Source organism: Tasmannia lanceolata, unplaced genomic scaffold (assembly GCF_043159265.1).
Source record: "Tasmannia lanceolata isolate RefF3 unplaced genomic scaffold, GAP_Taslan_0.1 ptg000002l, whole genome shotgun sequence".
In the NCBI taxonomy this organism is placed as follows: Eukaryota; Viridiplantae; Streptophyta; class Magnoliopsida; order Canellales; family Winteraceae; genus Tasmannia; species Tasmannia lanceolata.
In genome coordinates this window covers 20,948,837-21,009,784 of record NW_027518679.1, presented here as the reverse complement: position 1 = coordinate 21,009,784, position 60,948 = coordinate 20,948,837, and the positions used below count along the sequence as shown (strand labels likewise).

Here is a 60,948-nt window from a genome sequence, read left to right as displayed (position 1 = left end):
GATGAAGTGCATTTTTCGGTTCTAGACGATCACAGCAGGTGTGCTCTGGAAAGGCCCTTCACTGATGAAGAGATAGAGTCCGGCGTTTTTTCAATGGCTCGCGATAAAGCGCCTGGGCCGCATGGTTTTTGTTTGGCTTTCTTCCAATCTTGCTGGGAATATGTTAAAGGGGACATCTTTACATTTTTCAAGGCCTTCTTCGAAGGAATGGAACTGGATAGAGGCACTGGAGCGTCATTCATAGCTTTATTGCCAAAAACTAAAGGAGCAGTGAAGGTCTCGGATTTTCGTCCTATTAGTCTAGTTGGTTGCCTTTATAAAGTTTTGTCAAAAATTTTGGCGGACAGGCTTAAGGTGGTCCTTCCTCTCATCATCTCGTCGAATCAGTGTGCCTTTGTAAGTCAGAGGCAGATTCTGGATTGCTCTCTGGTGGCCAATGAAACGGTGGATTGGTTGTTTAAGTCGGGTTATGCGGGTGTCGTGTGCAAACTTGACATGGAAAAAGCGTATGATAGAGTTGAATGGCATTGTTTGGACCATTTCCTTGGGAAAATGGGTTTTGGGAATCGATGGCGGGGGTGGATAAAAAGTTGCTTATCGTCGGCGTGGTTTTCCATCCTAATTAATGGTTCCCCAAAAGGTTTCTTTCGATCGTCTCGAGGCTTGAGGCAAGGGGACCCTTTATCTCCGTTCCTGTTCGTTATCGTTGCTGAAGCTTTGAGTCTCTTAATGGAGAAAGGCAAATCCGTGGGATTAGTTAAAGGGATTCAATGCGGACCAAACGGCGTTCTTTTGTCTCATTTACAATTCGCAGATGATACCCTTTTATTCAGTTCCCCTCAGCTTTCTAAAGTATTGAACCTTAAGGCTGTTTTGAGGTGCTACGAACTCATCACCGGTCAAAGATCGAACTTTTCAAAGTCGAGAATGTATGCTGTGAATGTGGGGGAGGAGGAAGCAAAGACTTTGGCGCATCTAATGGGATGCCGTTTGGATAGTTTCCCTTCTTCTTATCTTGGGCTTCCGTTGGGAGGTGGCAGACCGAAAATAGGGGCGTGGACACCAATTGTGGAAAGAATCGAACGGAGACTAGATTCATGGAAAAGGAATTTGGTATCAATTGGGGGCAGATTGACCTTGATCAAGGCCGTGCTGTCGAATCTTCCTGTTTACCAATTATCATTATTTAGGTGCCCTGTTTCTATTGCAAAGAAAATAGAATTGATCCAGCGGAGGTTTTTGTGGGGAGGTTCAAAAGATAAAAAGAGTGTATCTTTGGTTTCCTGGGAAGATGTTTGCAAGCCGGTACTCGGCGGAGGTTTGGGGATTCGTAAGATCAAACAGGTTAATGACGCTCTCCTAGGGAAATGGCTGTGGAGGTTTGGCGAAGAACAGTCTCAGTTATGAGCGAAAGTGATTGGTGGTAAATATGGCACAGGCGTGGGAAATTGGAGTTCTCTTAATCGATTCAACAAACCTGGAGTGACACTGTGGCGGGATATTATGCGTTTGAGTCCATGTTTCGACCACGGCATAAGATATAGAGTATACTCGGGGGATAGAATTTCTTTTTGGAATATGGTATGGTGTTCCGTCATACCTCTAAAAGACTTGTTCCCTGATTTATATGTGGTGGCCAGGGACAAACAAGCTGTAGTCAAAGATTGCTTTGAGTTTCGGGCCAATAAGGTGATATGGAAGCCATTGTTCCGCAGAAATTTCTTCGACAGGGAATTGGTATCGTTGGTTTCTTTCTTTCAGATATTGGAGGACAACTACATTAGTCCATCTGGGACGGATAAAAGGATCTGGGTGTGGGACACATCGGGTTATTTTCGGTAAAATCTTTCCACAAAGGCCTGTATCCGAGTGCGGCAAATCGGTCTGTGGCAAAAGTGTGGAAGATGAAGGTTCCTCCTAGTATATGTTTTTTCGGGTGGAAGGTGATTCAAGGACGTATTCAAACGGTAGATTTTTTGAGGGCTAGGCATATGATCATAGTCAATCATTGTGCTATGTGTCTCGAAGCAGAAGAAACGGCGGAGCATTTATTTATCCATTGCAAAGTCACTCGAGTGGTATGGGGACGGGTTCTGGGGAGATTCGGCATCGAGTGGGTGTTCCCTTCCCAAGTTAAGGATCTTTTTGAGGGGTGGGCGTTTAATCCATGGAGGTCAAAAGGTAAAGTGTTGTGGTCGATTTCATTACTGGCTACGCTGTGGGTTTTATGGTCGGAAAGAAATAATCGGATCTTCGAGGGGCGTGCATCTTCTTCCTATTGCCTATATATCAAAGCAGTTGTCTTAGCGATTTCTTGGGCCAGGTCTTTGCCCTTGTTCAAATTTGTTTCGGCCTACGACTTGTGGGCGGGATGGACAGTGGTCTGCAAAAGTCAAATACCCACCCATAGAATCGCTCAGCAATGGGTCAATCCTCCAGTAGGTTTTTCTAAGCTGAATTTTGACGGATCAAGCTTGGGTAACCCGGGTCCAGCTGGGATCAGGGGCGTATTAAGGAATTCAGAGGGGCATGTTGTGCAGGCTTTTTCCGGGCCGATAGGAATCGCCGATTCTACTGAAGCTGAAGTCAGAGCCGCTTATCAAGGAATCCTAATGTTAGGTAGAGAGAGGGTACCAAACACTATCGTGGAAGGAGACTCTGTAAACGTCATTCGGTGGCTTAAGGGTTCGGTAAATCCTCCTTGGAGATTCCTTCATTTATTCGATGAAATAAAGGATATGTCGGTCGGATGTTCGATGGATTTCCTTCATATTAGGAGATCTGCCAACGCAATCGCTGATAGTTTGGCTAAAGCGGGCGTGATAAAGCAGTCTCTGGAGCTTTATGACTCTCTTCCCCCTTAAATGCTTTTTGTAATGTTTTCTGTTTTCTTTTTGCTTTTCCTGTTTGTTGTTCTGGCCTAGAGGGGGGGCGGGAGGTTTCCTTTCGGTCCTTCTCCTTTTATATATATCAGTTACCATTCAAAAAAAAAAAAAAAATCATAGAGACAAAAACAACACAATATTGACTAAAATCTGGATATCATTGACAAAACATTGATAGAAGGATAAGCCATACCGCGTCGTAATGCCAAAATGATGCAGCTCAGTCCCTTCTTCGATTCTACAGAAATCCAAACAACGTGTAAACACCATTGAATGTTTGTTCTCCTGTGATTCCATGCTCTTATTGACAGTGTGTTTTCATTTGCAATGGCACTAGAAATTCCATCAATTTCCCAATATGTTCCATCTACTTGGTTTTGTCGGTGATAGATCAAGATCATTACTGACAATGCCCGGAGAGTAGGATTATAGTTGATATACTGTCAGCGCCAGTCTACATGTTGTGTGGAAACCTTAGGTTGCTTCTTGGGCTTTTGATACCTATTGTTCTCAAATTTCGCCTTGGCCAGAAGAGAATATAGTAGAGATGCATCAGCTGAATTATACGGAAAGTTCATGACACTGTACCATGACAAGGACAAAAGAATAGGAAGTAAACGAAATCATAATCCAAATCAAAGGTTCTTGCAATTTGCAAAAAGAAACTTGCATTTCTGCGAAGGAAAGGTAACAATAATTACCTGTCAAGTAGCTCCTCCAATATAACTCGTTGAGAAGGTGTGACGTAATAAATACAGCTTCTCGGGCACTGGCCAACAGCAAACTGGATTTGGTAATCTTCATCGTGTCCTGCTTAAATAAATCATAGGCATGATGTATAACAAAAAGTAAGTAAAAGATGAGAGTCCATTCATCCAGTTGAAAAGGTAAAAACTGAACATAGGGAGGTATGGAAAAAGGGCAACTAGGCAGTGCACACTTGTCCCCATGATATTATGCACAGTACACGTGTTTTGAATATGAACACTATTAGCATTGCGATTAAAGATTTAACATTGGTATCACTGACATAGAACAAAATTTGTGGTGTACACTGGAAACTCCATTCTGTTGCAGATGGAATTTCCAGAATGGGATCCTACACAGTATCACAAATGAAACATTCCAATCAAAATTCTGGAGAATTTCAAAACTCCGACTAGAACTTATAATACACAGCATTTTATTTCTTTCCAATTATTGACCCTTTTTACCTTCATTTTTATGACAACTGAGAGGGTTTGAGGTATTTGACCCTCCTGGTCGAATGGGAAGGTAAATCCATCAAAAAACCCTCTCTCACTTCGCCATGGTGATTTTCTTTTGTTTTCAAAAACACTAAACCGAGGTTGAAGACAGCCATTATTGATCTTTTTTTGTGCTCGATTTCCAATCTTGGTTCTACGACAGTATTCTACACCTAGGGGCAAAATCCATTTCCTTCCATCCAAGGTATGATTCAAAGGAGGTACCATTTCTCCAATATTTTTACCAGATTTGCTGCTTTCCCCTCCACATTCTATGTTTTTCCTGTATGTAAAAAACCAAAAATGAGTTCAGGACCTTCCAACGGGGCATTGTCAATTGTTTCCGCTCTTACTAGATCAGATGATACAGCATGGGCACGTGTTACATTAGTTTAGGGGTCATCACGATAAAAAAAAATTGTGAGTAAAGACATACCGAGAGTAGGTTTACTTGTAGAAAGATCCTACCAGATGTTAAATGGAAAACCGAAAGGATTTTGAAAAAGTTTAAGGAAAAAACAAGAAAAATAGAATTAGGGTGAAGATTGGAAATCCGTATGGTTCTCCTGTGGAAGAAGAGGAAGAAGTGGAAGAAAATGTTGCAATTACTAGCCCCCAAGCATCTAGATCGGGGTTAATCAAAGGCAAGGGAAAAGTGCATGAAGGAAGTGGAAAGAAAAGAAAGGGGTTGAAACAATTTTTTGCTCCATGCACAACCCCTATAATCTCAGTCAAGCTTAAAAAGTACTGTGGTGACCAATGAATGGGTCGATAGGGCTAATACGACAATTTACAAATGTTGGTATGATGCCAACATGTCGTTTAATGATGCCAAGTCCCCATATTGGTGTCCAATGATTGATGTGGTCTATTCAATTACAATGGGATACAGGACACCCTCTTATCATGACTTAGGATTAAAGAATATTGTATAAGAGTTGAGTAATTGGCTGAGGTAAAATTGTAATGGAAATTCAGTGTTTAGTAATAGCTGACGGTTGGATGGATAGAAAGCAGCATCCATTGATTACTTTTTTTTTTAGTTTATTACCCTAAATGTATACACTTTATTAAGAATGTGGGCTTCGAGAAGAATGTCGATGCAATATTTGATATTTTTTATGCAGTGGCTCAAAAAATTCATTCACATAACATTATGAGGTCTGTTACAGAGTGAACACATCAGTGCTACAGGAAAGTAAGTTGTAAATAAATTATGGATTTTTTTATTAGACTCCGTGTGCAACACTGAATGTATCTAATGCTTGAAAACCTGGTAAGACTAAATGAGTTTCCAATCATTGCAAATACTATAGAGAGAAAGAGAGAGAGCTTGCAAGATAAGTTGGGGGCTCCACGTGAAAGCAAATATCCCACATAGGATGAGTGCGAGGATGTGGGTGGGCTTATAAGGATTCGGGCACCCTCCTTCAATGGCTAGCTTTTGAGGGCGAGCTCTACCCGGGTCCCAACAAGTGGTATCAGAGCCAAGTCGTGGTAACCCCTGTTTAGACTCCGAGGATGGAAATCCCTTGGGGAAGATCTCGGTAACCCCATTATGTCCCCGAGGACAGAAAAATCCCTTGGGGAAGATCTCGTAGTTCCCACGTTGCACCCGCATGGACGGGCAAGATTGTCCACGTTGCTTCCACGTGGAGGGGAAGATTGTTGGGGGTTCCACGTGAAAGCAAATATCCCACATTGGATGAGTGAGAGGATGTGTATGGGCTTATAAGGATTCGGGCACCTCCCTTCAACGACTAGCTTTTGAGGCCCAGTTCTACTCGGGTCCCAACAAGTGGTATCAGAGCCAAGCCGTGGTAACCCCGGTTTAGCCTCCGAGGATAGAAAAATCCCTCAGGGAAGATCTCGGTAACCCCGGTATGCCTCCGAGGATGGGAAAATCCCTCAGGGAAGATCTCGTAGTTCCCATGTTCTTGCTGCATGGAGGGGCGAGATTGTCTATGTTGCTTCCACGTGGAGGGGGAGATTGTTGGGGGTACCACGTGAAAGCAAAAGATCCCATATTCTGAATGGTTGAAAGATCTGGATGGGTTTATATGGATTCGGGCACCCTCCCCTTAATAGCTAGCTTTTGAGGGTGAGTTCTACCCGGGTCCCAACAAGATAAACATGTTCATATATAACTATGGATGGTTGTAGCACTTGATGAGAAAGAAGTTCACTGGAGGCAAATATGCGTGACCACCTGTTTGCAAGGTTTTAAATTTCTGTTCGGTTTCAATTTTGATTGCCATGGAAATAGAAACATTTCAGTTTTGGCTGGAAATTTTGGTGGAAAACTAGAAAAATCAGGGAAACATATGGAAACACGTGCAAATGATAGATTTTTAGAATGAAACATCAGAAAATGCAAGAATAAGCACAAATACACACTTAGAAACCATCATATAAGCACAACAACCATCCATAATGGTTTAATAACATCAAACAGCTAGTGACATACATTGTCGCGCATGTCTCCCATGTCTGATAATTCAGTACATACCACATTTCACATGTAATTCATATAAGTATTTATATATAACACATGCACCACATTTCACATGCAATTATATAAATATAATTATATAACATTTATTAATCTAGTATATTATACTACTAATGCACTAACAATTTTGGTTTCGGTGTGCATTTCAATTTTTGTACTGTTTTGGTGGGGGTGGCACCAATTGAGGAGAAGATGAAAGAGCACCACTTAAGATGGTTTGGACATATCCAACGTAGGCCTTTAGATGCTCCGGTGAGAAAAAGGACTTGTGCCAAATTGATGGAGTAAAAAGAGGTAAGGGCAGATTGAAAACAACTTGGGTAGAAAGAGTGAGGAAAGACTTGATAGCTAGGAACAAAATAGAGAACATGACATTGGATAGGATAGATTGGAAGAAAATGATCCACGTAGAAGAACCCAACTAGAACCAGGATTAGAGCCGGGTAGATTCCTTTCACCTTTTTCATGAAATTTTTCTAAAGGATTCATTTAGCCGACCCAGCTAGTTTGGGACAAAGGCTTTGTTGAGTTGAGTTCGGTGGGGATGGAAAGACACATTTCGGTCTTTTTGGGTCGGTTTATGTGGAAATTTTAAATCTATGCATGTTTTGGATATGGCTCACCACATGCTTCTTAGTAATACAGAAGCACTTGTAGAGAAAATCCGCCGGGCAAAACAATTTGATCGTGCACAAATTAAACGGAAAAGTAAAAGTAATAAATCAAGCCACAAGATGAACACCAAGTTTTTTTTACGTGATTCGGCCAAGCCTACTCCACGGGCTAGAAACACGATCTTCCACTATGAGACAAACAAAATACAAGGATTACAATGATTAATCACAAACCCACAACCCGCAACCCTTTCCTTGCTTCTCAACCCAAGACCGTACAAGAGAGTAACCCAAGAAGAAACCCCAAGAGAATAACCTAAGAAGCAACCCACTTCTTTTTTTCCTTCTCTCTCTCCCTTAGGCTCACAAGGCAGCTGACACACCCAAGCCGTGAGCTTCCCACATCCAAAAACCCACTTTGGCGTAACCCTTTCACGGTGGATTTTGGGATGCTTTTTACGCTTAGGTTTTCTAAGAAACCTAAATAAAGATCCTAGCCTACTTTGGCTTTTGCCTTATTGCCTTCCCACCAGGTCATAAGCAGGCTCTCCAATAGATGTTTGTGTCTAATGACCATGTTGCTAGTAAATATTTTACACATGAGCTTAGCTAAGATTTTGTTTCAACATTTTTGGAGAATTCTTTCTGATCTAATCATAGAATGATTCTAAGTATACCATTAATATGAGTACTTCACCTACTGGATCATCAAGACCAACCTGTTATGAGCCCATCAATAAGGCCAAGGAAACAATAGGGGAAAGGTTGAAGCATAAGAACTCAAACGACACGCCATCTGGAGGATGACTGGACCGGTAAAAGATGGAATCGGCAGATTCTTAGTCCCCTTTAATTGAGCGAGTCATTCCCTTAACCCAGCATTATTTTTAAGCCCCACTTTCTCGAGAGATGGAGATATAACATATTGGATGGCATTGCTAGATGATAGCTGACAATGACACGCAGGATGTAATCAATACTTAGGTTGAAGAGTATCGATCTGGATCAGGTGACTCTAGTATGTGTTTGGCAATTTGGAACCAGCAAAAGCTAAGTCTAGTTAAAGTAATTTGTATTGTTAATTGTTATTTGTTTATGATTTGATTTGATTTATAATCATAGTTGCATGGTGGTCCCAGTTGGTAACGATTGTCTTGAAATGTAAGCATCTGTTGTTCAAATTCTTACCCAATGTTATAATCCCAAGGGATGGAAAAGGAACTGAAGTACAGAAGTGGAATAGACTTGAGCATTAGAGATTGAATGATCTGGTCTTTTTTCGCTACAACTTTAAGTTTCGAGATAAGTATACTTCTTTAGTACTAAATATATATTCACTTCACAGTCTCACAACTTGCACTAATTGGGAATGAAACTCTAATTTTTCAGATTTAAACAAATGTTTTTGGGAAGATGGATACCGAAATTCAACAAAATTAAGTTGGAATTCTAAGAAAAAGAATTGGGAAGCCCATGTTAATATGTACGTTAACAAAAAGCAATCCTTTGATGTTGTGTACTTGTGTCTATTGGCGGAAGTTCTATGTATCACTTTCTTCACTTTGGTTACATGATTTTCTAATCCTGATTTGAGATGCTTTCCAGAGATTCCATTAGAGTGAAGTAAATAGTATCAATCAGTGAACTAAATTCAAGAAATGGACCACTAGTGCAAAATTATTTCATTAAAAAAACAAATTCAAACCAAGATAAACTGTGCAGAACTCCAAACATGCAAAGAAGCACAGTTTATATGACTCAAAATCTGAAATGCATACTTTCCATTTATTGAGTTAAACATATTTTTGGACATCCAAACAACACGGAGTTTAAGGGTTTAGTACTGGCTCCTTCAAAGAGGTATCTTGCATCATCTACATGAGCTTTGAGGTTAGTCACAAAGGTTACGAATTTAATATCCCTATGCTATGGTGCAATTTTCTAAAAAAACCCTTGTATTTAAGAACTTAAAACAACCGGTTCACGACCATTTGATGTTTAAACTTAGCGAAACATAAGATGTAGATCTCTAAATAAACAACAACAGGAGTTTAAGAGTATAATCTGACCTTGAGAAATTGCACGTGCAGTATCATTTAGAGAATCAAATGAGAAGGCATGGGGAGCTCTCTTTACACATGAATATGGACATCCTGAAAAACAGAGATAGAAAGCCACAAACAGGTTATGTCGGAAACAAAAGGCATGAGGGGTAGTCGTGGAAGTGCATCTTGCCAATCAATGATTCTTAGAGAAAAAATAAAATATCTAGTAAAAGCAGTGACTTACTATGTGACCTACAGCACAGCTAATCTTTCAGATGAGTGTATTAGAACTTCAACAAAGACAAATACATAACCTGTGAAACTAATCTATTCAAATAACCAAGTTAGAGGATTCTAAGAAAACACTAAACAAATATTTACGGCAACCAGAGAGAGAGAGAGAGAGAGAGAGAGCCATCATCAACTGTCTATATTTGGATACACACAGAGGGAAATTCATTAACTAACAATTTAGCTCATCAACTGTCTGTATTTGGATACACACCGAGGGAAATTCATTCACTAACAACTCAGCTAGTTTTAGAGTTTTTTCGCAATGATGTGATCACTTTGAAACACATGCCTCCTTTAGTTGTCTATAATAAAAATTGGTGGGTCCTTTTTTGGGCTTTGCAATATGGTTGTAATCCGCTTTTATTTCATACTCTCTGTTACAATTCAAAGAAAAGAACCATTATTTTCTAAAATTCTTTATAATCAGAATGCAATCCAACCTGTTTAGAATTTATAGTTCCTTCCATTTTACAATTTCATTCAACTTCAAAGTTCAACCTATGATACATATCGGAGAGAAGTAGCTAGAGATGAATTTGTATATGCATGACCCATTTTCTTTTCGGCGGAAGTTGTGATTGAACTTGCCCAATTGACACAAGAACACGCCATAGTTTAAAATTTTAGTGAGTTAACTATTCTCAATAGAAAATTGAGTTGACTCATTAAGTGAAATGGTGGTTAATTATTTTAACAAAAATATATTTGTCAACTCAGGACTAAAAGTTGACTTCACACAGAAAATTGAGTTAACTTCAGTTGACTTATTAAAAGTGACAAAGTGGTTAATTAGTTTAACGAAAATATGAGTCGACTTGGGACTCAAAGTTGTCTTCGCTCTTAAAACAATAATTTGATTTCTTAAAAAATGGTTTGAGTTCTTGTAAAACTCTACGCCATACAATGCTGACGGGGTTCCCAGAATCGGCAAAATTTTATTTGAACTCGTTTACTTTACCAAGTCATAGAAGTCAGCAAACTCAAGTCAATGTAACTCAAAAGAAGTTAAAATCTAATTAAAAATCGAATCAAGGTTTGAGTTGGGTTGGACTTGGGTATAAATTCGCAATATTAAGCATAAACAAAAAAAAAATTAAACAATTAACTTAATTCCTTGTAATCCCAATTAAAAATCAAATTGCTGAAAACATATCCTAAGATTGCATTAGAGAGTAGGTTTCAAGGAGGAAGAAACAATATAGGAAGAGAATCATTCCAATCGTTGCATGACATTCAATTTTTTTCTCCTTTTTTTCATACTTTACTCTTTTATATTTTAACCACGGTTTTAAATTTCCACCGAACCGACACGGAACGACCAAAATATTTCTGTTTCCATCCACACCGAAACCGAAACCGAAATGAAAAATCGTAAGTATAATAGGGGTATATTGTATCAGTATGTATTACACTATTACATAATTATATTTATATAAATTGCATGTGAAATGTTGTTCATGTATTATATATAAATATTGATATGAATTACATGTGAAAATTGTTACGTACTATATTATTAGACATGAGCGATAGTGCATATCACTAGGTGTTCGATGTTCTTAAACCAATTTGGATGGTTGTCTTGCTTCTCTGATGGTTTCTAAGTGTGTTTTTGAGCTTATTCTAGCATTTCCTGAAATTTCATTGATAAATTCTATCATTTCCATATGCTTCCATGATTTTACAGGATTTCTTAGACATGAGCGACAGTGCATATCACTAGGTGTTCGATGTTCTTAAACCATTATGGATGGTTGTCTTGCTTCTCTAATGGTTTCTAAGTGTGTATTTGCGCTTATTCTAGCATTTCTTGAAATTTCATTGATAAATTCTATCATTTCCATATGTTTCCATGATTTTACAGGATTTCCACCGAAATTTCCAATGAAACCAAAACATTTCTGTTTCCATGGAGGACGAAACTGAAACCGAAATTTAAAACCTTGATTTTAAGAGACTATAAAAGTAGATATTCAAACCTAGATATTACTTCTATGTATGAATTCATACATACCCAATGCAAATGGTTGTCTTGCTTCTCTAATGGTTTCTAAGTGTGTATTTGCGCTTATTCTAGCATTTCCTGAAATTTCATTGATAAATTCTATCATTTCCATATGTTTCCATGATTTTACAGGATTTCCACCGAAATTTCCAATGAAACCAAAACATTTCTGTTTCCATGGAGGACGAAACTAAAACCGAAATTTAAAACCTTGATTTTAAGAGACTATAAAAGTAGATATTCAAACCTAGATATTACTTCTATGTATGAATTCATACATACCCAATGCAAATCCATGAACCAAACATGTAGAAATGAGAACCATGATCCAAGATATATGAAAATTACAATACTCGAAAACCAAGCAGGTAGAGCTTACCTTTGTGTACAAAACTAGAAATTCACATCTAATTGTCTTAGAGATTTTGAGAATATCGACGAGACCAAGTGCTTACTATTTCTCTTGTTGGGATTTGAACATTTTAATAAGTAACATCACATTGATATGTGGAGCAAAAAATTTTGCATCATCATGTGTATGATGATCAAGTCTGAATATTTTAGCCATCCCAATTTTTTACTTGATGAACCTATCCAGTTAATCAAAGGTGATTAAAAGGGTATCCGTTTACTTTCTCCAAGGTGTTGATGTTTGGTAAGAAAAAAGAGGAGCAGGGCATTCTATATTCTTCATTCTTTAGGTCTAGTACCCATGCGAAGAGCACTGATGGTTGGATCTATAATATGCAAGCCCTTGAAGTTCTCGGTCTCTCCAGTTGAATGACGAGAATGGAAACACGCATGCCTTGATCTTTCTGATGGATCTCCATTTAGCATGGGACCTAGAACCTGAGACACCTAATGGTGGCTTCTCAGATCAACAATCCCAACCAACAATGTTGCATAGATTATAGGAAAAATTACATTTACACCCCCTCTAGTTTTTGACACATTCAACTCTAACCCTGACTTTCAAAACGTGACAAGTACAACCCCTGAGGTTTCAAAACGTGACAAGTACACCCCCTCCGTCAACGGTCCGTCAGTTTAACATGACGGAAATATTGAAACTAACCATGGTTAATATTTTGAGGACAGAAATACCCTCATTTGCAGAGGATAGGGTTACGCTATTTCCTACCGCCGTCGTCGCACCTCCATCCACCGCCGTTGTAGCCTATGAAGCAAGGGTACGGGTACGGGGTGCGGGTACGACACGACACGGGTACGTGATTTTTCAAAAAAACGGGTGCGGGTATGTTCGGGTACGCTGAATATAATAATATATTTTAATATTTTATTATATATTTATAAAAATTTTAAAAAATAATTGGACAGCAATCGAATAACAATAATATCACCAAAATGGAAAATTCTAATATTACTCTTCATTTCATAAGCCATACTTCATAACATGAGGCATCAATACATCATTCATTAGAAAAAAAGTATGTCGCCAGTGTGTTGACCAGTGTCTGACAAGATGAATAATTTTTAGAGACCAAATTGTAAGATTTTTTATACCGGACTTTTGGGATTTAATAATGTTTGGACATGATAGATTTTATGAATTTTTAAAATTTGAAAAATACCCCACAGTTCGGAAGTTACGAAAGTTAAAATTTTGCCCCAACCCTTCTCTTCGAATTTTGTACTAGAACAGGAGAGTTGACTTTTTTTCGTTTTAGATTTGGGTCTTGAAACTATTTTTAATAAATCCAAATGGGGGGTATTCCATTATTTACATGTAAATCTTAAGTACTTAAATGGTTTACATGTAAATACTAAGTACAGGGGAGGAGAGAGACGAAGCAGGAAGGATTTACCCCAGTTGGGAGAAGCAGGATGTGTCGGGTACGCGTGGGTGCGCACCCGATACGCACCCAACAACCAAATTTGGGTTTTTTTTCCTTTCAAAATTGGGTACGTACCCAGGACGTACTCTGGGCGTACCCGAACGTACCCGCACCCAATACGTGTCGGGTACGGGTAGGGGAGCCCTGGGAGGGTACCCATGCTTCCTAGGCTGTCGCCATCTTCGGCTACCGCCGCCGTCGCCATCTCCAGCCACCGCCGTCACCTCCATCACAAACAATGAAACCCCACCCCATGGCTACATCAAACCCACATTTCAAGAAAAACCATTGATAAAAACAAACAAAAAAGCCCTAAAATATTAGGGTTTCTACGCAAATCATGATAATGGTGTGAAGGAAGACAAATAAAACTCCTAAATCGAGGGTTTATGTTGATAAATAAACAAGGGTTTGAATCAAGCCCTGATTTTCAGTTTTCAAGTATGAAAACCCTAATTTTCAGTTGGGAAAGACAAGGGCATTTTGGTCATTTCCGCCTCGCCGTCTACTCTGTCACGTTAAAAAAAGTTCAGGGGATGCACTTGTCACGTTTTGAAAGTCAGGATTAGAGTTGAATGTGTCAGAAACTAGAGGGAGTGTATCTGTATTTTTCCCTAGATTATTATTGTTCTCGTTAATCAAGATAGTGTCCATCTTGCTAGTCAAGCTCTTGATACATTCGTGTGGAGAATGTATGTTCACTGGATTATGTGCTCGATCCCGAGTTTGTTCGTCTAACGTGAATTCAGTTTGCCAAGGATAACATGTTGCTATGTTTCTGTGTTACTATTTTCTTCGTGTAGCAAGAGAATTGGTAAATCATACATTTTGGCCAGATAATTGTAAAGAACAGCTCAGCTCAGGGAGTAATCAAGAGTCCAATAGGAACAGCAAAACCCAATTCACCAAGTCGTATGCCCCAATAGTGACTGGCCAAAACCCAACCTCATCTATACTTGGTGTTCCTCGAAAATGTGTAGTGAAACGGAACATTGATCTAAGTTTCTAGCGGAGCACCTTCAGCCAATCGTTTGGGTAATTTTTGAGAGAGAGAGAGAGAGAGATCCATGAGGGCAGCGGGTTTAGGTTCAAGGTTACATTTTAGGGTTTAGGACTTTAGGGTTTAGTGTTTAGGATTTAAGGTTTTGCTTAGGTTCAGGGTTACGGTTTAGGGTTTAGGGTTTGGGGTTTAATGTTTTATGCTACAGATCTGCTTTTTCTAGCTGCTTCTATCCATGCCCCACTAATGGATAGAAAAAGTTGTGCAAGAAAATGGAACTAATATGGCCTACCAAAAAAATGGATCTACTATGTGAAGCTGTTTCTCGATGGTTAACAGGTTTCTCGAGGGTCGACGGGCCACCATTTGCCAGCTGGACATTACTTTGAAGTTGTATTACCCAATCAGCGAGATCTAGACACTGGCAGCCTTATGATGCAACTGGAGGACTGCCACAGGAAAACACTCTCAGGGGGATTTCACATGGTCATCTTCAAAAAAATTGATAGCAATTGGGCCAGTCATTCTAGCTCCACATGATCAGAAAAACAATGCGCATTACCCTTGACAATGATGTGGCATGTATTCCTAGCAGAACTCTTTTTTAAACACTGCTACGAGCAACAATAAAGTGTGGGCTCAAAGTTCTTTTCAAAAATTTGGAACAGATGCTATAGAAATAAGAGTGAAAAACATTGTATTTTGTAGAATTTCAGATGGACGGGAATTGATGCCTTCCAGAAGGCTTTCTGTTTTAAGCACTGAAGTTAGACTAAACAAATTGTCTGCTTGTACAGAGACAGATGAAGAAATGTGCCGAATGAAGAATATAGCATCCAATCAGGTAGTCGTTGTTGGTGCTTGTTGTCATGTCTTGTATAACAATATGTATTATTTTCCACTGGTGGACTGAACTGGCAAAAAATTTCCCTTAGTTAAAATTTTCAATTATATTATGCAACCATGGTTTTAAATATCGGCCAAAATCCGAAATTTAAAACCGAAACCGAAATTTAAAATTTTCGCCCGAAATTATAAGATTTTCACCGAAATTTCATTTTCTGCTGAGGCCGAAATTGAAAACGAAATTTAAAACCATGGATGCAACTCTTGGGTAGTGTTACTGAATTACAATTTATTTGACATGTTAAGAAACACCAAAAAGTTGAGTTTCTAGAGTTCCTTGTTGCAGTTCCTTCCATGTATACATCTAGCAGTGTATGTTCTTGTGTTTCTTTTGCTAGTTATTAAGTGCCTCTACTAAAAAAAGGTAAACAAGCACATAGAATGAAGCCACAAGCACCTTTTCCAACACAAAGTGCCTGATTGACGAAGAGATCGAATGCTTCACATTCCGGTTCTTCAAAGGGATCTGAACTTTCCCTACAAATACATCCCAAAAAGTGAATGATGTAAACATGGTAGAGCAATATATATCCCAAAAAGTCAAAGGGATGTAAACTTTCCCTACAAATACATCCCAAAAAGTATTGGACACCAAAACGATCATTTAAAACTGTAAACATGGTAGAGCAATATATATAGATGATAATCTTTAGTTTATTAAACAGTGATGATCATCATTTAATCAGCTATCAATTTATTCGAAAAGAAGCTAATGTAAAAACAAATCATGGAAGAATGAATGATACAAGCAAACTGCGAGAGTGGGAGACGTCCCAATAATTAAAAAAAATCTAGAAACACCGCCTTTCACGCAAACTGCAAGAGTGGGAAACGTTCCAATACTTAAAACAAATCTAGAGACACCGCCTTTCATCAAGGATTCTACAATCTTGATGACTTCTCAAAGACGTAATGAAATGAAACACTCGATGACTAGTATAGCTGTGGTGACAACTATCAAGAAGTGCAAAACCAAAGGAATAATACAGAAGGAAAGATTAGGGAAAACCCTTGCACACCAAAATGGGGAATGAAGAGTTCCAAGCCACCTGCACAACTTCTCTTTGCCCTTAATATAAATTCCGTTACTCCACTAAAACCAAAATACAAAGATGTCCTAAACATAGATAAGCCAAAAGGTAATAGAATTTATTCGTATCAAATTATATTCACACTTAAACTAGGGAAATGATTGTTGGCGTTAGTGTGGCCCACATTGGTGGGGACCACATATAAGGAAAACGTTTTGATCTCCTAAAATTTATCCACCTTAGTTGTATTTACAAAGGGAGTCTTGGAGATAAAATCCCAAGTGTTTTGAAACTTAAAAACACCTAGGTGTTTGTGTTGTGGAGGGACTGAAAAACGTGAGATCCAAATCTCTATAAATATGTGTGTTACGGGAGCAGACGCATAGTTTATAGCTGAAGTTCCATCTAAAGAGGGTCCCTAATCTGAGAGGAACATCGTGCCTGCGATTCCATCAATTGATCCCTAAGGTCTTCTAAATATTAGAAGAACACTCTTGGCGCGACAAATCTCTACAATTTTAGATTTAAGAATTGGTATCAGAGCAACCTTCGGATTATGGTGATCGATCGATTGGATTAATAGAATTTTATCCCTGAAATTTCGGATTGATTGTCAATTTCTCCTCTTTCAACTTTCGATCCAAGATCCAATCTTGTCCTAATTCCGGTAGCTTTTTCGTTCACCACAATGGCCAACGGAAAGAGAAGTTATTGATAAATTTGATCCAGAATAATGTCACCATCTACGGGACCCTATATTAGTAATTGTTTTGGGTTTGTGGTTATGATATTGTGAATGATGTAAAGAAAGGAAGTTTGGTACTGTTTGTATATCAATAACGCAAACAATATATAAAGCTCTCAACCGATCAAGTATGTGATTATCTTGGGCACAGGAAACACACTGGCTGGGAGTGGGGATAATCGTGTCAATGTCCCTAACCCGACTGGATCTAGTATTGTAATGACTGAGATTCTTCTTCTTTCAAAACTCTAAGATTTAGGCCATTGGATCAGTGAATCTATTTTCAAGGGTGGGGATCAACGATCCATCAATGATCAACCCTAGATCTTAGTTATAATCACTCTTTTCCCTTTAATTTGTTTTGATCCGTAGATCTTAGAATCTATGGCTATTGAAAGTTATATCTAAATTCTCAAATTGAGAGAAGAAAATAAGTCTTGTTGTAAAAATAATTTCCGTGGAAAATATCACTTAAAACGTGGAAAATTTTCTTGTATTAAAAGTGATGGGAAGAAACCCACGTTTTCCCTTGTATGGGAAAACGTGCATATGGTGTGGGCCCACCCTCAATAAAGTAGATATATAGATAGATATGGTGATGATAGTAAATTTAATAGGGATATAATATTTTCATTTATAGTAGATTATCCAAAATAGCAATCAAAACAAAAATTAGGGAATATATGTAATCCCCTCTTTTGGTTGTTTTCCTTTTCTTTAAAATTTAAAACCCATAAAAAGTGGCTATCATACCTTATAAATAAGACCAAGGTGTTGGGTTTTTGGTAACTTACTATAGCCCTCTTATGACTCATCTTAATTTACCAATCATAAAACAAGGAAAATAGAATAAAAATATATATATATAGTGACGTACACCTCTCCCATTCTCGCCCAAAATTTTTAGAGAAAGAGAGAGAGAGAGGAAGAAAGAAAGAAAAGAAAGAAGAAGAAGAGCTTTACACTTGATTCTCCTTATACCCTAGATCCATCCAAGTAAGTACCCTTATTACTTTCCTTGTCTTATAGTGTTTTCTTGGTCCCAAAACGGACCAGATTTAACACTGCTTTTGTGTGTTCTTCTTGGTCCCAAAATGGGCCAAATTAAGCGTTATTTTGTGTGTTGTTGTCGGTTCCAAAAACGGACCAGATTTATACCCTGTTAATGTATGTTCTATAGGTCCCAAAACGGTCCAGATTTGTACCCTGTTGACATGTGTTTCCTTGGTCCCAAAACGGACCAAATTTGTGTACGGTTGATAGGTGTTTTTACGTATCAAAACGAGACAGATTTAAGACCAGTTATATGCATTTTTATTATATATTAAAATTGGACAGATTTAAAGACCGTTATATGTGTGTTTCTATGTATCAAAACTGGAAAGATTTAGAGTCAGATATATGCATGTTTTCGTGTGTTAAAACTGGACAGGTTCTACGTCATTCATATGCGTATTTTATATTCTAAAAACGGGACAGCAGTGTTCTATGTTTGTGTGCAAGTTTTGTGCCCTCAAAACAGGGCAGCAGTCATGTGTTTTTGTGTGCGTGTTTTATGCCCTCAAATAGGGTAGCAATGATGTTTTTCTGTGTATGAGTTTTATGCCCTCAAACAGGGCAGCAGTCGTGTTTCTGTGTGTGAGTTCATGCCCTCAAACAGGGCAGTAGTAGGCTTTTCTGTGCATAAGTTTTACACCCCAGAACAGGGCAGCAATAGTGTCCTTCATGTGTCTTCTTGCTGGCCGCCCAAAAAAAAAAAAAAACAGGGCACCAAGAGTCTTCTCCGGGTATATATCCTTCCTGTCCAAAGATAAAACAGCAATGGTATGTCTATGTGCATGGGTTTCACCTAAGATAGGGCCTCAACGTAGTACCTGTACGTATTTTTGAAAACTTAAACATAAGGAAAAAAATTGACACTATTATGTTCTATCACTTGACTCCAGGACTATCACACTCCACTACCTATCAGAAGCCATCCATTCTTCCCCAGTCGTAAGTTAAGGCAAGTGACAGCTAGAACTTGTGTTGTAATGGTTTCAATATAACTTGTTTCATGCAAAGTAATCTTACGTATACTATTTTCTTTGTGATAACTGTATAGCTCATTATACTTGTTTACTTGAAATGAAATAAATAAAAAATTGTTTCTAACCTTTATGTGAAAGGATGAAGGAAAAGAAGGCAAAGGTAACGTACCTTAAAATCCCTAATTGCATATCCTACATGGGGGAGAGTGAAGGGGAAATTAAGGGTGTGGTGGTATCATCCTGGGACCTAAGGTCCAAAGGCCAACGCGAGAAGCGTGTACAGCCTTTCGTTGGCAAACCATCCAAAGGGATAGTATCCCCGAAACGGCTCGGTATTAAATGCGAGACCGAAATCCGAGTCCATAACGCCACTACCATTGGACAGGGGTAGTGGGTAGTCGTGGAGCAAGGACACCGGCAAAAAAAAAAGAGAAAGTCAGAAAAGAACTGACAGAAAAGTAAACTGGGGAACAAGCCGGATGTACTTGGGGAAAGTGCTGTCTCATTTTACATATTCGATGCACACATAACATATCATTCATTATTGTCATTCATTCCTGTTTATACTGATATAGATGGGGTAGATTTATTCTCCAGTTATTTATTATTGCTTCTAGATGATTGCTAAGGATCTGAATTATTATTGCGTGCCCTTTTATATTGTTCATTTTACTCCGTTCGGTCTCTGGAGGACCCTGCTCTAACGTTGTTTCCTCCACCACAGGAGTTGGGGCGTTAGATGGCAGAGCGTTTGCAAACGAAGAAACCATGGGATAAGGGATCGTGTGATCGGAGAGTTCCCTTCATGGATTTTTGCGCTATGACGTCTTGCGTCATTTTCTAATTTTATTTTGTCGGGACTTTCTTTAGTTTGAACTTTAGTGATTAAAACTTTACTTTTCATTTGGAGTATGAGTATTGAAAGGACCTCTTGTTATGGTAGACTTAATTTGGAATAAGATTTTTGTCGTGGTTGTTGATTATCTTAAAAAAATAAAAATAAAAATTTCTATGATTTTTGCGTTGTTCTTTTGCTCGTAGCGATTAGATGGAATCGGGTCGTTACAAGTATTCCCACTGGTTGGGGTAGTTATAATCGGTGAGAATACTGAGAATCTTCCCTTATTCTTTTTTATCAGATGGCCGTGATCTTGTGCCTGAGAGAAATCTAGCCGCAAATAGTAGAAAAAATCATCTTCTAATGTCACAGTTTGGTGACAAGAATTTGCCCTTTAGGTCGATTGTCATGGCCGATTGATTTTTTTGCAACCAATTGAAATAATACAAGAAAAGGGGTTTGGGGCTCTCCTGGGTATTCTTTCTCTTCTTGCCGATCAGAGGAACTACGTTGTCGGGACCGGCCTTTCGCCGACAGCATGATGATTAAGGGATGTTCTCTTTTGGGGACTTCTGTTCACTGTGTCCAGAGGCCTACAGCCATGTTTTCCGATTTTGGCAAACCCACACAATCACTTTCCCTTTGTCGTGATGAAGAAGACGACTCTCACAGACTAAAGTTTTTTTTTTTAAGAAAAAAAAATACCATATGCTCACTGATTGATAGTGACAACCACATACAAAATAAAAAAATAAGAAAAGTTTGTGTTTCGTTATACGGCAACACACTATATAATGTCTCTTTTGTTAAAACCCCACCTTATTAAGATTTAAGACCTTTTTCATAAAACAATTGGGTATTCCATTTTGGTATTTCAACCCAATAGCAAGATTCAACGAATTAAAATGTCTTTTGCTAAGTATTAAAACACAGTTCTGTTTGATAAGGACACTCAAACAAAGACGTTTAAATTACTTACTTTATGCTAAGTGTTAAAACAATTCTTTGCTTGTTTGATGAGGACACTCAACCAAGGTCACATGTTTGAAACACTTATTTTGGGAATAAATAGCACTCCCATATTTATGAGTTAGAGAAACCTGGGCCACATTGTGAAGGCGGGCCCACAAGGAACACCAATTTCTAATGTGTTTGGATGCTTGTGTCGTGTTTATAATGCATATTTGTAATGTATTTAATTATACCTCATAAAGTAAATTAAATTATATGACGAAGTTTGGTCATATAATTGGTATAATATTAATACCATTATAAAGAGGTATTCGATCAGTCTGGGAGGGGCTACAACATCCCATGTCTACGAGGATACCTGTGACAAGTGGTGCACATCGTTTTAAATTTCGACCGAAATTTCGGGTTTCAGTCGTGACCGACACCGAAACGGCTAATACCCGAAATGGTACTTCTCGGTCGAAATTTCTATTTCCTACAATTTCGGTCTGAAATTTTAGGAAAAAAATATTTTTTATTCATCATGTCTATCTCTTTTCCCTCTTTTCCTCATAATTTGGTACGATCGACGAGTGGATCTCTCTCTATAAGCCACGAGTGAATCTTTTTTTTTTCAAAGTCTCACGGATGTGCATGTATCCCTTACATGTCCTCCCCCCGCGTAAGTCTCTCCTTTACCCTTCTGTGAAAACCCATCCCACTTTTTTGATAGATACAACCAAAGTCAAATAAAGATGGCAGAGAGAACATGGCTGGGTTAAAAATCAATGTGTCCTTCTCTTGTATCTCCCTCCTCCCCGCACCATATCTCTCTTCGCCAGTGTCCCTCTCTATCTACAACCGTAACAACTGCTTGCTATCTCTCTTTCTCTGCCTTGGCTTTCACACAGCATTTCTGAAATTACCGAAATTTCGGTAATTTAGCCAGAAATTTCAATAATTTTGCCCAAAATTTCAGGGGGATAAAAAGTAGCCTTTTTTATTTCGTCGGATTTCGAACGAAATTTCAAAATTTTGGTCGAAATTTCGAAACCGGTATCGAAACCGAAATTTAAAACCATGGTGGTGCATTATAAATGCCCATTGATACATAAAGTGCAACTTTCAGTTGCTTTGCTCTAATGGTATCTAAGATTGCAATAGATTTATAATGCATAGCAGCTTGGCCCACAGGAAGGCGGTTGTGTATTGTAAATCGATTGGAATCGTGAGATCAATGAGGTTAGATGAAGGCTCTTATCCTAGGCCCACAGGAATGGAGAAGGGACCAAATTCTAATTTAATTGATCGGTGCGATTACTAAGGGCAAATCTAATGCGTGCTGTAGCTCGGCCCACGGGAGGGTTACAGTGATGCGATGCATTTACAGCTTGAAATGTCAAAATGGGTTGCCGTTCTAGTATTATGGCTTAATTGGAATTTAGCATATAGTGAGCATAAGTTGCAAGTTTATGTTCTGCAGCTAATCGATCAATATTTGAATTCTAAATCTACAAGGAAACCTTTCCATTGTGGGAATAATTTTTCGAGTGATAGAATAGTGTTATGCTCACCTTAGGCTAGATGGACCTTGATCTTGGTCACAGAGTGGATGAACCACCCACTCCTATACATGAGAGTACACAAGATAAGAAGGACCTCTATAAAGAGTGGGAGAGATCGAACCGCTTAAGTTTATTGCTCATTTAGAGTTGTAGCTTAAAGCATCAGGTCATCTATCCCTAAGATCACCAATGTCATGGTATTTACGGAAGCTGTTCAAGAACAGTTTGTCAATTCAGGTAAGACATTGGCTGCTATCTTCATGAGCAAACTTGTATCTTTGAAGCATATTGCAGATAGAGGAGTGCGAGAGCATATTATGGAAATGCGCAACATTATTGTGCAATTGCAGGCCCTAAAGATGGAGATTTTGAGTCCTTCTTGATGCTCTTTATTCTCAACTCCCTCTTATGGAATATAGTCAATTCAAGATTGGATATAATATTCATAAGGACAAATGGTCTAGCGATAAGCTTTTGACCATGTGCGTACAGGAGGAAGGGAGGTTGAGGTAAGAGAAGCTAGAAATAGCCAATCTTGTCATTCAAGGAAAGAACCAAGGAAAGATTGGCAGGAGTATTCCTATGAAGAAGAAGTCAAAGAAATTCACCAGTTATCCAAACCGGCACTAAGGACAACATTCAAGTGAAGTGCTTCTTCTGTAGAAAGAAGGGACACGTAAAGAAAGACTTCCTTAAGTACATATAGTGACTCAAAAAGCGGGGTAATCTCATTTCGTTTGTATGAATCTAATATGGTTAATGTTCAAAATGACAAGTGGTGGATTGACTTCGTTTTTCTCAATCCATGTTGCCAACACCTTACAAGGATTAATTAGTCATCCGACGCCGACGGAAAGTGAGTGGTTTATCTTCTTAAGAAACTAGAAATACTCATGGGTGGAGTATATAGGGACCTACCAGCTTGAGCCAACTACATGATTTGTTTTACATATAGAAAAGACCTTTTACATATCTTTATCTGTTTTAGACTTTTGAACCATGATATGAACCTTAATATCCATTCTTCTTCTCTTGTTATAATTACGGATTATGTTATTGGTAATGGTACCTTGATTGATGGCCTGCATCGTTTGAGCCTTTATATTTTTCCTCAAAATCCACTAATTGTGCAAAAATAGTGTTGGCATTAAATGTGGTCATGAGAGCATGAATTCCTCTACGTTATGGCACAGGAGATTAGGACAAATCTCCATAGAGCTTATTAAAAGATTAGTAAAAGATGGGGTCCTAGAGACTCTTGATTTTGCTGACTTTAGGAGTTGTGTGGACTGTATAAAGGGAAAGCAGACAGACAAGATTGTGCAGGAATGGGGGAGCCTCCTGCCCAGGCTTTCTGAAATTGAACTTTGATGGATCCAACATGGGAAATCCAGGACCTTCTGGAACTGAGGAGTATAAAGAGATGAAAATGGTTCCGTAAGGGGGGCCTTTGCGGGACCAATAGGGGTAGCGGATTCAAGTGAAGCAGAAGTGCGCCCCACCCATTAAGGAATTAAGCTTCTTGAGAACGAAGACTTGGATAAAGTGATAGTGGAAGAGGACTCACTTAATGTGATTAGATGGCTTAGAGGTTCACATCCCTTTTCGTGAAGATTCGCTAAATATTTCAAAGAGATTCAAGATAGGATGGGTGAATCTCATCCTTCATTCATGTTAGGAGATTGGCAAATAGCGTGGCCAATTGGTTAGCTAAGGATGGCATTTCGAGGGAGGTTTTGGAACTCTTCGATTTCCTACCTCGATTTTTTGTTTTCTTTCCCTAGCATTGCGGGAGCCCTCCTGTACCTCATTCTGCTTTCTTCATTATGTTGCTTGTACTGACCATCTCAGTCTTCTTCCGTTATTAATGAAATCTTCTACCATTAAAAAAATGAAAGAAAAAAGAGGGACACCAAAAAAGTTCATCAGGATTTTCATTTAGGAGCAACGTTGTGCGCTCCAAAATACCAACCAACCAGCAGGAAGTTCGAGAGTGAACTCAGGTTCCATTTGCCTGATGGCATTATGAAGGATTTGACTGTACCTTGAATTTCGATCTCTTCAAGGATTACCGCTTTCTTGATCAAAGGGCAGTCTCCAATCCAAATATCTATCCAGAACTTATAGTTTCCCTTGCCTATTTTCTATCTTGCACATTCCTGCCATGCATCCCCAGTTTCAATTAAATCTCTCCACTGTTTCAAATTGTCTCTACGGCTCTACCTGCTGCAACCAGATTTGGGTAGGATTTTTTACAGTATAAAGACCACATTAGTTGACTCCAAAATGATTTCCTTTCATGCAGGTTATGTAAAGACTTCATTCTAAAAGAAAGACTTAATTCCAACAAAGATTTTGTATCCAGACATCCCTCTTCTTTTGGTTTTGCTATCCGATCCCAAGAGATACAGTGGCGTCTCTTACCTCTCTCACTTTCTCCCCACCAAAAGTTTGCTAGGAGAGACTCAATTCTCCTCAACACTTGCTTAGGGGGATTGATGGCTGATACAGTAAAAATAGGGATACTATTTAGGACATGGTTGAATAATATAAGCTTGCCTCCCAAACTCAGTAGCTTCGCTTTCCATCCTTCAAGTCTTGATCTTATTTTTCCTATCAACTCTTCAAAATATGCCACCTTCAGTATTCCGGAGAAGAGAGGGGCCCCTGAGTATGTAATGGAAGACTTTTTACTACTTAAACCAGTGACTTCCTCAATAATTTTGATACTTGAGGGAGCAGTTTTGTCGGCCACTGCATAGCAGTTCTTGTTCTGGTTTATCTTTTGCCTTGATGCATTTTCATACTTCTTGAGGAACCACAATATTTTTCAATCCTGTTTTGCAGCCATTTGAGAAGATCAATAGATCATCTGCGAAGAGACGGGGAGTTATTGGAATGCATCCCCTATGCCTGATATGATATGATGATTGCCCCATGCTAAATAAGTTGGTGAGCCCTCTGCTGAGAACTTCTTATGCGAGAATGAATACGCTTGGTGAGAGAGGGTCCCCCTGTATTAGGCCTCAAGAAGATTTAGAAACCATTTGGCTCCCCATTGAGAATGATGGAAAACCAGCAAGATTATGTAGCTTCCCCGATTGAATTCCCCCAAGATTCATTGAAGCCAAATCTCTATAGGACACCGAGAAGGAAGCTCCAGCTAATTCGGTCGAATGCTTTGGCCATGTCGATTTTCATCATTACATTCCCCCCTCTAACTTTGTGTCTAAAACCTATCATCATTTCTTAGGCAATGGCGATGTTGTCAGTAATACTTCTGCCCTTCACGAAGACCCCTTGTTCCAGCGAGATAAATTTTGGGAGAAGCTTAGCAACCTTGAACACCATAATATTGGAGAACACTTTGTAACTGAAATTGCACAAACTTATGGGATGAAATTCTGAGAAGTTTTTTGAGTTATCATTTTTGGGGATAATAGATAGGAAGGTAGAGGTGTGGAGTCTAGATAACTCTCTGCCAAAGAAGGCTTGAGCAGCTGCTACCAAATCTTCTTTGATTATTTCCCAACAGCTGGAGTGGAAGACTTCGTTGAAACCGTCAGGGCTGGGGGAACTCTCGAAGGGACTGCTGAAAATAGCTTCCTTTACCTCTACTTTGGCTGGGAGAGCAGTGAGCATAGAGTTGTCTTCTTCAGTGACTATGGTAGGAATGAAGTCTAGCATTGTTGGGACTTGGGATCTCCTCAACTCCTTCAAGTGAAAGGGCACTCAACTCCCTAAAGGGCTGCATTCTTTTGCTCTTCATTGTTTTCCTTTTTTGCCCCCTTATAAGTCATTCACAGCTTATTGCACTTAAGGATATAATTATAATTTGTGTAATACATCATAGAGACTGAAAGAAATCCCAGCATACACAATATTGGAGTGTGGAGGATAATACAAATTTTACATGAAAGTATTTCCCTTTTATTTCCAGCATATGGATGGGTCATTGTAGTGCCTCCCTTTTATTCAGTATATATATATATATATATATATATATATATATATATATATATATATACTATTTTGTACAAATTTTTCTAGCCTTTTGAAATTATGTAAATTGATGCCGTAAGCTCCCCTCATTTTCCAGTTTAGAAGGGAAGAAAATACACTAAACATGTGATATTAGTATACTCACATACCAAACTTTCCACTAAGCATACCCACATTATGTTGTTACATGTGTTGATTATCCTAAATGTAAAATAGCTGAAGTCCTTGGAGCGTATAAGCATCAATAGTTCACTGATACAACCAACACGTTTAAGTTCACCTTTCAGTCGTCTCAGACCCATGGTACTTGGACAACACCTGAATGCATAACAAATGATATTAAGTATAGCTGTTGTTCAAATTAAACAATTAGTAAAATGTAGGAGTACTAAGAAGGAACTTACACTCCCACAAAAGCCAACTAAGAAAACACATTTTACATGAATAAATAAATGAATGGATAGGCTTAAGAGAAATGATAAATTTGCCCCCTTTTTTTAACTTCGGACAGCCCCCTCTATTGTAAAATAGTAGTCATAAATATTACTAGAGGTGACTGTCCCATGTAAAAAAAAGGTGTGAACGCATCACTTCCCTGCGCTTAAATACTTAGAAGCATAAACTGGTAGATGAGTATTATTAGTACTACTGTCATTTACAGCAGAATCACAAAAAAGAATAGGGTGACTATAAGATGAACAAAATTCCTATGATTAATTTTAGGGAAATGATATCTGCGCCAAGGTGTTTCGATAAACAAGTGCTCCACTTGTTTGTCGTGTAGTATTTAAAGGGTTTAAAGGGCTTTTTGAGAACCGTAATATCCTCTGAAATCCCTTTAAATACTACACGACAAACAAATGGAGCGCATGTTTATCGAAACACTTGGCACAAATATCATTTCCCTAATTTTATTAGCACATCTCAAATTGTTTCTAATTCACAAAAGTTAGTCATTCAACACGGTAGCAAACCATCACTCTTTTTATATGTATCTTATTTATTTGTAAGTTCAATACTGCTACTATCATAGCAGTTGGGCAATATTATTACTTTTAAAAGAGTTCAAAACACAGTATATGTCATATTATTCAAATACTCCACAAATGACAAGAATAAGAGATCCTAAACTATGATTATTCATTCTAATACCTCATACGCCTGAATCACACGACGAATCATTGCATTTGAACCTCTGGCATCTTTGCATACATCAGGATGGAATTCCTTCACCTGCAGTGACAAAAAAAAACCCCATTTCCCTAAGACAATGATAGTTGAAAACAAGAATATGATTAAATGTTCTTGATAAATAGGAATCTCTCTAAATTATCTCATAAAGAACTGTTTATTCACATAATCCATCTTCAACACTGATTTTACTACTAGACCAAAAGTTTGTTTTCTATCTCCAATCAAGTCCTAAAAATTTTGTGATGCCTACTTTAATCCACATTGGCAAAACTATTGTCATCCCACAGCTTGGGAATTTTCATATATTAACATAAACACATAGACAAAAGGCCCACTTATGTCATCAATCAAATGCTATTAACTCTTACAGATACATTGTGTAGTTGGCTAGCATTTATGTGAATATATGTCTATTTGTAATAGCAGATAACTTACTGAGGGAGCTTGACATCCTACTCTTCCCATGGTATTTTCTCCGGTATTTCCAGACATCGGCGTGACAAAAGCTACCTATATGCCTTGAAACTGCATTGAAATCAAATGTCTGATTTCTTTTTAATGGGTCAAACTGATCACCCGTAAATTTGTAGTAGATGTATCAATAGAAGCTACGATTGGAAGCACTGTGAGTTGGGGCGATCCTAGAGAAGTCTTCGGCTTTCCATTATCTATTATATACTAGCCCTCAAGAAGACAACGCATGGTGAAAAATACAACAGATTAACCATGGTGACATTGAAAAAAAAACTAGATACTTTCTCAGACATAGATTGTGTAAATAAAAGGAAGACCAGGACTGTTGAGGTCATCATTCAGTATGGAAAGGGAAGACTTAAAGGGGTGATCTCGAACTTGACGATAAGTTCTTCTAAACTGTGATAGAATTATGTAAGACATCTTACGCTTCCAGAGGTCATTACTTTTCTCCCAATGTAATTTTCATTTTAAACTAGTTTTTAATCATTTACCCAATGAGAAAAAAGAAATCATCCCTAATAAAATTTCATCATTCAAATAATAAATCATCTACTTGACAAGAGTTTTCCCAATGCATTGACAGTTCCATGAAATTCAATTGATTTCAAGATCAAATTTTAATATTTAAGTTTGTTGAAGGGATTAGGGGCATATCATGTTTATCATTTTTAACTTTATCAAGAGTTAGAAAATTAAGAGAGTTTGTGATGTATCGTGAAATGTAGGTTGAGCCAAGAGCGAATTATAGAAGCATAGAAGAAAAAAATAGAAAAACAAATCTCCAGAGGGTGCAGAATGAATGTCTCCGGTCGCAGACTTGAAGAATGATGGCGTCGAAGTAGCATAGTCATCAAAGCCCCCAAGCTGGATATCCGACCTCTAGGGTGTGGGTTTGCAGCTACATGGTACTGATCGCGGCTAGAGCACAGACGCTCCAACACTCCAACACCTCTTGGCATACCTCTTCAATATGATAAACAAGATCATCGATCTCAGTGCTATACCGATCGGGACGGGGTAGAGGGATATAGTCCAAAATGCGGTGAATGGAAAAGTCAAAAACGGTCTCAAAAGACTGTGTAGTAGGGCACTAATCGATGGAACTATTATGAGCAAGTTCTGCTTGAGGCAGAATCAAGTCCCACTTATGAGGTATCTCGCCATCTAAACATCTAAGTAAAACTCCTATTCGGCAATTGATCATCTCCTCGCATTCTAACCAAGATGCAGGTACCTAAACGATATTTGTGTGATGTTGTTCCCACTGCATGTTATTTGATTTATCAGTTACCTTCTTTCATTTTAAAGTATATTTCTTATTGCTTGTCTTGATGTTGTTCATTCTACTTCTACTGTCGATTCTCCATCTGTTTGCTTGCAAGTATTTTGTCCAAAATCATGAACCAACTAGAGATAAGTTGTCTCTTAGATCCATTGTGTAATTGTATGATACTCTCGTACTCAAAAAGGGTACAAGTATCTCGTGGATGTTACATTCTTTGAAGTTGTGCTATATTTTTCTAGAGGAAAGACTTACTCTCTCTCTCCTCAACAAAATTATAGGAGATGAGAATATTGTTCTTCATATTGTCCAAGAGGAGAGCCCACGTCAAGAGACTTAACAAAGAACTACAAAGGGTATATGGAGTATTACCTATGAGCGAAGAAGGAGAAAGGAGAGGCACATCCACAATTCCATGCTCCACAATTTGACTATTTGATCACATTTACATCTATCTAATCCCTTTGATCACATTTACATCTATCTAATCCCTCCTCCTCTCCCCCAGCTAGTACTAAAACTTCTAAGTAAAATTTAAAGATACTGGTACTGCAACATATTTAAAGACATCTAAGAATGCAAACATGAATCAAAAGATACTAGTACTGCAATAAACAAAAAGACTCACATCCCCAACTCTATTTTGGTAACTAGATAAATTCCCCTACTCACTCCCTTAACACCTAATACAAAATCCCTCACATAAAAGAAAGTCATCTATAAGAAAATCCTACTGCAACTCATCCTTCTCTTCATTTCCTTATTTGTTTTATAACTACCCTTTTTATCAATTGTTTTATATAACTTCTCTTAATAACTCTAATACAGATTTCTATTTTATCTAGTTACTAAAAAAGAGTTGGGGATGTGAAGAATTTTTTCTTCTTCAATTTGCTTGATAGTTTTAACTTGGGTTCACATCAAACTCCAATATCAAAACAAAAGAGGTTGAGATAGAGTTGGATTGTAGTTACTCTGGCTCGAAATGCTTGCTTAAGGTCGGTAAGGGAGCAAGATGGAAGGACTCCAAGCACATCATAGGGTGATGCGGTGGAAATCCAGTCTTCATAATCCTCCGAGCTTTGGGAATCTGATATTGTGTTTCTGCAATTTGGCCGAAATACTTTTCTTGAAGGATTCTTTTTCTTGTTACTGTTTGAAGTGCTGGAGAATGGCATTTTTTCTCTTCTGCCTCCTGGGTTGAGAGAAGAAAAGGAACGTGACCAACAAATACTTGATTTTGATTTTGGAAAGGAGTGAGGGATTCTACTAATGCACACTAACACCCTCATATCTCTCTCTATCTCTCTCTCTCTCTCTCCAATGAAATATGATAAATAATGGGAAATGTTATCAGTACAACCATGTTTTGATGTTGGGATTTGCTAGACAATTTCGTAGAAAGCCATTTCGCGGTTGGGTTTTGCATGATAGACTAGCCATCTCAGCTGAAATAAATGAATAAGCCAGAATTGTTTGCACAAATGCAGCTTTTCTTTTCATTTTTAATTGGCTTGTCAGGGCTTTTTGGGAATGGAAATGACCTTTGACAGCTCTTTAAATAAAAAAATATAAGATGTTTTGTGCAAATATCAAAAATGGTTGTGCTGATAACATTTCCTTAAATAAGAGGTTTATAGAGGGAAGAAGATTTTCCCAAGCAAAATATTCTGATAGGAAATTCTTTTTCTAGGGAAATTTTTTTATTTCCACGATTTAGAGGGAAATGATATGATTAATTCATTGGGATATTATCATAAATTAAAGATTTCTCTAAGAAAAAATTGAAGAGGGTCGGTTAAAATGAGTTTTTTTTCGTGTGTAAAAAAATTAAGGAATTTTAGAAATATTTTTCCTTTCCAAACTTTTCCACAAAATCCATGCCATCCAAACAGTGTTATTGGATTCTAAGAAAAAACATTTATGATGGAATTTTTTTTTTCTTTTCCCAATTTAGAGGGAAATAATCTTATTACGGTTAATTTAGAGGAATATCATCATAAATTGAAGTTTCCTCTAAATAAAAATGGGATTTTCTAAGGGACCATCGCACAAGGCATTTCGCGCCTGGGCTGTTGCATTTGAAAGCCCCGCACGGGCTCAGATTTTGACTTATTCATTTAATTCATCTGAGGTGGCTGATCTCACATGCAACAGCCCGGGCGCTTAATGCCTTCTGCAATGGTCCGTAGCAAATCCCAATAAAAATTAGACAGGGTTGGTTCAAGTTACTTTTTTTTTTCATAGGTAAAAAAAGTAGGCAATTTTACAAATTTTTTCTACTTTCCAAATGTTTCCACAAAAAACAGAGCCTTAGTGGGGCCACCCAGTTTTTTCTCTCAACTACAAAAAAATACAAAATCCATGACTATGTATATCTTGGCTACTAATATTGGCAGTACCATGATTTAATACTTGTAATAACTCATCTCGTCTTTTATTATTTAGGGAAAATACAGATACACCCCCTCAACTTTCTGACATTTTCAACAGTAACCCTGACTTATCGAAGTCATTAACGACACCCCTTGACTTTTTACCATCCGTGAAGTAGACTCCCTGACTTTTCATCCTATGGTTCAAAATTCATCAAAGACACCCCCCTAACAATTTCTTCGTTCCAGTCCACCCCGTCATGTAACAAGCATTATTGAAAACTAATGAGGTGTCGTTGATGACTTCGAAAAGTCGGGGTTATCGTTGAAAAATGTCAGAAAGTTGAGGGGGTGTATCTATATTTTTCCCTATTATTATTATTTAAAAAGCTATAAAGCTTATTATTGGAAAAGTCAAAGTGCAAAGACCATTTTGCCCTTCCTGACAACATCAGAGCCCAACCTCAATCATTCTCTTTACAGCCCCATTTTGAATATTTTTTTTTTATTACTATTTTTTCAGCTAGCATTTAATAGACATTGATTCCCTTTAGGACCTGGCCCTCCAATGGAAACCCTATCATTAAGAACAAGTACGTTATTAGTTATACCAACAATGTTCCTTAACTCGTCATTGCCAACCAACGGAAACCCTAAACTAAGAACAACAACGTTATTAAGTACACCGCCATTGTCTCTTCTACTTGATCCAAGTTGATTTGAAGATCGTATGACTCTCCCTCTCCTTTACGGTTTCACAGCCGTCCACCTCTCCCATTAAACTCATTCATTCCCCAAAACCTCTCTCTCTTATTTTCTTTCTTTCCCCAATAAATTTTAGCCAATGGCAATTAGCCATTCTATAACTTCCATCCTTCCTTCAATTTCATTGATTGATTTTCAAGATTTTCAATCAATGGGCTTTAAACAAGTCACTCTACCCAAAGTTGATTTTGGCAAAAAAATCCCATATTTTTCTTGCCTCTTCATATTCATCCAACCTCATCTTGACCTTCCATAAACTAAGACTTACAACTTCATAAAATAACCTTAATGCCACAAACTTTTGCTAATGCATACTTTCCCTTAACTTAAGAAAGCATTTCATTTGTTTATTAAAATAGCCAACAAAAAAAAAATCCAATAGAAATTAATGGCTTGGAAATTCAAGGATGGGCCAGGGATTACCACTAATTATTTTCATACTCTCTCAACATGTTAACTATCATATTAAATTCAGAACCTGAAATTTTCTATAACTTATAAATCATGGAATCAAGGGTTTAGGATGGGATGCTCAAGTTGTAGGACTGGTATTTTCTCTCGACATGTTAACTATCATATTAAATCCAAAACCTGAAATTAGCTATAATTTATAAATTGGGGAATCAAGGGTTTGGGATGGGATGCTCAAGTTGTAGCGCAGGTATTTTCTATTTTCTTTTTCCTTTTCTTTTGTTCTAGGTAGTGTGGTCAGATTTGTGTTTCTCTTGTTAGAGTTAGTGCCCTAAAAGCCAATGCATTTTGTATTTCCTTTCAATTAAAGTATCATTAAAGTTTCATTTCATGACATATTATGGGTATTATTAAACATATGAATGTGTGTGATGTGCTTACTTTACGACACATTCATCCTTAGGTAGCAAAGTAGGAATGCCATGCTCAAGGATTCACAGATCCAAGAGAGCAAGGAGATATGACATTCCTGTTCTTTACAAACCTCAATGATTTGTGGTTGGGGCTGAGATTGGACATATCTTCCTGTATACAACCAGACCATCCTTGCACACATGCACGTGTCGTGAGATGACTTATCTCTGTCATTTGGATAGCTGACCCTAAATAAGAAGAGTGGGTGCGACGATTGGATCATGCAATGAACAGGATCACATTGCAACAAGCTATGGACATGATATTATAAGCTTGTTCAACCAGATAGGACCCTTTACATGTCCTTTGACCTGAGAGGTCATATTGGTCTGTGGGCCCGTTCTAGGGTTTTGGTTTATCTTATAGTGGTTCTTGTTTAGAAACACATTCGGATAGTACTGGATCCTAGGACAAACCCTCGAGATCAATAGGGATACCCAACACGGAATTTTCCGCCTTAAACTCTAGGGAAGACATCTACAATTTCAGTCAGAGTGGTAGGCCTATTAAAATACCTGGCCAGGTGGATTTAAAGGTTTATCAAAAATATTTTGAAACATTAAGAAGTTTTAATAGTTTTGCAAATTCATTTGCAAGGCTTATGCCGCTTGACCGGAATGGTATATCATGAGTAGGCCCATGGGGTAAGAGGTGTCCACCTCCTGTATGACTCAACTTGGTAGATGTAGATCGGAGAAGGGACTTGCACATACTAGATGTGGTTAGGGGTAAGATGATTTGACGGTCATCTTCAGGGTTACGACTCGATGGAGGCCAACGACTCTATGCGATTGTAGTTTTTACTACGTAGCGAGATCGCAGTGGGGCCCACTATTGGGTTCTGCAGGATCGATCGTTAGATCCCTGCAACGATCTCACTCATAACTAGAATGACTCGAGTACATTCTTATGAATGAGGGTCCCGCATCTTATCTATAAGCACTTACGAATTTGATCCGATGGAGAAGAAACATTGGAAATGTTTAATAGGATTTTAGAAATCCATTGAAGCTTTTTCTATTCCCATTGGATGGGATTTAATATATTTAATATATTAATTAGTGAGAGTTATACAGAAGGGGGTGAATTATCCTGCATACAGTTGACATTATATAAGGGGGGTGAATTATCCTAGAGAATTTGGCCATGAGGTGAATTATCCTAAAAAGTAGGGGATTTGTTTCCTACAATTTAGGATCTAGCTTTTGAGAAATATTTTAGGAGAATACATTACCTTCAAACAAGAGCATACTATTGGTCTTTGTAATCCTATTTCATGAGAAACTCAACTTAGGATAGGATTATGAAGAGATATTGTAGGAAATCAATATCCAAACCAACTACAACCACCTAAACCTATTTAAAGCCATCATTGGTTGAATTTTGATGATCCCAACTCATCCCCAAACTGAAAAATTTGGAATTCCCTCTCTTTCTTCTAGTCTCTCACTAGGTTCTCTCTCTACAAGCTCTCTCTAGGAAAACTAGTTCTATTTGATAGAATTAGACAAAGGTTTCAAAAGAGAAATTGTTCATCTCAATCTAAAGAAATGATTTGTATCAGTTCCTTGATAGAATATAAAAGTTATTCCATCTCCATTTGTGCAAAAGAACTGTAATCTATTGATTTAACTTGCGGATTCGCGACGTTGAGAACGTGCAAGGATATTCGAAGAGTAGATCAAGCAGAAGAATTAGAAATTCGAATTCTAAAGGTAAAGTACTGATCTTTGAATATTTTTCAACCACCATATGATCATATAGTTCTTTAGGATCCTGGGTTAACGGGTGAAATCGAAGAAATTTTTTTATTCTACGCAATTTCTAGTTCGGCTGCACGTAGCGATTTTGCCTGTGGTGAAAACCCTTACAACATCTCTCTCATGTTTTTAATAAATATTTATAATTTGTTTGGAAAAAATAGTTATACTTTTCATTATTACGGTTCAACCCCTTCGTATCTCAATATTGTTTTTACTGTATTTGTTGGGCAACCATTTAGGCACCTAAGCAAGACTCGTCGCTTATTAAAGCATCAAATACCTTGTTTGAAATACTATTGTTGGTGCCCTAAGTAGGCTGATCCAATTCCATTCCTAGGCAAAACCATTTCTTTACTCTTATATTATAGGCTAAGATTTCACAATAATGGATTAGAAAGACATCCCATACAAAGGCCTCAATAATAAAATAATAGAAATAAAATTAGGGAAATGATATCAACATTACCATGTTTTGATAATAGCGCTCGTTGCCTAATAAAAACTTTTTCTAATTGTTTGTATTAGTGTTAGCCCAAGGGGTCAACCCTATGTTTATTTTGATGATCAACAAACCCAAATTGATTAAAATTAATGACTAATGGCTTTGCTAGATGATGTATGTTAGACAGGTGCATTTGAATTCATCAACTTGCACAAAAGCAGAAAGACGAAGCTTGGAGATGATCTAATGGTGGTGTCACATGAACCAATTCAAGTTAAGCATTCATTGAAGCGAACCAAGCTTAAGAAGACCCTTGAAGGCCAATGCAATCCAAGTATCAAAGTTTTTCCTATCTTTAGATTGTATTGGAGATCAACCTCAAAGTGGTTTTGCCATTTCAAAGTGTTTTCAATTAATTTTTCAAAATCACCAAGACCTTTAAGAATTTTATGGAAACCCATTTTAAAAAGGTCCCATAGGCCTTTAACAAACCCTATGTATATCCATAATAGCTCTCAATAAGTACGGACCACAAAAGAGGAAAGTTGGAAATCAATAAGTGCCAAAATAGGTTGAGCTTAGACTTTATTCTAGCAATATTGACTCTATAAAATTTTTAAATATTTTTAATTTTTTTTACAAATTCATCTCGTTCTTCTGATATTCATATAAGAAAGTCGAAATCTGATAAGAAACAAGGGAGATATGAATTTTACAAGTTCACTATGCAAATCTGGAACAAATCTGAAAATTGTGTTAAATGCTGCAAGACATTGGAATAGACGTCAGGCCAGGCGTCTGGTCTTCCATCTGGTCCGAAGTATGGCTTCTGGTCGGAACCAGACGTCTACCTGGTGAAAATACAGCCGTTGGACTACAACGGCTAGTTCATTTTTCTATCTTTTTGAGTTGTAAAAAGACCAACACACCCCCAAACGGTCATATCTTGAGTTGGGCTATAAATATAAGTACTAAAAACACGATTATAATCTTTTGGAATATTTGAAAATCAAATTTGAGCTAAATCTTTTGAATTCACTAGTTTTCCTTGAAAATCCTCCCTACCTTTTGAATTTGCAAACTTTCTTGAGAAAGATCTCATTAGCCACTTTTTGTATTCATTCTTTGGAGAAATTTGTGAGCTACAATCATTTTATTAAGCTTATTAAAGAGGCCAAGTGTATTTTCTTTTCCTTTCTCATTGTATTGGAAGATTGTAGGAAGAAGGGATCACATCCTTATTTGGAAGATTGTAAGACGCCCTCTGATATGGTCTTGGTGTGGTGTCGGTATAGTGAAGAAAATTCCAAGGAGAACCAACTTGGGGAGTTGAGTAGGTCTCTCGGTGAGGACCGAGCCACGATAAATCGCAGTGTCTGTGGAACCCGATCCGAGAGAGGCGGGGGGACGTGCCCCCACGCGAGTCTCTAGATCATCCACGTGAAGGAGAGCTCCGCCAAGGAACTCTCGAAAGAGTGCCCCTCACAACATGATCGGCGATGTAAAGTGAGATACCTCTCGATTCGGGGACTAGCCCGGATTCGAGACGCACCTTAAACAAAGAAAGAGTCGCCATCCAAGGAAGTGGGCCCTGGATCCCATGCTGTGCTCTGTCGCAACAGATAACCAGAGATACAAAAGGTCCGTGCCTGATGACGAATGGGGAAGGGGTTAGGCGCCCCCAATTCGCCCAAGTGCAAGCACCTGGTCTCTTATGCCATTTATTATTAACTTTGAAGAGTTTTGGGCAAAAATCCTGTGAAATGGGAACAATCATCCCCGAGAAAATGTCTATCTAAGCATGCATGACCCGGGAATGGGCAAAGAAAATGAACATCCAAATCCTAACTCATCGCATCTAATCCTAACTCATCACATCTAAGAGAGCAATAAACAATCGCATGCATAGCTACAGCTAAGTGTGGACCCCGATCCGAGATAGGCGGCGAGGGAACGGGTCCCTACCACCATCTCTGGATCATCCACGTGAATGGAGAGCTCTGCCAAGGAACTCTCGAAATGGATGCCACCCTCATAGCATAGCACGAGTGGCGATATAAAAAGAAAGAGATATGTCTCGATCAGGAGCCAAAACTCGAAACCGAGACATACCTAAAATAAACTCAGAGTCGCCATCCATGGATATGCCATGGAACCCTAAAATCAAATCCTCTGTGCAATGGATAACCAGAAATATATATGGGTTCGTGCCTGGTTACGAATGGGGAAGGTCTGAGAGCACCCCCGATTCGTCCGAGTGCAAGCACTTGGTCTCTTATGCCATTTATTATTAACTCCAAAGAAGTTTGGGTAAAAATCATCTGAAATGGGAACAATCCTCAAGAATCGTCTACCTAAGCATGCATTTCCTGAGGATAAAGATAATAAACACATATAAAATAAAATGAGAGATGTGCCACCTAAGCATAGCTAGGTTATGAGTGACAAACCTAATGGGTGTCTAAGTTCTGATGTGCAAACACATGCAAGCTACAGCAAAAGGTATAGGATCAGTACGAGAAAGTAAGAAAACACATCAAAACATATAATAACAACATAATAAATCCTAAGACTCTAAATTATTAGCCCGAGTCCTCGGATGGTCTGGTATTCATCCAAAGAAGCCTACGTATCCCCGCCTCCACGAGAATCAAGGCAACGTAGTTCTTCGCACCTATTCTAAGCTATGATGCCTAAGACACCTAGCCATCTATCCTAAACTCGATCTAAAAGACCGGACCAATTATTAAAGTTTATTGTACGATTATTTAAATTCCAGTGAATTGTGGATTTTTAGGACACCCTATATGCCCTAACTAAATGCAGATTAGCCCTAGGCTAATGCAGGTGGTTCCTACAACCTATGTGTAACTAGGCTGTATTTCCTAAGGAAAACCAAGGGTGGACTAGCGAATCCTATTCTAGTCATCACTCGGCGATGTGGATCGCCGACTGACCGGACGGAGGCGCTCCTATAACTCTAGGACAAACCCCTAACTCTAAAACAATCACAAACAAGCACACAACAAAACAAAGGTCAAACCCTAACTCTAAACTCTCTATCTAGGACAAAGCCCTAACTCTAAAGGAAGAGCTTTTTGAAATCAAATGCTTATTCAAAAAGATTTAAAACCCTATTTACAAAAGTTTGGCTGGACTTGGGATGTAAATCCCAAGCTGCACTACGTACCTCGGAAGAGGATCAAGCCAACGTAGTTCGAAACGAACTCTTCTAATGACTATTTCTAAAACACTCAACACTCTAGGCTTTTTAAGGTTTTTCAAATGTTTTTGATTTAATTTCTAATGTTTTTGAGTTTTAAAATATTTAATGTTTTTGGATTTTAAAACTTTTTCCAATGCTTTTGAAGTTTTAAAGAGTTTTCACCCTTTTGGTCAAAGACCTAAGGGAAAATACAAAGCAAAACCCTAGGGCCAAACCCTAGAGCCAACAGGGGAAACCCCTAAACCAAGTAAACTAACGCCAAAGGCGAAGGAATGATCTAAGATCACAAGCGAGCACAGCTCTCCAAAGAAGACAAATGAGTTAAAGACTCCCTAACAAGAACAAATGAGTCAAAGACTCCTTAACAAGAACAAACGAGTCAAAGACTCTCTAATAACACCAACTAAGAGATGAAAGCGTCAAAGACGAATGAGTCAAAGACTCACTAAAAGAGAATGAAACATGAGTCAAAGACTCCACTAATAACAACACAAAGGAAGCAATCGAGTCAAAGACTCTCTAATAAAAGCAACTAGAGGATAAAAGAGTCAAAGACTCTCTAAAAGAAATGGAAACACGATTCAAAGACTCTCTAAGAGAGACGAAAACACGAGTCAAAGACTCCATTGACAACAACTAAAGGATATACGAGTCAAAGACTCTCTAAAAGATGGAAACACGAGCCAAAGACTCCAAAAACACCAACTAAAGGATATACGAGTCAAAGACTCTCTAAGAGATAGAAACACGAGTCAAAGACTCCAAAAACACCGACTAAAGGATAAATGAGTCAAAGACTCTCTAAAAGAGAAAGATTGAGTCAGAACTCTTTAATAACAACACCTGAAAGACAAATGAATCCAAGACTCTCCTACAACACTACTGAAAAGACAAATGAACCAAAGACTCTCTAATAACGCCACCTAAAAGGCAAATGAGCCAAAGACTCTCTAATAACACTATCTAAAGGATGAATGAGTCAAAGACTCTCTAATCAAGGCTGACTCCTATGCGAATGGACTATCGACTAAGGAGAAGCTTACAAGCAAAAGGAATAAGAGACCTTGTGCATATTTGGCAAAGGTAAAACACCCAACCGGGCCGGACAGCTACCTAGCCCTCAGGGTGCAACAAATGTGCAACCCAATACCCATAAGGGTAGGGGTATGAAGCCAAGCCGAGTGGGGTGTTCTTCCAAAACCAAACGGTGCACAAAGAGGATTAACGAGAGAATGAGACCGGACGGGTCTCCCAAACACACAAAGATGGGCTCTAAGCAACCTTATCATTGCCCTTCCAAAGGGGGAAGCAAGGCCAAGACAACTAATTGACCAAATTGGTCTCTAATTAACAGAGGAACAAATCGAGGTGCAACCTCAGAGAGGATTCTACAAATGAGGCCAAGCAGGCCTTCTAAAGGTTAATCATTTATCAAAATCAAAGCAACCTCCCTGAGGTTAAGCTGAAAAAGAGGCTTGCCTCCAAAGGAGGATCGCCTAACGAGACAAAGTATGTCTTCTAGTACAGGTTCTAGTATCTAAAGAAGTCTAAAAGAAATCTAGAAGACTGTGTTAGTCTAATCAAAATAGAGAAGAAAAAGGCTACCAGATAATCTCAAATTTCCATTCAATTAAAATCAAGTATTAGCAAAGTATGATTTACAACTAAAGAGTGCACAATCTGTAAAAATAGCAATCATAAAATGATAAACAACATTAATTAGTCCAGACCAGCCGCTGGATAGCCTAATAAAGTAAAACAATATCAAACACTTCAAATGCCAACCACAAACCCCAATACGGGGACTCCAATGAAATCAGATGATGCCAAAGTAATCATCTGATTTCCTACACAATAATATTTCTACAAACCGCCTTGAAATCAGACGATATTCGTGTCAAGAACATCGAATAGTGCAAATCATCTGATTTCCTTCTTCAATTAAACAATTTATAAAATTAATTAGCCCAGACCAGCCGCTGGGTAGCCTAATGAAATAAAAGAAAGTATGATAAGGTTTCAAGATAGTCTCACCTGAATAATCCATTCATCACCATCTTCAAAACCTAACTCAAAGCTTAGTATAAGAAGAGTATTAAATTTTCAACAGATTATACGAATATATCAAATGATATTCCCAATTTATAAAAAATTTAGTGCAAAACATAGTTGAAAAGTTGACAGATAAAGCTAGCTCTATAGAGACACAAATTGTCTCTCTAAAGGGGAGGCTCTAAGCAACGAGGCTTGCCCCCAGAGGAGAGCTGCCTAACGAGACAAAGCGTGTCTCCTAGAACGGTACTCGCTAATGAGACCACAATGTTCTCCTAAATGAAGAAGAGAAACTACCATCTAATGGTGTCTAAAAGACTAAGTAAGTCTACTAAACTAAGAGGGGAAACCTACTCGGACTAAGCAAGTCCCCAAAGGATGGGCTTGGGCTAGCGCCTTCATCGCCCCGGAAATCCTACCTTCAAAACTGGTTCCGCAAACTGTCCCGACTGACCCGCCACCAATAAGACAGTCTTTATCAAGCAACACCTTGGTACCTGCTTCCCAATCTTCATATTTTGAAGGCAAGCTCTTGCTAAAGAGAACCAACTTTTCCAATAATGACATTTGAATCCGCGGAAGCAGGTGGGGAGCTCTCTAAAACCAATATCTCTTCATCCTTCTTCCTCCTACGAGCGCTAATATTTGCCATAGTTATCACACAGACCTCTGTAAGGATTGCTGTGGCAGCAACAATGGTTACTATTGCAGAAATACTTAGCAACCCGGATCTCCTGGTTTCTAATGTGGTGACATTGCCAGGAATTGCCGAGCAGGGTGTGTCAAGAGGGGCACCACAGAATCCCAAATTGAAGATGAAAGCAGAAGTGCCAAATTGTTGAAGGATGGGACTGTCAAGAATGACACCAGTGAGGTTGTTGAATGAGAGATTGAAATAATTTGTAGATAGATCAAACCACTGGATTCTGGACAGATTGCCTAGACTCGATGGAATGCTTCCGCTAAAACGATTTTGATGCGGTCAAGGACTTGCAGGAATGCCACATTGTAAAGGCTCCGAGGGAATTTCTTCCTGCAAATCATTATCTGAAACATCCAGCTCGAGAAGGAATCTGCAATGGCTGATAACATCTGGAACTTCACCGCTGAGGTGAAGAATGTGCAAGTCAAGAATCTGAAGCATGTCAATACTTCCAAGCTCGGCCGGAATAGTCCCATTAAGTTGATTAATCCCAAAATTCAAAGTCCTAATCTTTCTGCAATTTGCAAAGCTGGATCGTATTTCCCCACTTATATTGCTCCTAGAAATGTCAAAAAATCTCCATCCAGTCAGTGCAGGTACTGATCTCAGGGATCTCACCTTGAAACATGTTAGGTGACGCATTGAAAAAGCTAAGATTTTTCAGTCCCAGCAGATCGAAAGGAAGCAATCCAGTGAACGAATTGCTAGTGAAATCCAAGAATTCCAAGCTCCTGCATTTAGAGAACAGGTCTGGGACAAAGGATTAACTAACCTCATATGATTTATAAACCATTGTAACATTACTATCCCATCCACATTCTTACAATTCAACCCGAGACAACCATCTCCTCTCTTCTCATCATGACATGAAATTTTTACGAACCTATTCCGGTGATCTCAAATCATGCGGACATACACTATATAAGACTTTAAGGCTAAGCTACCAACATATGAATTGTGTCAATGGACTCTCAAAGGATTTCAGATCAAACATTAGGAATTAATAATCTATCCTTACCTACAAACAGAGTACAAATTTCAGATCAAGAGAATTCAGGAGGGCAGATTTTAATAATAACAGAAATACAGAACTCCATCTTCTTACTCAAATCCGCAGATCAAGCTATGCAATCAAATAAGTAATGTAAATGATGAGATCATGCAGGCATCAGTGGAAAATATGAAAATGTTAGGAGGCTTACCTTTCAAATGAGCAAAAGAAGAAGCTGATCTCTACATTTGCTATTATTGCCCCTGCACTCTCCTGTTCCTTACCAGTGCTCTTGATCTTTTTCTCCTTTTAGCTTCAAATCTTTCAGATCTAAGCTAGCAATATACACAGATCCGAAGATCAAAACCAGATCGGTATCCAGCTAAAATTTTGGCGGAAAAAAATGGATCGATGTTGTATTTAACAAAAGGAATGTGATTCTAAAGCTGCTGATATTGGATCTAAAATCTCAAGACCGAAAATAAGGTTTAAATGGAATGAAGATAGAGATCTGAAGTGGCTGAGCGATGGAGAAAATGAGGATGATCGGAGAGGTTCGGATCAGATGAACGGAGCTCCGGTGACCGGAAGTTGCAGGGGAAAATGATCAGATTTTACCGGGGAAGAAGAAAAGGGTTTCTAAGGTTTGATGGAGATGAGAAACTCTGGAATATGGCCGGAGAAGGAAAGATCTGATCGGAGGAAGAGAGAAAATGGGTTAGAATTTGGGAAATCTGGGTTTTCTCTCTCACTCTACAATCTCTCTCTCTGTTTCAAAACGAGAATGAGATCCTCCTCCTCTCTATCTCATTTTGCTCTACCGAAACTCTAGCTTACCTCCTTTTAGATTTTCTGAAACCCTTTCCACCATTCTCTCTTGGAATCTCACAGTCTTCCCTTAGATTTGCTGAGAAAATTACCGAAAATCAAATGGGTTTTGGAATGGGTTCAAGGAAGAAATAATGAAGAAGATGATGGTAGCATGATTGAGGAGGGTGGAAATGGTGGTTCGAATGGTCGGGGAAGCTGGCCGGAGAGATGAGGGAGATGGCCGGAGGTGGGCCGGATCTCTTTCTCTCTCTCTCTCTCTCTCTCTCTCTCTCTCTCTCTCTCTCTTTCCCTCTGGAATTTTAGACCAAAATGAGAAAAATCACCCTTTCTGATTTTTCATCGGGTATTTTTATACCCACGATGGTTTGATATCGGCACTACCCCACTTTTGATAGGCGCACAAAATTGATGAGCGCGCCAAATTGGATCGGGTTTAGACGGGCTAATCCGCCCCCCTTTTTACAACAAATAACACATTTGTCTTCTTTTCTTCCCATGGACAGCCTTCGTCTTGATTAATTCAACCCCCATTTTTGTCTGTACTGCGCACATTCTCTCGGTTCGTTCATTGAGCGAACGCGCTTGGATCTCGACGAAATTTTACGGAGACCTACGGGAGACATTAAGCTACCCCAGGGTTTAATTTGGGACCCCAGCTCACTGATTTGACGAGGCTTCGCACAAACACCTCGAACATGGGTCAGGTCAAAATGGGGTGTCTACACTAAGCAGATAATTATAGATATAATGAGATAAGGAAAGCAAATATCTAAGTTTAGACAGATATAATGAGATAAGGAAAGCAAATATCTAAGTTTAGACAGATAATCAAGCTAAGATGAATGGATAAACGCTATAGCTAAGCAATCAAAGCAGTAAAGCAAATACACTAGCATGCGAGCCTATGCAAGAGATAAGACTAAGAAAATGGCAATCGATCGCACGCTAGAAGAACAAACAAACTAGAATGCATGAGAAATCTACGATAAGCACACAGCAAGCTAAAAGGTGTAAGAAAATAAAGAAATCGGAAAATCAACGGCATGTGAGAACAAAAAAATGCCAGGGAAAAGAAGATGGAACACACGATAGGCTCGGAGGGCGATTCAAAAGGAATCAAGCCCAGCGATCCTAATCTGCTGAAGATCGGACAAGTCTCGCGATCGTCATGACTTATCGTTGGGCTCAGCGAGGACAATCCCTGTAAAAGGGCCACGCTACGTCATCGCCCGTCCCAAAACCCGATAAAACGTCAGAAAACTGATGGAAACCGGAAAATCACGATGAAAACCAGAAATGGAATGAAAAGAAGGCTCCGAGTGACCTGGCAGTCACCATCCTTGCCCATTTTTGCTTTTGTTTTGAAATGTTTGAAAATATTTATTAAAAAGGTTTGACTGAACTCGGGTGGACGAAAATGTGAGAAATATTTGTAAAATGGTGATTTTAAAAAAAAAGGTGACTGGACTCAGGATGCCAGCTGCACGCCTGAGCTGCCTACGTACCCCTCAGCTAGGGATCAAGCTATCCGTAGTTTGGACCAGATTTTCCTAACTACTCCTAATGACTCAAGATTTTTGAGATTTTTGGTTTTTAGATGTTTTTGACACAAGATGACAGAATCCTATCATCACAAGGGGAGGACAGACTCCTGATATCCCGCAAAGGTTGGACAGCATCCTATGCTTTGCGGGGGAATTGGATAGAATCACGACTCTGCAAGGGTTGGACAGCATCCTATACCTTGCAAGAGCGGATAAAAATCACGCGACTTGATGAGAGGATGGACAGAATCCTAACCCCTATGATGATAGGACAGACCCCTGAAAGACTGAAGGACTGTCTCCTATGCTGAAGACGGACTCTGGAAGATGGAAAGGCGGAATCCCAAACTTTATGAAGGGATAGGACAAAATCCTAAATTCTACAAGGGTAGGACAGACTCCCAAACCCTAAGATGGTAGGACAGACCCCTAAACTCTCTACGACTGACTCTATAGAGGAAGAAATCCCTTAACCTGCGAAGACTCTAAGGCAGTAAGGGAAGGGGTTGGCTCAAGATACATTCCGTCATAGCCCAGGTCAGACAGAAAACCTCTGGAATCGATGGACAATATAGGAACCCTGAGATTTAAGGAAAACCCTAAAACTGAGAGAAGCCTCGAAAAGGAAGGAAAGAGAAAGCTAAAGGGGGGAGGCTCCAAGCAACTTCATCACAACCCATGCAATGATGCCAGGGAGGCAACTAATAGACCGAGTTGGTCTTCTAGTGAGGATACAACCATTTGCGAGACTCGGGTAGGCACCTAATGCGTGACTCACTAAGGAGACATAGCTTATCTTCAAAGGGCTTGATTTTCTTTTGAGATAAAACATGCCTCCCTAAGGGGTTGGGCTCTAGATGAGAAAGGTCAATTCTATACTCTAATTCTCTCTGCATTGATCTCCCCCTCAACTCCTTATCTCTTCTAGGAAGGAAATTCATTTTCAGCTCTCAATTTTCTCACCCCTCTATATTTTCACTCCACATCAAATCCCTTTGAAATTTCTACTCAAATGAAGAATCTTATACAGCTCTAAATTTCAAAGTGAGTTAAACTTTAAAAAAAAAATCTAGTTCAAGAACTTTTGTTTGTATTCGAATTAATACGCCAACAGGTTGTAAATGTCAGGGAATAAAATCCAAGGATTTGACCCGGATCTAAATCCACACCTCCATACGCAACAAATCTCTGAAATCAATGATCAAGAGCTTTAATTCGGATCCAAATCACAAGGCCGAATTATCAATGAAATAAGGAATTAAAGGTCAAAAGAATTGCTTCAAACCCAACTTTCAAAGCTAAACCAATTATAAACATAAGAAATCAGTGATAATAGAAAAAAAAACAACTTAGATCCCAAATACCAGACCAAATCAGCTATGAACAGGAGAAATTGAGGGTCAAAATCTGACTTCATGAGTAGAAGAAATGTAAATAACCAAAGATTACTTAATGCTATTATGGCAAGATCGTATTAATCAGCATTTTAAGCATGAATTCGAAGAGGAAATATTACCTGAGCTGTTAGAAGAGGAGAAATGACATACCTGAAGATCGCTACGAACTCAGGTCTGATGGCGGGATGCCAAAATGGGATGATCGGTGGAAATGGGTGCGATTGGCGGACGGGCAGAGGCCGGCTGGAGGAGACGAAGTTGGGGGTCGAGCTCCCTCTCTCTCTCTCTCTCTCTCTCTCTCTCTCTCTCTCTTTCTCTCTCTCTCTCTCTACTTTTCTTTTGCGATAAATACCCCAAAATCCGAGAATGAGGTGCGGTGGTGGCTTGGAAAAAAGGGGGGTTTGGATAGGTGATCGGAGATGGAGGCGGCTGGCGGTGGGGAGAGGTTGGGTGGCTGTGAAGTGGGTTTTAATGGGGTTTGGGTTGATCGGCGGAAATGATGGAGAAGGCGGCTAGCAATGGTGGTGGGGGTCGAAGGTTGAAGGTGGGAAGAGGCCGGAGAAATGAAGAATGGCCGGCGGCTCCATCTCTCTCATTTTCCCTCTCTCTGCGTTTTTTTTTTTTTTTTAAATGGCTTTTTGGGCAGAGAAGATGAGAATGGGTTTGATTGGGTGGCAAAATGGTGGTGAAGGAATGAGAGGATGGAGAATATGCTTGAGGAAGATGGGGATAAGCGGAGGTGGTGGAGCTGGAAGAAATGGGGGGGGGGGGATGGTGGCTGGTTTTTGGGTTTTGTTTGTTTTTTTTAAAATGGGTTTGGTTCGAAAATGGGTATTGGGGGTGGTAGAGGATGGAAGAAGGATATGGTGGAGGAGGATGGAGAGGTTGAGGATTGATAGGCTTGCCGGATTCCGGCAAGCCTGCCGGAGAAGATGGTGTTTGGTTTTTTTTTTGTTTTTTTGTTTTTTGAAATGGGTTTTGCTGGCCGATGGTGGTGGTGGGCTTGGTGGAGGAGGTGGAATGGCCGGTGGGGATGGGTTACAGAGATGGTGGTTTGAGAAGAGGGTGAAGAAGATGAAGTGGGTTTCTATGGAGGAGGGTTCGATGGTGGCTGGCTGTGGTGGGTTTGGGCAGAATGGGTTTTGGTAGTGGTGGTGGCTCGGTGGAGGAGGATATGGTGGAGGAGGAAACAGTGGTTGTGATTTTTTTTTTCTGCTCTTCTCCTTCTCTGTTTTCTTCCAAACGAGAATGAGCCCTCCCTCTTTTTTTTTTTCTTTGATTTTTATAACTAGGGTTAGGGACCTAGTCCTAATCCTCACCATCCATTTCCTTTGATGGCCTAGATCACTTCTCCTTGTGCTAAAATTTGAAACCCTAAACATGCTTTCCATCATGGCCCTACACTTGTCCTCCTTTTGATCTTAGGGTCCTTGCTCATTGCTTATAGAGGAAGCAATGAGCACATCCAAGAATACCCTTAAAGATGGGTTTATTTCCCTCTTGTCCCCACACCTCTACTTTTGATTTTTTTATTAGAGAAGAAAGAAATACCCGACCCCTCCCCCTTTTGCCCTAGACAGCCCCCATCTAGTGTATTTTAACTACTCTTATCTCTACAGGGGGGTGGCTCGGGTAGGAAAAGGGGGCGGAATAAATTTTCTTCTTCTTTGATTTGCCCATGGTAAGCTAGTATTGGCACACCCATGCCCTGCTAATTCACCCTCCCTTTTCATATTTCTTTAAACTACGCCCAGCTCGAGTTCAAGACATGGGTTGGGATGCGACTTGGGTCAATTCATGAAATTCGGGTTGAGATTTTCAACTGGCAATCGGGTTAGGCTCGGATTAATTCCATTCATTTTCCGCCTGACCTCGGGATTTCATTGGAATACGCGGGTTTTAGGGCCCTGTCAAAATGGGGTGTCTACAGATGCCCCTCTTTGGCAGAGTGTGCTTGTCGCACGGAAGCCAAAGCCGAGCAGACAACACATTTTGACTGGCCCAAGATTTCAAACGGAAGGGATGCAAGGGGGTGACGAGATGGATCGACGAGACAGATTCGCATCGAGAAGGAATGATAAGATGAATTGACGAGACAGAATCTCGAAAAGAAAACTGAGATGGACTCTCAAGGGGGAGTGAGACAGACTCTCACAAATTGCAGAATGGAATGATTAGACAGCATCTAATTAAGCCACTAAGGGATTTGGAGATTGTAAAGCGGAATGATTAGACAGCATCATGATCGAACCTAATTTGGGATCTGAGAAGACAGCATCTTGACAGATGAACGAAGCGGAATGATTAGACAGCATCATGATCAAACCTAAATTGGGATCTGAGAAGACAGCATCTTGACAGATCAACAAAGCGGAATGATTAGACAGCATCATGATCATTCTTAAATTGGGATATGAGAAGACAGCATCTTGACAGATGAACAAAGCGGAATGATTAGACAGCATCATGATCAAACCTAAATTGGGATCTGAGAAGACACCATCTTGACAGATGAACAAAGCGGAATGATTAGACAGCATCATGATCATTCCTAAATTGGGATCTGAGAAGACAGCATCTTGACAGATCAACAAAGCGGAATGATTAGACAGCATCATGATCATTCCTAAATTGGGATCTGAGAAGACAGCATCTTGACAGATCAACAAAGCGGAATGATTAGACAGCATCATGATCATTCCTAAATTGGGATCTGAGAAGACAGCATCTTGACAGATCAACAAAGCGGAATGATTAGACAGCATCATGATCAAACCTGATTTAGGATCTGAGAAGACAGCATCTTGACAGATCGACAAAGCGGAATGATTAGACAGCATCATGATCAAACCTGATTTAGGATCTGAGAAGACACCATCTTGACAGATCGACAAAGCAGAATGATTAGACAGCATCATGATCATTCCTAAATTGGGATCTGAGAAGACAGCATCTTGACAGATCAACAAAGCGGAATGATTAGACAGCATCATGATCAAACCTGATTTAGGATCTGAGAAGACATCATCTTGACAGATCAACAAAGCGGAATGATTAGACAGCATCATGATCAAACCTGATTTAGGATCTGAGAAGACGGCATCTTGGCAGATCGACAAAGCGGAATGATTAGACAACATCATGATCAAACCTGATTTAGGATCTGAGAAGACAGCATCTTGACAGATCGACAAAGCGGAATGATTAGACAGCATCATGATCAAACCTGAATTAGGATCTGAGAAGACAGCATCTTGACAGATCAACAAAGCGGAATGATTAGACAGCATCATGATCAAACCTGATTTAGGATCTGAGAAGACAGCATCTTGACAGATCGACAAAGCGGAATGATTAGACAGCATCATGATCATTCCTAATTTGAAAATTTGATTCGAAAGACGTGTTCAAATTTCTCAAATCTTGATTTGTTAAGACTGCTATCTCAACCATCAATGCATGCTAGGCATCTTTTATGGTCTGACTTCCATCAGGACATGAAAAGAATACCCCTTCAGTATAATTTCGCTTCCAGTTCAGGAGTCTTAACGAAACTCAAACAGATTCAAGCTTTCTTTTATGAAACTTTGGTTACAAAGATTTTGAAGGTACAAGAGACTGACTCTTGCTGAAAGGTCTACCACCTTTATGTCAAGAGCAGGGCTCCGGGCCTCAAAGGCTTTCAAAATGCACAAGAGAATGATTCTGCCTGAAACACTTTCGATTTTCTACCAGCTGTCAGAATTTCAGGTTACAATGGTTTTCAACTTCCAAGCAGACTGATGTTGCTTGACATATCTTCAACCCCCTGCCTGTTGCAGGAATTTCAAATGGGCCTGAGAGCTTGCCGCGTTTCTAGACCATGTATAGGTCATTTCGCCTTCTGGAGATGCGACTTCATTTTCTGGTACCTGTTACCCCAGCGTTTGAAAGGATACTGGACCAAACAGGTCGTTTTGGGACACACCTGACTCGACTGAGTACATGACCTTGACTTGACAAAGAATGACCTCGACAACTGCTTGACACAGGACTTTTGGTGAGTACACGACCGAGTTACAAGACTGACTTTCAGGAAAGACTGAATCTGCTTCTTAATTTGATAATTGTTTTAAGATGGTACAGCTTACCACTCTTGGAATTCTTTGAATACCGCGTTTTAAGGTGATTTCGCCTCTTCCTGGTATTTAGTCATGGTTATTATACCCTTTGGATTGCTCGGTTTTAACCCCTAGCTTAGAGGGATATCAAAGGAAGCCTTGCCGGCACTATTCAGACCTTGAAGTGATGCCGATACAGGTATGAAGATCTTGCTAGCTTCTGAAATTTAGTCCTTTACGAGAAGTCACTGCCATGACCAGGTTGCCCTTTTGGGTTTTCAATCTGGCGGACCACTTGCCTTAATTTTTGCCTGGACTGCCTGCCCTTGCAGGTTTTCAGTCCAGCAGGCCCCGCACCCTAATTTTTGCCTAAGCCGCCCTTTCGGGTTTTCAACTTAGCGGGTGAATGACCCTAACTTTTGCCTAGACCGCCTTTTCGGGTTTTCAGTCTAGCAGGTCTAAGACTCCATTATTCTTTTATTTCTTTTTCTGTTTCTCCACAAACCTTTGCCTTATCACACCAGGAGGACTTCTAGGTGGGTTAGGGTTTGAAAGAATTGGATCAAGGTGCTTGCATTGGCTGGACCGAATCTGGACCCTTCCAGATAGCCTACGTACCTCCAAAGAGTGAGGATCAGGTCCGCGTAGTTCGCCCATTGGGGACCTTGGGTTGAGATTGTTTTGATCTGACTTCTTTCTCTCCTTCATAGATTTAAAGGATTTGCTTTTCTTTCTTTCTTTTCAACAGCTTTGAAAGATTTGACCGAACCCGACGTTGTCAGGTTGTCTACGTACCCTGTGGAAAGGGATCAGGTCATGGCGTAGTTCAGGCTTTGCATCTTTTATGGCGTAAGTCATAAAAGATGCCCCTGGTTTGAGGGTGACAAAGAAATTTTGATTTTGCTTATTGGCTCAAAGGGTTTGCAAACGGTCTTTGACTTTTCTCTTCTTTTTTTCAATTGGATTTTTGGATTTGAAGCTCAGATCGACCAAGGACGGCCTCCTGGTGTCTTAGGCATAATACTTTTTAAGTTGATCAAGGTTTGTGGGTTCTGTTAGTTTTTCACCATTTTGATCAAGGAGTCTGACAGCTTTTCCAGGCAGGACTTCATCGACAATGTAAGGACCCGACCAGTTTGGTCTGAACTTCCCTCGGGGATCATGGACCGGTGCCCTGTAGGATTTCAAAACGAGGTCACCTTTCTGGAGATCTCTGATCTTCACCTTCTTGTTAAAGGCTTTCTCAATTCGACGCTGATATCCCTGGACATGATACAGAGCTTTGAGCCTCTTCTCATCAATCATCTGCAACTCCTGATACCGGGCCCTTGCCCATTCTGATTCTGGCAAACCAGCTTCCATCATTACCCTTAACGAAGGGATTCTCAGCTCAACTGGTAGGACCGCTTCCATTCCATACACTAGTGAATATGGCGTAGCTCCCGTAGAGGCCCTGATCGACGTTCTGTAAGCCCACAAAGCATATGGTAGCTTATTTGACCAGTCCCTGTACGTCTCTGTCATCTTGCTGATGATGGTTTTGATGTTCTTGTTTGTAGCTTCGACGGCTCCATTTGTCTGGGGCCTGTATGGTGAGGACTTGTGATGCTTGATCTTGAACTCCTCACATAGGCGTACCACTTCTTTCTTGAAGTGTGATCCATTGTCTGAGATCAGCTCATGCGGTACCCCATATCTGCAGATGATATTCGCTCGAATGAATTTGGCAACTGAGGCTGAAGTCAGCGATGCGAAGGATGCGGCTTCGATCCACTTGGTGAAGTAATCGATGGCTACCAGGATGTACTCATGCCCACTTGAAGATTTCGGAAACACCTTTCCAATAATATCGATTCCCCAGACTGAAAACGGCCATGGCGAAGTCAGAGAGTGTAACTCAGAAGGTGGCACATGAATGAGGTTGGCATAAACCTGACATTGATGACACTTCTTCACAAATGTGAAGCAGTCAGCTTCCATAGTAGGCCAGTAGTACCTAAGTCTCAGGATCTTTCTCGACAGGATCTTCCCGTTCATGTGAGGCCCACAGACTCCTTCATGCGTCTGCTCTATGAGATTAGCTGCTCGATCTTCATCTACACAAAGAAGCTGGATTCCCTCAAATGACCTCCTGAAGAGCTCATTGCCGCAGATAATGAAGTTAGCCGCCAACTTCTGGAGGGACCTCCGCTCTTTTCCTGACGCTTCAGGGGGGTGCCCTTGGCCTAAAATGAGATTCTTTATATCAGTGTACCAGGGCTTTCCATCTGGACATCGGGCTGCTATCTCTATAGCGTTCACATGCGCCGGAGCCCATTGTAATCGCACTGCTAGAGGCTGAACTTTCATTGATGCAGAGATATCTAACATTGAGGCTAGTGTAGCCAAAGCGTCCGCGAAATGATTTCTTGTCCTTGACAGATGAGTGAATGTAACATTCTTGAAACTCCTGACCAGAGAATCCAGATACGTGTGATACGGGATCAATCTATCCTCTTTTGTTTTCCATTGACCATTGATCTGACAAATGATCAAGATTGAATCCCCGAAAACATCTATATCTTGAATATGCAAAGCTAAGGCTGCTTCGAGTCCAGCAATGCAAGCCTCATACTCGGCCTCATTGTTGGTACACTTGAACTGCAATTTGATGGATACGGGGATGTACTCTTTCTTCGGAGATATTAACACCGCCCCAACCCCTTGACCTCGGTTGTTCACAGCACCATCAAAATACATCAACCATCTGGTGCTTTGGACCTCATCTTCTACAGCCATGATCTCTTCGTCAGGAAAATCTGCCGTCAGAACTGCATTCTCATCTATAGGCGCATCAGCCAACTGCTCAGCTATCACACGCCCTTTAACTGATTTCTGGGTCACATAAGCAATATCGAATTCAGATAATAGCAGCAACCATCTGGATGTTCTCCCAGTGAGGGCGGGCTTCTCGAACAAGTACTTCAACGGATCCATCCGTGAAAGTAATAGAACCTTGTTTGATAACAGGTAGTGCCTAAGCCTCTGAGTTGCCCAAACTAGTGCCAGACAAGTCTTTTCCAAGATAGAATATTTCATTTCGTACTCTAGCATCTTTTTGCTGATGTAGTAGATAGGCTTTTCTTTCTTCGACTCAGGGTCTTGCTGGGCTAACATGCAACCCATAGCTGTGTCAGTGACAGATAGGTACAGCAACAGTGGTTGGTCCGGAATAACTGGTGACAAGACAGGAGGCAAAGCTAGACACCGCTTGACTTTCTCAAATGCTTCCTGACACTCATCATTCCACCTCTTCGGAGAATTTTTCTTGAGCAGCTTGAAGATGGGTTCACACGTTATTGTCAACTGATTTATGAACCTTCTTAGGTACTGAACCTTTCCCAGGAAACCACGGATCTGCTTTTCGGTCCTCGGCGGCTCCATCTCTTGGATTGCTTTGATCTTTTGAGGATCTACCTCGATCCCTCTTTCGCTAACCATGAACCCCAACAACTTCCCTGAAGTAACCCCGAAAACACACTTGCTCGGGTTCAAGCGAAGCTTATACTTCCGGATCCTTTCGAAGAACTTCCTCAGGACTACGGCATGCTCTGGTCGAGTCTTAGATTTAACAATCATGTCATCGACGTAAACTTCGACCTCTTTGTGAATCATGTCATGCAATAAGGTGGTAGCCGCCCTTTGATAGGTTGCCCCTGCATTCTTCAGCCCAAACGGCATCACTCTGTAGCAATACGTTCCCCATGGAGTGGTGAACGCAGTTTTTATCATGTCCTCAGGGGCCATCTTGATCTGATTATATCTAGAAAACCCATCCATAAAGGATAACAAAGCATGACCAGCTGTATTATCCACCAGGAGATCAATGTTCGGCAAAGGAAAGTCATCCTTGGGACTCGCCTTGTTCAAATCTCTGAAATCCACGCACATTCTGACTTTTCCGTCCTTCTTGGGCACCGGTACTATGTTAGCCAGCCATTCTGGATATTCAACCACTTGAATGAAGCCCACATCTAATAGCTTTTTGACCTCATCATGAACTTTCAATTCCCATTCTGGTTTTAATTTTCGAAGTTTTTGCTTTTTGGGCTTGGCACCTGGGATTAGGGGAAGACGATGCTGGACGATGTCTTCGCTTAATCCCGGCATGTCATCATAGGACCAAACAAAAACTTCTTTGTAATCCTTAAGCAAAGTGATTAATTCTTCACGCTCCTCCGGGGATAACGTTTTGCCAATCCGTATTTCCCGGATTAAGGTTTCATCACCTATGTTGACGGTTTCAATTTCTTCTTCAAGTGGTTTAGCTCGACGCTGCTCCTCCTGAGTAATCATGTGTTTAATCTCAGGGGGAGTTTCGTCGGCATCCTCATAAGAGGGGGAGTTTTGATCATTGTTATTAGTTTTATCAATTTGAGAAGCAGATATAGAGACAGGAAGATAGTGAAACGAGTCTTTCATTTCATTCATGGAATCAAAATTTACATCATTGATCAATTGGCCCACAGCAGGCTTTACAGTATGCTTAAAAGAAAAGTTTGTATCGTCAACTGAAATGTTGACACCTGACTCAACTGGACTGTGTATAGACTTTGTGGTATATGCGGTATATTCTATAACGGACTCATCTTTATAGACAGCATCTATACCGGAGGACTCGCCATCTACACCAGGAATGTCTAAGCTTCCTAAGGTACCTGCATCCAAAGAATTGTTAGAAATAATAGACTTTATATTCGACTCGGAAACAGACACATATTTAGAAACTTTAGACTCTCTTGGAGGACCATGACCATACTGAAGAACTAAATGAGGAATGACCTGAGAGGTCCAGTTATCAAGGGGTACCTCAGCTGGGGTAATTCGGCCCTTAGGGTTCCGGATGTGCGCATCTTCTCCAATCATGGCAATGACCGGTGCCTCGACCTCGAAGAGGGAGTCTAGAAGGCGCGGCTCTAAGTTCTCCGCCCAATCAGATTCCTATTTTTCGACAGCTGTAATCTGCCCATGGAAGTACTCATCCGGCAATTCATCAGCGAAAAAGATTTCAAACCCTGGCAGCTCTTTTCCAGACTCATCCAACCACGGCTCGGGGAAACCACAGAACGAGCGATCAGCTCCTTCTTTCCTGTACCTACCATTCATCAACAGACTGAACGGTCCCATAGGCAGCTCTAGGCCCCGACGACGCAGCTCTGCCCACTTCAGTATGTACTGCTTCCTTTCCCTGATCTCATTTCGGGTAGGTTCATATCCTAACCCAAACAAATTGTTTGCGACCTTCAGCTCCGGCCACTCAGTTAGACCTTGCAGACTTCTCCCCAGACCAGTTCCAGGAATATACCCATATCGGCGCATTATTCGGGCTACCTGCGCATTTGCACTGGACATAAACAAAATTTCCTCGTCCATAGCTTCTTCCATAGTAATGTTTGAAACTTCAAGTGAAAACCCAGTCAGACTGACATCTATGGTGCTTGAACCGATCTGCTCTTGGGAAATCTGCCCAACCTCTGGTTCTGGGTCCCCTCTAACTGTGATAATTCTGTTATTCTTGATGAACTTGAGCTTCTGATGGACAGTGGAAGGAACCACTCCGACTTTGTGAAGCCAAGGTCGGCCGAGAAGGAGAAAGAAGGAGGTCTTGATATCCAGAACTTGGAATTCTATGTCAAACATTTTCCCTCCAATCTCGATTTCAGTGACCAAAGTTCTAATGACATCCCTTCTGGTCCCATCGTAAGCCAGTATCCCATGCTCTGACAGAATGTAGTCATCTGGCCCAAACCCCAAGGCAGTAGCGGTGCTCAAAGGACACACATTCAAAGCTGACCCGTTGTCAACCAACACCTCCGGTACTTTCTTCTTATTGCACACAACGGTAATTCTGAGAGATTTTGTATGGTTCTTACCCTCTGGAGTCAGATCTTCATCAGAAAAAGACACGGTCATAGCTGCTCTGGCCATAGATACGAGTCCAACCAACTCATCGGGGGTTATATCAACAGACACCTGTGCTGTATTCAATTCACGAAGTATAACCTGACGGTGCTTAGGAGATGACATCAACAGACCCCAGATGGAAACATTAGCTTGGGTCTTCCTAAGCTGCTTCAACAGAATGTCTTCATCTTCTTCAGGACTCAACCTCTGATTCTGGTTTTCAACTGCTCTGGCAATCTCAGCAGGATTCTCTGCTCTCAACTCAGGAGGCTTAAAGACACGTCCACCACGGGTAACATGGCGAACTTCATCACAGGGATCGTTCAACAGTAGCAAATCCTCATCCTCAAGCTTAAGGACATATGGGACTTCGCTTTTCTCTTCCTCCCCCTCGAATCTGAGGACATAAGGACCTTCGGAGGATTCCCCAACTTCTTGCGCAGAGGACAAGACATAAGGCTTTTTGCATTCAACTTCCTCATCATCGGATTCCCATCTCAAGATATACGGCTCATCAGAAATAACGGCACATATACGAGAATAGTCCAGGACAACCTCTTCAGTGTGAACAGCATAGACATTTGGAGGAGGCATAGTATGCGTTGGCAATGGATTCCTGGTGACAATAGGGAGAGCTTCCACCGCAATTTCTTTTGCCTCGATCTTATCTTGGATCCTATGCCTTAGTGCCATACATCTGTCAGTCAAATGCCCAACACTCTGGTGATATTCGCAGTACTAATCCTTTCTTCAATATTTCGGGAGAGGATTTGGGGCTTCCCGGGGTTCTAGCAGAGTGATCTTCTTGTCCCTCAACAGGTTTTTGAGAGCCACAGATAGGGAATAGGGTAGAGGGGTGAATTGTCTGGGCTCATTTCTTTCCGGACGAACTCCTCCGGGACCTTCTCTCCTAACTGGACAAGCAGTATTCACATTGTTAACTTCCTTCGGAGACGCCATAGGCCTTTTTCCCTCTCTGACATCTGAAGTGGAGGTCCTAGCTCTCAGGCCGCCCTTAGCCACTATGTCTTCGATTCTCATCCCGGTCTTGATCAGGTGATCAAAGTCATTGAAGTACTGGATTGACATGTGAGGAAAGTAAAAGGGGGAAAGATTCTTGACGGCAATCTTGATAAGATCGTCATCCGGTAACTTGTGGGTCATTTGGGCTGCCTTTCTCTTCCATCGCCGAATGAAGGAAGTAAAGGTCTCATTGGGTCCTTGCTTCAGCGATTTTAGGTCCCTTTTTGTCACGTCAATCCCCTCTTCCATGGAGAATTGCTGGACAAATTTGTTAGCTACACCTTCAAGGGTCCGGACCTCTTCTGGCTTCAGATGCAGAAACCATTTCTTAGCTGTCCCAGTCAAGGTTCTAGGGAACACTAGAGCAATCTGCTCTGGGGATAAACCGTGCTGCTGCAACAGAGGAATGACTAACTTGAGATGGCTACGAGGGCACCCCATTCCGTCGTACTTGTCAAAGTGTAAGAACCGGTAAAATAGATATATATATATATAAATATAAAAATGGCCTCATAGGTGGGTAATCATCGGCCATTACTCATTTTCCCCAAGTTAATCGGGCATGAGGACATCTGGCATAATGGGGCGTACACGATTCGAACCCAAGTCTAAGCTAAGATTGAACGGCTTCCTACCACTAAGCCACCGCCCCAGATGTCAACAAAAACGGAATAGATATATATATATGTTAAAAATTTCCAATAGTCACTATTCACAATAGTCACTATGCGAGATTACTATGCAGAAATACTATGCAAGTTCACTATTGAGATACACTATTTAAAAGTATTATTCACAGTAGGACCCACCGAGTACTATTTACAAACGGGTCCCACCATCAGTAGGTCCCACATCAGCGGGCCCCACACCCGCAGGTCCCACATCAGCGGGCCCCACATCAGCGGGCCCCACACAAGTAGGTCCCACACAAGCGGGTCCCACATCAGCGGGTCCTACCAACAGTAGGTCCCACAACAAGTAAGTCCCACACAATAATTCAAGTTACTATTCAAGCAAATAAACTAATAATATAATAATTTAAGTTACTATTCATGCAAATAAAATAATAAATAAAATAATAATATAATAATTCAGGTTAAGGCTATAAATAGAGGCTCGCAGACGAGGAAAAAAAAAAAAAGAGAAAGAGAGAGGAAGAGAAGAAGAAGAAAAAGAAAAAGGAAATCTGAGAGAGAAGAAGGAAAAGGAAATCAGAGAGAAGAAGGAAAAGGAAATCTGAGAGAGGAGAAGGAAAAGGAAATCTGAGAGAGGAGAAGGTAAGTCTGTCAATAGTTATTTATTTACACAGTGAAATATCGGTGATATGGTTGGTTCTACCACCTATGGATAAAGCGTGCATATGAGGCGATAACTCGCTATCGATTATGCAAACTTTATCATCATATTTGAACGGTGAAATGCTCGCATAGTAACCGTAAAGTAAACTGTAAAGAAAGAAAGGCGAAGGTCAATAGTTATTTATTTAAACAGTGAAATATCGGTGATATGGTTGATTCTACCACCTATGGATAAAGCTTGCATATGAGGCGATAACTCGCTATCGATTATGCAAACTTTATCATCATATTTGAACGGTGAAATGCTCGCATAGTAACCGTAAAGTAAACTGTAAGGAAAGAAAGGCGAAAAAAGGCGAACTGCTGAGCATAGTAGCCAAAGAATGGTGGCCCACATGAATAGTAACATGCGGGGCCCACATGAAGTAATATGCGGGCCCACATGAAGGAGTAACATGCGGGGCCCACATGAATAGTAACATACGGGGCCCACATGAATAGTAACATGCGAGGCCCACATGCATAGTAATATGCGGGGCCCACATAAATAGTGCATACTGGACAGAAAGGACATGAATTTGATAAAACTTAGAATTATTTACAGGTTAATCATTCCTATTCTTGTTGGGACTTTTCGGTTACTATCTTCACTCAGAAATTAAAAAGGCAGGTGACAGCTAGACCTTGTCTTGTAATGGTATTCAATATAATTGTCTATGCAATGTAGCTCTGCTTATAAATTGCCTGATAAATACCTGCTTAGTGAATTTATACTCGCTTGCCTGGAATCAAATGAATTGAAATGAATGCAGGAAGAAAGGCAAAGGTAAGTAATTGCATACATGTTGCATACATGGGGAAAGTGAAGGGGAACTTAAGGGTGTGGTGGAATCATCCTGGGACCTAAGGTCCAAAGGCCAACGCGAGAAGCGTGTACTGCCTTTCGTTGGCAAACCAACCAAAAAGGGAAAGTATCCCCGAGGGATAGTATCCCCGGCTCGGCAAATGCGAGACCGTAATCCAAGTCCATAACGTCACTACCTTCAGACAGGGGTAGTGGGTAGCCGTGCGGCAAGGACACCGGCAGAAAAAAAAATAAAATAAAATGAAAAAGTCAGAAAAGAACTGACAGAAAAATAAATGGGGGAAAAGCCGGATGTACCTGGGGAATGTGCTGTCTCATAATTATTGCATGCATAGCATACATTGAAATTATTGTCATTCCTTTTATTTATATTGCCATGGGCATTGTAATCTTTATTATATTGTTTCTAGACATTATTGAGGATGTGGATTATATTGTATGCACTGTTATTATTGTCTCTTTTACTTTGCTCGGTCTCTGGATGACCCTGCTCTGACGTTGATTCCTCCACCACAGGGGTTGAGGCATTAGATGGCGGAGCATTTGCAAATGAAGGAACCATGGGATAAGGGACTGTGTGATCAGAGAGTTTGTTCCTGAGTTTTTACATTTTGACGCCTTGCGTCATTTACCATGTCTATCAATACTTTGTTATGATAAGACATCTTTCAGTTGTAATAAGATTCTATCGTGGTTGATGCTTGTATAAAAGAAAAAAAAAAAATAGTTACATGATTTTTGCTTTCTTTTGCTCGTATCGACTCGTCGGAAATCGGGTCGTTACAGTTGTGGTATCAGAGCTCTGGGTTTTTGTGAAATACCTGGACTTCGTGAGAGTGGGTAGATTATAGGATTGGGGTAGACAATTAAGACTTGTCGACCAAAATATATGCACTCTGATTTTATACCCTTAAAGGGAAGACACAATAGTAAATTTTAATACCTACTCAATTAATGACAACAAAGTCTTCTATTAGCAGATGTATCAGAGGAGGGGAGCTGCTAACCAGGCGAATGTCCCTACTAATGATGGACATGAACCATCTCAGCTCGTTACGCATGGCCCAGTTCAACCTCAAAATCAGGATAGTCTGCAAATGCTTGCAGAAATTCTTAAACAGAATCAGATAGCTAATCAGACCGCCCTTCAGGCCATCGCAGCCAATCTCGGGAATCGTCAGGAGTCGAGACCTCGTGAGGATGCCTCTCAGATGCATCGTCAGTTCCGAGACTACCATCCATCTGAGTTTACTGGTTCAAGTGATC

The 60,948-nt window shown here is 39.9% G+C and overlaps 1 protein-coding gene across 1 annotated transcript; it reads right to left on the bottom strand.

The window, feature by feature from the left end:
- Positions 1–3,004: 3,004 nt before the first annotated feature.
- Positions 3,005–30,816, bottom strand: LOC143882847 (Chaperone DnaJ-domain superfamily protein). Its single transcript, XM_077386248.1, has 7 exons — positions 30,454–30,816; positions 27,679–27,759; positions 26,807–26,844; positions 15,762–15,841; positions 9,328–9,411; positions 3,587–3,695; positions 3,005–3,467 (listed from the first exon to the last, which is right to left on the bottom strand). The coding sequence occupies exons 1-7, from the start codon at positions 30,769–30,771 to the stop codon at positions 3,329–3,331; spliced, it is 849 nt and encodes a 282-aa protein (XP_077242363.1). The 5' UTR covers positions 30,772–30,816; the 3' UTR covers positions 3,005–3,328.
- Positions 30,817–60,948: the final 30,132 nt, after the last annotated feature.

Coding starts and splice junctions, on each gene's coding strand:
- LOC143882847 (XM_077386248.1), bottom strand. CDS start 30,771: ATGAGGGTGTTAGTGTGCATTAGTAGAATCCCTCACTCCTTTCCAAAA. Junction 27,760..30,453: donor AGCAAGCATTTCGAGCCAGA/GTAACTACAATC, acceptor TTGTCACTGCAG/GTGAAGGAATTCCATCCTGA. Junction 3,468..3,586: donor TTGGAGGAGCTACTTGACAG/GTAATTATTGTT, acceptor GTCATGGTACAG/TGTCATGAACTTTCCGTATA.